The 63697-nt window shown below is 45.9% G+C and overlaps 1 protein-coding gene across 1 annotated transcript; it reads left to right on the top strand.

Annotated features, from left to right (window-relative positions):
- The first annotated feature begins 4413 nt into the window (after positions 1-4413).
- LOC142591472 (uncharacterized) lies at positions 4414-51542 on the top strand. Its single transcript, XM_075703800.1, has 6 exons — positions 4414-4490; positions 16778-16896; positions 18154-19357; positions 36257-36479; positions 48668-48830; positions 51426-51542. Exons 1-6 carry the CDS (start codon positions 4466-4468, stop codon positions 51540-51542), a joined length of 1851 nt encoding a protein of 616 aa, XP_075559915.1. The 5' UTR covers positions 4414-4465.
- Positions 51543-63697: the final 12155 nt, after the last annotated feature.

Raw genomic sequence — 63697 nt, 5'->3', positions numbered from 1 at the left:
TTGAGGATGGTTTATGCAGTACATTATTAAGACGAAGTCCTTCTGTCGAGGTACAATCACTTTTAGTTATCGGATATTTTTCAAGTCGTTTACTTGGGCCGGTCCCGGGGATAGTACAGCCTAACTACGTTCGTCCATATTTGTTGCTGTTTGTGGGCTCCTGGGACCACTTGTTACCATGACGTCTCAGATATATATGTGTATGTAAATATACTTATAATAGGGCCATAAATAAACATAAAGAAAGTACCCACCGGCGGAATTGAAGCACAGTACTGCTTGCACAATATTGCACGGCCCTAACCGTTACGCCACTGAGTCGTGTCGCCTAATATAATACGTAGGCATTTCTCGCATAGAATGCAGTGCGTAGAGACGCTTGGCGCTTTCATCAAATACCATAGTTCTCACCTCGTGCACTGTCGAAGTGCGATGAGTGCAATTTTACTCGCGCCACTGATAACGTCAGCGTTTCAAATTTATTTACATATTTCTTGCATATATGAAGAACGCATTTGTGACGGTACAGGAGGAGGTACCAGAACACAGGGCTTTACGGGGACCTTCTCTCATGTAGCTATACCAAAAATAAGTGAAACACAGAAATGTTCTTCACCAAGAAAAAGAACACGTTTCAAATAGTTATCACAGGAAATAACAAAACTAGAAACGTAACGCGAAGGCAGAAAATATAGTATAAAGCAGATCACCGATCGCATGGTGAAGTGCGAAGTATTAAATTTTGATCAAAAAAGATTGTAGTTATTTTTGTTATGAGACGTCTCGTAGCTGACAGGCCGCTCCTACTTCAATCCAGGAGGAGTCGCCTGAACAGTTGAGTCGCACCGAGATAAAGCACTCACACATACTTAGAACACCGTCTGAGGAGCCCGTGCACAATGCTCAACACTGCAATCTGTGTTATTGGTTCCTACTAATTTTAGCATTCAAGACCACAGAAATCATTCACAACTAAACAGGTCATCATACGGGAAAATGTGGGTCGATCCCTAAAATTGTGCAGTGTAATATTTAAAGTGATTCCAGACATAGCGCTCCTAAAATGTGCGAATCCTGAGGATAGTGGTGTCAAAAATTTAAGAGCCAAACGTCATCGTCCTCACGTAATAAGTTACGTGATAGGGTGCCTGTGCAATATGTCCGCCCCTAGCTTAAAGCCAATCTGCTCGGGAACACGGGTTTTCACGGAGTTGAAGCGGACGTAGAATTAAATTACAACCTTTTTATTTATTACGTACAGCTACATTTCGCAAGAAAGGCTAAATGGTCAGTTAAAGAAAATACGTAAACTCAATATAGCATAGCACATCATTAATTGAACTTGTTAGGTTGAATTTATGTCGGAAAATTTGAAACTTAGCGCTATATAAATAGTCATGGCTTGATATCGAGGTTTATGGTTGGCGTAAATCAATGAGTTATAGAATCATCAATCTATTGCATATGTTTATGCTAGCAGGTAAAGGAGAAGGGTGCGAAGGTTAAAAACAACACTCCATTCTTACCTCCTACAAAATGCTGCTATAGCATTCTTCCTCAATCTAGTCATTTTTGAGGCGTGTAACACCACATTTGAGGCCGCATGGACAATTTGCCTATGATTTGTATTCAAACGCCAGCAATTGGGCAACATAAATAAGAAAAAGAAAATTTGCCTCCTATAAACTTCCGTACGTCATCAGTGCTTCAAAGCGCTCGTAATATCGACGCAGCCCTCCAAGAGAAAAAACAATTTTTATTTAGTGTTGTTGTGGCTTTACTTCGACTGTCTGTCAAGTATTCTTACGTCTTGAAGACTTAAGATGTTGACGCACCTGTTCTGTACGTGTGTAAATATTTTTACTGGACCAGCAGGTGGGTTGATTCAGCTAATGGCTCATATTTTCATTGGTTTTTTGTATACCAGAAAAAAATATTCTTTTCATTTATTTATTATTGGCTTATTATTTATGCATTGATTCACTTAACGAAAATATTTCCTCTACAACCGACACTCACAACCAGCATTTTACCGATGACCTCTAAAAGAAAACTAGGCACCCAGTGCTTTCTACCAGTAATAAACCAATCGGTTCAAACTTCGATTACAAAGAACTTCCGTAATCAACGAAGTACCTCACCGCGAGCGATGTAGCTCAAGAATCATAAGAGCAACGCTATAGACAGTAATGTGACGGTGTTGCTCGATAGGACTTTAACGAATGCTAGGGGCAAAGCAAATAACAAGTGGTGGACTTGATTGAGGCAATAGGCAGTAAGCGAAAAATGAACACCATAAACGACGGCGAAAGGTGTAACTCTGTAATGCGATGAGGAAACGCATCGGCTGCCGCACAGTATGTGTAAATGGAGGTAGTTGAAGTGGTCTTCTTTCTATAGTATATTCGAAACAGGAGTGTGATGAATCGAAATAAAAGAAGGAAGCAAAACGAGCCTAACAGGTTGTGCGTACTTCTAGAGCCAATATTCCAGCTTCGCGCGTAACTTTTTCACTTCGAAACAGAGGCAGTGTTTTCCTGCTGAGCACATGGACGAGTGTTTGACTCCTCAGCAGCGGCAGCCAGGGCTCAGTTTTGGGGCAAAAATAATGCTCGTTTGCCGTGGTGCGAACCCGTGCGAAGTAAACATGCGGCCTTAGCAAGTGTCCAGCGCTCCGCTACAATATTTCAAACACACTGTGTTAATTTGATGTTAAACGCCACAGATTATATAAAGAGGCAACAGCGCTACAGACTTCTCTTTAACGGGAGCATATGAAATAGTACTTAGCACTGGTTATAGACAAATACCTAAGTTCTTTAAATATAGGCACGTTCAAATGACATAGGCCACACTGTTGAGTATACAAAGGAGGTTTCACTTTCTTGTTCCGTGGTGCAAAGCCACCTCAGTCCGAAACTTGCCTAGTTTCTCAAATTTTACCCGAGACCTTCTTGCACAGCTGGAAAAAAGTCACTACGTTCTGCAAGCTCGAAAAATTTGTTCGAGAAAGTTCGCCTTGGTAGAAAGGATGCCATCAATTTAGTTTAACACATAGGGCTTGCAGTGACCTATTGCCTATAATATTTTATCTAAGAGGTGCTAAAAGATAAAGCACTTGATAACTTCGCTGTATAAGTACGCGATGGTATACAATTTTAACCTTGAAATAGTCTATATTACGGCTTATGTTCTATGCTTAGAGCACAGATACCTTTTGTACGCTGTGTTGATTGCCTATGTTATGATTAAATGGATTTCAAAGTATGTCTGCGTGTTATATACAGTGATGTTTGTGTAAGGTCCGGATCATTTATGGGCACGTAAGACTTTCTTTCTATCTTACTGTTATATTCATTTCAAAATTTTTGCCAGTGTTCGACGCGATGACTGTTGTGTCAAGTCAGAGTGATTTCTGACCTTCTAAGATTTTTCTCCGTTACAAAAATATTTCTGCTCTTTACTTATACTCAAGAAGACTGATGTCACAGTTTTGTTAGTTTTTTAGCTCAGAGCTTGACGCACAGAGGCAATGAGCAATCTGAAAAGTCTTGGAAGAAAATTGCCTTTGGCGATTTAGATTGTGTTGCTCAGTTTAGGAAGCGGATGATGAAATGACTAGATCATAAAAGAAAATGAGCCACGACGATAACGTAGCAATGGCTATAATAACTAATGAACTCAGTGTCAGGTATTGTTTTATTGGACTTGGGTGAAATACCGTTACTTCGATGTTCCAATAGAACTTTAATTAAATTTTTTTTTCACTTCAATGTTTCAGGCTCGTTAATCGTATGTTCAATGCTACTTCCATCGACTTGTTCCCTTTTGAGGCTGCTTAATATTTCTACCAACGTAAGCAAATACCGCCAACTACAGGGACCACGGGCAACGTGATATTCAGTGTTGTTGCATTGTCCAGGAAGCTTGTGGTTGAGCCTAAGCTTATTAGATAAGACGTTAGTTATGCACAGGAGTTTTACGAATTGTCCCTTCGGTTCTTCTCTGCTTCACCGAAATTCTCCAGCGTAACTCAAGGGGCATCATTTTTTCTTACAGTTGTTTTCAAAAGATCTTCCGAGTTTCAACAAGCTTCTACCTTGAAGAGAGGCTACATCCTTTTAATATCATGTGGATTTATGGCGCTTATTCGATGCATAGTTCTCCGCAGAAGGAATCGTTTGATCCTCACCAAAACACTCCTATCACTGAGTTCTTAAGAAGGTTTAACTCGATGGGCAGTAACTACTGCGCTTTCAGATACGCTGGTGTAAGGCTGTGAAATTCAACATATTGCCGTGTAGGGAGAATGGGCAAAATCCCTGAGCATGGAGAATAATAAATGTGCATCATAAAGCCGTTTTACCTTCCTCCTCTCTACAGTGAAAACGACGATGACAACTGGGGCCGGGTGTTCCTGCTCGCATGCGTTTTACTGCTCATCGGCGTGTTCTTGTGTGTAACAATGATCTCGCTGCAGGTGTTTTATGGTAAGTTCCTGCCTTTTCATTGCTCTTTAATGCTTCCGTGTGTATCCGCCTATACTTACTGCTTCTAATTTACTGCGACAGCTAGCAGTTAAAAGTTGCAAGTTGGTTTTGTTCTGTCCATCCTTCGTCGCTGTGAGGCTGGTGCGTACCGCGTTGTTCGCATCGTCATGCGGTACCGCTGTCATGGCCACGCTACGTCTTCAACATCAGCCGAATCGCCACCATTTAGGGAAAAAAGGTAAAACGATGCGAGTAGTCCCCACGCGGGATTAAACTCATATGGTTTTTCATAGCTATGATACTGGACTGTGAGGCTGGCACTTGCACTGCGAGCATGAGCGCATAACGGAAGCTTAAGATGAGGTGACGAGTGGGGAATTTCAAGGCCTGACCTTAATTGTAGAGCTTAACTGTGTTTGAACAAGAAATGTCGCACGAGACAAAATTGCGACAAGGTGACTTGGCCTGACAACTGCCTTTATTGAAATATTTGCACCAACGTCCTTTGCATCACGTCAAGCGTCCATCTCACTGAGATCTTCTATCTTGTTTATATTCTATATAGACTGGTTGAACTTTACGCTAAGGACATCAGGATATCGCAATAATGAGGGGGGGATCATATGAATCGTGACTCAAATACGCCAAGGAAACCTTGCTTTGTGGCCCTATGTTACCAACCAAGCCCATATTTAGCCGTACGAAATACCGCCTGCATCAGTCCTAGAGGCTTTACGTATCGCCTTAGCCGTAGCATCCTTCAGACTACCTGTTCATCTGACAACGTTCGAACTTCGCGTGGGGATTGATAGGGTACCTGGTCAGCTGGTGTGTTATGTCCCCTGCACAAGGGCGCACAGTATCCTCGACTGCCAAGGAAACTGCTAGCGCTTACCTGGAATATATAACATGATTGTAGCCACACGGTCAAGGTTGCCTGCTTTCATTTTCCCTTGTCTTGTGCTGAACAAATGTTTAAATCGTCATCACTGAATTTCATCTCACGCAGAGGGTGAAGTATTAAGAACTTTTCTTAGGTATTATTGAGATTACCACTTTACCTTCACGCTGCAAGGAGGTTACAGAGAGGACATGTACAAGACCAGTGAAAGATATTTGCTGTTCATCCGTCAGATGGCGCCAAAACATTAACTTGCCGGATGCGCTTACGATGTTTTGCGTTCTGAAAGTCTATTCCACGCATCTAAGCCACGGGGACATTAATTTATTATTACGCCGTAGCGTGGTAAGGAATGAAGGTGCATCTCAATGTTGATCTCCGGTCATGTCTACCATGGTATCTCTGTGAACTTGCGCATGTGGCCCTAGCTTAACGTATAACGTATCGTGTAAAGCTAAACCGCTTTATTTGTGCATTCTTCCTCACAGTTATACCCGTTCTGATTTCTTGAACCACGTGAGAACTCGGACGGACGCTTTTATTAATCTTTTCATTTGTTCCCTCCAAGCAGCACGCCATGCTTTGGATTGTGTGTAGATCTACAAATGCTTGCGTTTTGAGCAAGGACACTCTTACCGTACTTTACCCACGTAGCTGCAAGCACGCGAGGTGTGCGATATTCTTTTTGGCATCAACGGCCTCCGCAACAGCAAAGTAACATATTTTTGAATCTATTAGCAGCAATAAATGAACAAAGCAAAGCAGAAGCCCGTGTTCTGTGTCATACCTTTATAATTACTTTTTCGCTGGTACTGGCAGGGTAGAAAAAACAAAAATGTTATGGAATAGGCATTTCAGTCCAATCCGTAACCTAAATTCAAGTTCACAACATAGAAGCACGTCGCGCCGCATATAATAACTTATACTTGTATCGACTTTCCTCAGGTGCACCGAAAAAAGTTTTTGCAAGAAAATCGCCGTTAGGAAATGAATGACCGAGTTAATGTGTTAAAGTTGCGTGGACCTATTTATGCAGAAGACCACATAGAAAACGTAGCGAGATGCTCTGCAGGGGAAGCCGCACCAGTGCTGGTGCATATGAAACCTTGTTTGGATTTGGTTTAGTGCTTCCCTTGCACGGGAACTTTCGTATTTCACAAATACTAACATAAAAAGAACATCCGGTTAGTGTCACATTTAATCTGCAATTCACAGAGCAAGAGCGTCAGCTGACAAGTCAGACGCATCGTAACTAGCCCTCATTCTCTTTTCTGATTGTAGATTAGATAAACGCAAAGTTGATCTATGTTTAATTACAATTATTTCACCAAAAATAACAAGGCAACTACTACCATGTTCAACTGCATTTTCCATTAGTGAAGCCACGCTTGAATTATCATAATGAATTGATTGTTTGCCCCAGTATATTTCTTTAACTTTTAAGTATGGCTAGCGAAAATGAAACGTTGGGCTAGATGATTCAACGGAATAAGCAAGAGTAAACCTGCTACACCGAGAGCAACAGTAGCATTTACATATGTACACGAATGACCTGTCAGCTTAGTAGACGGGACCTGTTTTCAGAGAGAGTGGTATGATTGATAGCAATGGAAGTAGACGACTTTATAACTCGCAATATTTGCACACAGCTTCACTATAATGTGCGCGTCTCTGATAATGTGGATCTTGCCAACGAAAAGATTAATTCATTTTTCAGTTCGGCAATATTTGATTCGTCGCGTGTGTGCACCGTTCGGTGCACTTGCTGTCCGTGCAGCATTGTTACGACATCGTCCTGTAGTGGTTTCGAGCATTCCAAAACAGCTTTCAGAAGGCTTGAAAATTTAGCTTGTCGGTACGGTTTCTAAATTGGGAACAGCGCCAAACGACGGGCGTTGAGAGAGATCGTGAGCATTCAGGCTAACCGTTTACGCATCTGTTTTACTTTTTCAGGCAAAGCTTCTTAGTTTGCGCCAAGCTGTTGCCTTTCTTGTCGCATGGTTTAGCGCTTTTGCTTGGTTAGCAACACTGTCAACAGTCGGGTCCTGCTTTCATGGTCGAAAAGGCCGTTCTTGCTCCATTAGGTCGGTCCGTGCCAATCGCACGACTGCTTATTCGAAACTCCAGACGCGCTCTCATTACCGTCGTTAGATCAGCTGAAAAATCTGATCGCTTGCCCGTCACCTGACGCCACCCGTTCTTTTGGCCGTGCTAGGGAAGGGAGGCTCTTGCTTCGTTTTCAGCGACGACGATTATCACCCAGTTGCTCTCTCATCCCTGCTTTATTTGAGAAATGAGCCCAGCTATTATGTCCCCGACGGTGGCGGTCTGGCCGAGTTATCGGATGATCCCTTAATATTTCGTTTTCTTGACTATAACTTCTGTGAAAAGCAGCCGGCTGTAGGTGTGCCGGAAAATATATCCCAGTCTAAGGGTGAGTACTCACGGAATCAGCTTGATCGGATTCAGAAAATCACGACGACCACCCGAACATGACATTAGTGTATTTATGTCGAGGAAGTGGCAGGAAGATATCGCGGAACGTTGAAACGTCAGGTGAAATGCAGTCATTGGCACTTAATGGGAGGTGGCTGGAGCTGAGACTGGTGTTCAAGTCTTATGAAACCCGCAATGAGACGCAATGATGGCAATTTTCGAACTTTCGGCAGCCACCTTTGAAGTCTCAGGAATAGCCGCCGGAAAAGAGGCGCGTCGATTAATTAACCGAGGAATGATAAACACTCACCACTGGCCTTGCAAGGGGTCCGCGAGGGTTTAGCATAACCCAGAAAAAAAAATGCTGTACCCTGCATCCGGAGCCCCGGCTTCGTGCAATGTGATAACATCCGTTTTTCATTTCAAGCTGTGTACAAGACGTTTCAGTGGCGCAGCAGAAGCGCGCCATGTGGGAGTTTCCGAGATTGGAAAGGTGGTGACAGGAACTCACACCCAAATTCAGCTAATACAAATACCTGAATGCGTAGCTGAAGCAAGAAAAGAACCTACACAGACATGCACCAAAATCTTTTAAGCATGAAAGTAAAGCGCAGTAGTGCTGCAGTGAGGCATACAGCCCTTTGGGGCTGCATTAATTATGGGTACGTGCAAGCAATCTTTTAACGTAATAATGCTGTCAAAGACAACGTTCGCAAAAGTCAGTCTGTGCCTAATATTACCTGTCTTGACAGGTTTTTAGGGTTAACAATTGTCGGTGGGCAGACTAACATTCGAAGCAGATGGTAAAACCACAATTCAGGTAGTGTGCATGGACTGACATACGTTGTGAGTCTTGTGAAAAAGAAAGTACACAGTAAATTTTGATTTGTAGAAATGCCCATGCGCATGAACTTCGGCGCCAAATGAAACAAGAGGGCTGTAAAGCTGGCAACGAAGCACCTCCTTATTGAAAGTAGTTGGAGAGGTACAAATATGGCAAGAAAGAAATCGGCAGAAATAAATCAGTACAATAACGCAAAATCCAGTCAGTACCAGCATATTTGAGGCCGAGCTGGCTGCCCAAGTACAGGAACATACCGAAACAAATATACGTAACAGGATTAGGCATGAGCCGGCTTAAGCAAATATCCGGGGATGACTCAGGGAATGCTGGAGAGATCCAAGATACTCGCCGAGCAAGAACTGTGGGGAACGCCCACTTTTCAGAAGTGCAGAAAAGCGTTTCTGGAAGCATTGTCTGGTCAGCGGTTGCGATAAGGGAGAGCCGTTTACAGTATGTTCGAAAAAAGGGAATATCTCAATATATTTACATGCATCATCATCATCATCATCATCATCATCATCATCATCATCATCAGCAGCAGCAGCAGCAGCAGCAGCAGCAGCAGCAGCAGCAGCAGCAGCAGCAGCAGCAGCAGCCCAGTTACGCCCACTGCAGGGCAAAGGCCTCTCCCATACTTCTCCAACTACCCCGGTCATGTACTAATTGTGGCCATGTTGTCCCTGCAAACGTCTTAATGTCATCCGCCCACCTAACTTTCTGCCGCCCCCTGCTACGCATCCCTTCCCTTGGAATCCAGTCCGTAACCCTTAGTGACCATCGGTTATCTTCCCTCCTCATTACATGTCCGGCCCATGCCCATTTCTTTTTCTTGATTTCAACTAAGATGTCGTTTGCCCGCGTTTGTTGCCTCACCCAATCTGCTCTTTTCTTATCCCTTAACGTTACACCCATCATTCTTCTTTCCATAGCTCGTTGCGTCGTCGTCAATTTCAGCAGAACCCTTTTCGTAAGCCTTCAGGTTTCTGCCCCATGTGTGAGTACTGGTAACACACAGCTGTTATACACTTTCCTTTTGAGGGATAGTGGCAACCTGCTGTTCATGATTTGAGAATGCCTGCCAAACACACCCCAGCCCATTCTTATTCTTCTGCTTATTTCAGCCTCATGATCCGGATCCGTGGTCACTACCTGCCCTAAGTAGATGTATTCCCTTACCCCTTCCAGTGCTTCGCTACCTATCGTAAACTGCTGTTCTCTTCCGAGCCTGTCAAACAATACTTTAGTTTTCTGCAGATTAATTTTCAGACCTACCCTTCTGCTTTGCCTCTCCAGGTCAGTGAGCATGCATTGCAATTGGTCTCCTGAGTTACTAAGCAAGGCAATATCATCAGCGAATCGCAAGTTGCTAAGGTATTCTCCATCAACTTTTATCCCCAATTCTTCCCACTCCAGGCCTCTGAATACCTCCTGTAAACATGCTGTGAATAGCATTGGAGATATCGTATCTCCCTGTCTGACGCCTTTCTTTATACGGATTTTGTTGCTTTCTTTGTGGAGGACTACGGTGGCTGTGGAGCCGCTATAGATATCTTCCAGTATCTTTACATATGGCTCATCTACACCCTGATTCCGTAATGCCTCCATGACTGCTGAGGTTTCGACTGAATCAAACGCTTTCTCGTAATCAATGAAAGCTATATATAAGGGTTGGTTATATTCTGCACATTTCTCTATCACTTGATTGATAGTGTGAATATGGTCTATTGTTGAGTAGCCTTTACGGAATCCTGCCTGGTCCTTTGGTTGACAGAAGTCTAAGGTGTTCCTGATTCTATTTGCGGTTACCTTAGTAAATACTTTGTAGGCAACGGACAGTAAGCTGATCGGTCTATAATTTTTCAAGTCTTTGGCGTCCCCTTTCTTATGGATTAGGATTATGTTAGCGTTCTTCCAAGATTCCGGTACGCTCGAGGTTATGAGGCATTGCGTATACAGGGCGGCCAGTTTCTCTAGAACAATCTGACCACCATCCTTCAACAAATCTGCTGTTACCTGATCCTCCCCAGCTGCCTTCCCCCTTTGCATAGCTCCTAAGGCTTTCTTTACTTCTTCTGGCGTTACCTGTGCGATTTCGAATTCCTCTAGGCTATTCTCTCTTCCACTATCGTCGTGGGTGCCACTGGTACTGTATAAATCTCTATAGAACTCCTCAGCCACTTGAACTATCTCATCCATATTAGTAACGATATTGCCGGCTTTGTCTCTTAACGCACACATCTGATTCTTGCCTATTCCTAGTTTCTTCTTCACTGTTTTTAGGCTTCCTCCGTTCCTGAGAGCCTGTTCAATTCTATCCATATTATAGTTCCTGATGTTCGCTGTCTTACGCTCGTTGATTAACTTAGAAAGTTCTGCCAGTTCTATTCTAGCTGTAGGGTTAGAGGCTTTCATACATTGGCGTTTCTTGATCAGATCTTTCGTCTCCTGCGATAGCTTACTGGTTTCCTGTCTAACGGCGTTACCACCGACTTCTATTGCGCACTCCTTAATGGTGCCCATGAGATAGTCGTTCATTGCTTCAACACTAAGGTCCTCTTCCTGAGTTAAAGCCGAATACCTGTTCTGTAGCTTGATCCGGAATTCCTCTAGTTTCCCTCTTACCGCTAACTTATTGATTGGCTTCTTGTGTAGCAGTTTCTTCCGTTCCCTCCTCAAGTCTAGGCTAATTCGAGTTCTTACCATCCTATGGTCACTGCAGCGTACCTTGCCGAGCACGTCTACATCTTGTATGATGCCAGGGTTCGCGCAGAGTATGAAGTCGATTTCATTTCTAGTCTCACCATTCGGGCTTCTCCACGTCCACTTTCGACTAACCCGCTTGCGGAAAAAGGTGTTCATTATCCGCATATTATTCTGTTCTGCAAACTCTACTAATAATTCTCCTGTGCTATTCCTAGAGCCTATGACATATTCCCCCACTGACTTGTCTCCAGCCTGCTTCTTGCCTACCCTGGCATTGAAGTCGCCCATCAGTATAGTGTATTTTGTTTTGACTTTACCCATCGCCGATTCCACGTCTTCATAAAAGCTTTCGACTTCCTGGTCATCATGACTGCATGTAGGGGCATAGACTTGTACCACCTTCAATTTCTACCTCTTATTAAGTTTCACAACAAGACCTGCCACCCTCTCGTTAATGCTATAGAATTCCTGTATGTTACCAGCTATTTCCTTATTAATCAGGAATCCGACTCCTAGTTCTCGTCTCTCCGCTAAGCCCCGGTAACACAGTACATGCCCGCTTTTTAGCACTGTATATGCTTCTTTTGTCCTCCTAACCTCACTGAGCCCTATTATATCCCATTTACTACTCTCTAATTCCTCCAATAAACCTGCTAGACCCGCCTCACTAGATAGCGTTCTAACGTTAAACGTTGCCAGGTTCAGATTCCAATGGCGGCCTGTCCGGCCTCTGCATGCATAGGTATGTCTAAAATAAAGAGAAGTAGGCTTTAGAGAAAAAAGAAGTCTAGCTAAGCCAATGTAAATGTCTAAATGCTACTCAAGCATAAAATATGCGTTTATTGGGCAATACAGGATTTTTTATAAAAATGTAATGAGTTCCGCAAACATGATGTTTTAGGCGTACGAGTTTCTAGGTTAGGTGGACATACTTTTCCGTAAACTACTTGAGCTTCACGAGAATAATTAGCAAATATTGATTCTCTTTATTATTAGTGCCTGGGACGCTGTTGTATAAGTGGAAATTTCGGAGGCAGTCATACTTTACCGCACAACCATTTTTTAGGAATCTTTAATATCGCACGTAATTAGATTCAGCCAACAAATTCAAAATGTTGATCTAGGCTGCATTGATACCGAGCACGACCCGCTGCTTGTCAGACGGCAATGCCTCGTAAGGAAGTGTGGAGTAAAATTTGAATGATGGCTTGCCACAACAAATCCTGACTGGGCAAACGTTCGCCAGGTAAAGCGTGCCGTATCCGCAGCTGCCCCGACTGGCCGAGGTTTTCCGTTTCCAACTTCCTCGCGCTTGTCGTTACGTGGCGTTTCGTTCTGATATATTAGCGGGGCTCCCTCTTCTGAACGGCGATGTCTGTTGCATAAGCTTCAACGAGGTTCGCAGGAAATAAATGAGGTCTTGAAGAGTTCGTTGATGGCAGTTCCTGCCTCCGGAACTGTGGTCCCTAGTTTTCCTCTCGGATTTTCCTCTCGCAGCGGATAAGCGGCGACAGAGAACGCCGACGGAGGGGGGGGGGGGAGACCGACGGGTATTGAAGGTTCGGCAAGCAGGAGACGAGGCTTCGAAGGGCTGAGCGGCAGTAGCGGAACGGGACGCAGAGTCGAAACCTTTGCTTTCCGCCTTAGGAGAATTCGAAGGATACCATCCGCACCAGCGGCAAAGCCGTGCTACATGCACAGGTAGGCCGCACGAAGAACAGATAGGCCGGTTGAAATGGGTGCGCCATGGATTGAGAGCAGCGGGTGGAGGGTGATACAAATATTGGCGAGTTGGGCGCACGGGCTGTTGTGGCGGACAGTAGCTGCTTGTGGGTGCATATGTTGCGGCCGCTTGCGAAGGTGAGGGAAAGGCGCTGTTAAGTCTGGATTGAATAGCTGCAGACGGAGGCCTTGGATTCGCGACAAGGGCAGCGTACGTAAGTGGAACAGGCGTAGGAGGCGGTTGATGAGCAAGTGGTACGGCGTTCTTCTATCACCTGACGGAGATCGGGTAACGAGGGCGACTCTGACGCAGGACTGACTGCCAGAAGAGAGAGTTGGCGTGCCACTTCTTGTCGTACAAATTGCTTGATTTGGCCGAAGATTGCTGAACTGCAAGGAGTGGCACTGACACCATTACTCAGACCTGAAAGCACGACGTACGGAGTGAGAGAAAGCATTATGAGGACGTTGACCGTCTGACGATTATTTGCCAAGAGCATTTGGAAGGCGTCATCTTCTGTGCCGTTCAAGATGTTTTAGACGTTGTGATCTTCGGTCATATCTGGGTTCATACGCCGGCAAATGTCAACTACATCTTGAATGTAGCTCGTGAAGGTTTCGACCTTTTGTCAGGCACGACAGCGAAGCTGTTCAGCCCAAAGTTTGCGCACATCAGGGTGACCGAAGACTTCCTGAAGTGTCGTTCGGAATGCTGTCCAGGTGTAAAAGTCAGCCTCATGGATTCGAAACCAAACATGGGTGACCCCGGAAAGGTAGAATGGTACGTAACCAAGCTTGTCACCTTCAGTCCATTTGTTGGGGGTACTCACTCGGTTGTACGGTGACAGCCAGTCCTCTACGTCATGATCGTCATTGTCATTGAATAAGGAAGGATTTCGTTGGCGTGGCGCACCAGGACAGACGACCGGAGGCGATGCCTGAGGTGAATCGATATGACTAGTTTCCTCAGGCATGGATATTTGTGGCAGGGATCGTCCGGCTACGGAGTTGCACGTTTGCAAAAGGTCCTGCACCTTCCACCAAATGTCGCGAAGCACTTTGGGCAGTAAACGTTCGCGACTAGAACGATATAGCAGCGAGAGGTAGTACAGCCGATCGAGCACCGAAACAAGGTTGTTATCTCTTGTCGTCGTTCTCTCTCTCTTAGCCACAGCCGCACTGCTCCTTATTCTACAGTACTATATATATATATATATATATATATATATATATATATATATATATATATATATATATATATGTGTGTGTGTGTGTGCGTATTCTGTCCCTCCATTTAGTTATGTTTTATTTTATTCGTATATCCTTGTATCATAATGCACGCGCAATGAGAATACGCAACCTAGCTGACTACAACGCCGTAGACTCTCTTCAGATCTGTCTGCAGCTACGCGTACGTGTTCGGCGACTCCATTCGCCTCCGTGGAGGGCCTGCAAACGGTGCATGACGACATGACGTTCCTGGCGTTGACGTACGAATTACGAGTTTGCACGAGACGGGTGTTGCGAGCTTCCGCCGCCTTCTTGGCGTCGTTGGCGCGTGGCTCGACGAGACTAGCTTCACGCACGTCGGCGCTCTCAACGGCCCATCTAGCACCCGCCGCCTCGGTGTGCTTGCGTTTCCTGCAACACGGCAGCATGATGCTGCTATGAACCTCTCACACACTGTGAGTTACCGCGCTGCCGATAGAGATGCGTCAAGGCCCGCGCGCTCATGTACGGCGGCCCACGCGCATGCCCAGACGAGCTTCTCCCACTAAGCTCTCCTCAGCCCCAGCTGAGTAGGCGTCAATGCGCTTGAACTTTTTTCCACCATGTGGGGTGGCGCGCGCGCATTGCACACCCGGCCGATGATGACGATGATGATTTATCGACATGCTCTTGAAACGGGGCGATGACAAATAGTCACGTACATGTTTGAGTTGCTCATACATGCTCTACATGCTTTCCATTGTAGCATTTTTGAGTACATATCTTTAATATTTTATTCTACTTTGCAAAACTTCTTCATCTGTCTTTAACCGGTACCTATGCTTGCAGCGGATTCGGCTGTATCAATCTCCTCCCTACTTTTCTTTCCCACCAATAACCTGAATCCTTAACCCGAAGCTTGTCCTGACTGCTGAATGGTTAGTTATTCCGTACAAATAAAATCCAAGTGCTTCTGGGAGGTGTGCGTCACCTACGGGTGTCACTGACTGGATCCCTTTGCACTCCAATAGGATGTGCTGAGTCACCTCCAGATTTTTGTTATAGCATACAGCTGCCTCATTGAGCTGCGCATATTTGCTCCAGTATGTTGTTTCTGCAGGCAACCAGCTCCAGCCTCAGATGAGAACTCAGCTATTCGGCATAATCTCGCGGAGGGTGCGGCAGTTGAGTTAAATAGCATTTGACGGTGGCCCAGTAAAGGGCGACGTGAATACATACTCACATTCGACCTTATTTAAGCCAAAGATAGTAGTTTTCTTATCATATTCATTTTAACTGATTCTTTCTCCGTCTTGCAAGGCCGACGAGGCATCATTTATTAAGAACTTCATGTTCATACGGGATCTGCAAGTGATTACGAGATACCCGGATTTCTTGATGCACTACATCACTCTGAAGTTCCCTAAAATACCTTGTCTTTCATTTCTAATATTTCTCCCGTCCTCAGTGCAATTTCACCCGCAGCTTGTGCAGACGTTGCGCCGCTTGAAAGTGCCGTGTGGGCAGCGGGAACAGTCAAATAGGAGCACCACTGCATAGATTACTAGTCCAGCTGGCCGCGGCGCCGCCAAGACTTAAGGTCTGGTCGCGGCCAGATAAAGGGTGACTCGGGTGGGGCTAGTTTTCCGGTCACCCACCTCCCTTGTCCCCAGCAAGGGTTTTCAATAAAGTGTTCTGCGTTTCTCTCTCTCTCTCTCTCTTTCTCAGTGTGTGACAAGTGAGGGAACGATTCTCAGGGTTCTCAGGAATCGGTGCGCCACGCTTCTGGTCTTGGAGGGTACGCGTGGACTTCTCGGTAGCGCTACTAGATGCCGCAACATACCCATAAAGAAGCGTGAGACCGGAGACCGGGTGTCCAAAGATGCACTGCTTAGTTTTTTCCGCCCACCAGCGGGCCACGAATGTCAGAGGCCGTGCACAGGCGTCGCAGTCGCCATTTGCACCGATTTTTCGTAGGGCAATGCGAAGTACGAGTCCCGCCGCAGTAAACGCCTCATACATAGGCGTCTTTAACAGTGCTGTACGTTGCGCTGCTCTATTATTTTAAATCTAACGCGTTACCGTCGACATTCATCGTCATATGTGTTCTGCCGCAATTTTTGCTTTAGAAAGTGTTAAATTCAGAGACAGGCTAGACAAACCTCATGGTGAAGATGCGTAAGTTAGTTTGTAAATTATTGAAATGGTAAGATCCTATCAAGGGGACAGACCTGGTGCCAAGTGAACAACAGGCGACATCCTTTAGATGTCGCTGACGGGCACCTTACCTCACTGCCATGTAAACAATATTTGGTCCTCACCAGTGCATGCCCCTTAAACTCCATACAGTAAGGCAAATCTATGCATAATTTCAATAGAAGGCTTTGTGAATGCGAATATCTGAGTGCATTCGTGAATCACGATTGAGTGACTCAATTTGTACTGGATGTTCATACTTTTCCTTTTATGCAGGCGACAGCGAGCTAGATGACGACGGAGACCATACTGATGAGACAGGAACTTACAGCCGTGTTGTAGGTTCGGGAGGGTCGAGCAGCGGTGGAGCGACCAAGAGCATTACACGAGTGCCGGTGAGTTTGTTCATAAAGCCGTACACCTAAATCCCGACAGCTTTTGAACACATCAATAAGAACTCAAATACCTGGTTGGTGTCATTGTGCACTGCTCCATTTGGTGAAAGAAGAAAAAAAGACGGCTCAATAGGTATTTCGCTTTAAATGCAGAGTAGAAGTACACAGCTGAAGTTGTGCTATGCTAAACTATAAGGTTCGCCACGAATCCCACGCCTACGTCTCGCTAGGAGGACGTGTAATCAGATTAGCCGCCCACAAGGGCCGCATGTTTTCTGTTCGAGATATGTAATGAGAAATATGACAGGTAAAATTAAATAACTCGTCTACTATAGACACACACAAATATCGGAAATGGGTAAAACTTGCTAAGACTGAGCATTGATTCAATTCTTCGCACTGTAGAATACATATATAAATAGCAAGGAAATACTGTGATTGAATGAAGAGAAAGCCTCACAACCATCAGAAAGTCTCAGGACTGCAAATTATATATTCATTAAAATTTCGCTTTCCTATCTCAGAAATGGTGTTTATAACCCAATTGAAGAGAAGTTATGTCGGTTTCAAACACGGCGCATTGAGGGTTATTCACCGTATGTGATCTAATAAGATATTTGCTAAGTGTGGAAGTGTTCACATAGCATGTAAAATTTTTTACTTCATTATCTATGATTTCCGCAACATTGTCGTAGTGTTGTTGATAGTAGGCGGTCAATGTAGATATGAAATTCCTCCATTGTTTCCGTAACTTTCCGAGCATTCATATTTAAGCCTGAGACAGAACGCTGCATATTATTGCTATGTATATATCCGTATTATAAACGTTTCCATATTTTCTGCGAGTCGTACTAAGTCACAATCTATGTCAAAAATTGAATGACAATAATTTTTCATCGTTAAGGGATAGGCAAACAGCGGTGTATATTAGGGAGACACGCGGGACTTATATTAAGGAAAAGCTAGATTAACAAAGGGCATGTAAAGAGGACAAGTATTAGGTGGTAGGTTAGAATGACATATTGTGTTGCAACAGTAGACAAGCGAAGCCGCGGACGTACGTGATCTGGATGCCGTGGTTGAATTAGATTATTTACAGGCAGTAAAGATACGATGTGAGCTGGTGCATGACCAAAGTACGATGCGTACGGGAGAGTACTTCGTCCTTCGGTGCCATAAGTAAACTGATTATAAACCTACCTTTCGTTCTCATGATGATGATTTACAATTTCTTCTAAAAATCGGCCTCCTCTGCAGAGACCAACTGCTGTGAGATCTGCCCCAAGACAGCCGCCTGCGGGCCGGCGAGATTCAGAGACCAACCATCGTCGGTCGCCGACCGTACCTCCGGCCCTACGCATACCGGGTGTGCACCCGTCCCCAAGTCTACGAACGCCGAAGACCACACCAGTTCCCCAGCCGCAACTACCTGCCACACCAATGGTTACACGACCACCACCACTGAAACCATCGAAGCCAAAGGCCACCCGACGAGCGCCTACGCCGCAGACCACGAAACCGAAGATTGCCCCACCGACACCACTGAAACCATCGACGCCAAAGGCCACCCGACGAGCGCCTACGCCGCAGACCACGAAACCGAAGATTGCCCCACCGACACCACTGAAACCATCGACGCCAAAGGCCACCCGACGAGCGCCTACGCCGCAGACAACGAAACCGAAGATTGCCCCACCGACACCACTGAAACCATCGACGCCAAAGGCCACCCGACGAGCGCCTACGCCGCAAACCACGAAACCGAAGACTACCCCACCACCACTGAAACCATCGACGCCAAAGGCCACCCGACGAGCGCCTACGCCGCAAACCACGAAACCGAAGGTTACCCCACAGCCACCACTGAAACCATCGACGCCAAAGGCCACCCGACGAGCGCCTACGCCGCAAACCACGAAAACAAAGATTGCCCCACCGCCACCACTGCAACCATTGACGCCAAAGGCCACCCGACGAGCGCCTACGCCGCAAACCACGAAACCTAAGACTACCCCACGGCCACTGAAACCATCGACGCCGAAGGCCACCCGAGGCACACCAACGCCGCAAACCACGAAACTGAAGGTTGCCCCACCGCCGCCACTGAAACCATCGACGCCAAAGGCCACACGAGCAGCGCCAACGCCGCAGACCACAAAACCGAAGATTGCCCCACCACCACCATCGACACCAAAAGTCACCCAAGGAGCACCAATGTCGCAAGCCACGAAACCGAAGATTGCCCCACCGCCACCACAGAAAGCATCGACACCGAAGGCCACCCGAAAAGCACCAACGCCACAAACCACGAAAGCGAAGGTTACCCGACCGCCACCATCACCACCATCGACGCAAACGGCCACCACAACAGCACCAACGCCACAAACCAGGAAACCGACAATTACCACAACTCCACCGCTGCCGCCACCGACGCCAACGCCAACAACTACAACGTTGCCGCGTACGTACCATAGTGCCGTCTGTTCGTGCTATATATATATATATATATATATATAGGTAGATATATATGGCCACGTAGTAGCGACAGTGATGAAAGCCGCAAAACTATGCATGACGAAACTTGCATTGTATTAGGCGATCCTGTGCCCTCAAAAACAGGCTACACTCAAAGAAAAACGATAGCTGATGAGCTAGCTGGTCAGCTGGTCAGGCTGGTCAAGCGCGTCGGATTTTTTACATGAGTCATCGAAGTGAAGAGTAATCGCTGCTGCCCGCGTGTCTTTCACAAATTACCCCGCAGTTAGCGTCACGCAGACATACACTCAGGTTACATAAGGTTCGGTGGCAAAAGGCAATGGACAGAACCATCTATGTCATTCGAGAAACTTCTTATACCTGCAGGCGCGTCCAAGCGCTGAGCGATAACATTTGTTAGATGGTGAATGATCTCGCCCGACAAACAAGTACACGTGTCAATACCCCCCTCTTAAAAATTAATACAAACACGAAAGCCCAAACAAAACTGCACGTAATAAAAAAAAACACGAGAGCGCTCGTTCCACTCGGACGTGTTTTTCCGTAGCTCCGTATTTTCGCCCCGTTTGCTGGTTTTTTTTTCGCTACTGGGACTCTGTTGTTTATAGACCACTTTGGCGGTTCGTAATTACTACTGGCGCCTATCTACAAGGTCCGTCGTCATCTACACCCTCCTGCTGCGTCGTCCAACTCGAGTTCTTGCGCGGCTTTGCGAGTGCGAGTGCCTCCACGGCACTCGCCGCGTCGGCGCGGAGCATCCAAGCTGCTGTCCGCTGCGGCGAAAGATCGGAACATTACTGATGCAACTGCTATCCAAGTCAGCAGTGTCTTCTTCGTGGGGACAAGTGCAACGTGCGTAGGCGGTACCCTGAGCATGGATACCACTAACATGGAGCAGAACAACCCTGCAGTCGTGGCGCACACCTCGGCCAAGAAAACGAAGGAAGCTACTGGCCTTCAATCGAATGAAAATGTAGCTCCAGCAGCCCCGAAAAGACCTCGCTCATCACAAGGCCTGCCCGCACGACCGACACGCACGTCTCCGGAGTCGCCAACGACATCGTGGTACAACGTGGTTATCAAGCCTCGTGCTGGAGATGACAGGTCCACTCTGCGCAACCGTATCATTCAAGCGGCCCTGCATCGCTGCCTCGAGACTTCCCGATTTCAAGGTTTTGCTCTACACAAACCCACTAATACGGTCTCAGTATGGGTGTCTGTTATGGCACTACATTATAAACTCGAAGAACTGCAACAAATACAAGTCTCGGAAGAATGTGTCCTTCCAGTCCAGGCGTACTTCGCCAGTGGTACCGATTTAAGACGCTACGTGGTTAATGGCGTTGACCTTGACCAAGAACCCGAGAGGCTGTTACAGGAACTATCGTGTCCCACACACAAGTTCGTGGCTGCTCGCTACCTAGGCAGCGATCGTACGCGCCTAATCACGCTTTCAGGTCCTAATTCCCCACCTGAACGTATCCTCTATTACGGTTGCGTACTGAGCCCGCGTCCATTCAAGCCTTCCGTTGTGTACTGCTACTCTTGCTTTAGACAGGGGCACATGAAATCATCCGGCCCCTACCCACCCAAGGACGACACCATGGAGCCTGAAACGTCCGCATCGTTTAGATGCTTCCTATGCCAAATAAACGATCATGACATCACTTCCACGACGTGTCCTGTGAAGTTGAAGGCCACTAAGAAGGTTCGACAACGCCATTCTCGACAGCCAGCAAGGACCCCTCGAGATCCATCAATGAAACAAGTCCCTGTGTACAACCGTTACGCCGTTCTGGCCTCGCTGGAAGAGGATGCTAGCCAGGTGTCAATAGCAAGTACAGCGACAAGTGGTGCTGCCACTCGTTCCTATAGCGCAGCTGTTAGGTCGTCCACTTCACGGCCGCAACGGGCGTCACATTCTATAGATGAAACGCCGCTTTCTTTGGCAGACGAAGAGTTCGAGATCCACGCTCGCCTGGCCAGCCTTGAAAAGGAAATTCAACATCTCAAGCAACGCCGTACAATGCTCCGGCATCCTCATGATGGAGCGCGGCCGTCGCATTCGCCGTCGACGTCTAGTCCTCATATGGCTAACCCGGCATTTGTGTCGAAACCACTTTCACCCCAAGAACTCTTGCGCTTCGTTGCGCAACAGCTCCAGCATCTCACCTCGGTTCTACTGGCCAATCTTAATCTATGATGGCTGCTACGTCTTCAAGTGTGTCAGAAGGCATCTTACAGTGGAACTGTCGCGGCTAACGGGGAAGGTTGGAGAGCTGCGTCAGCGTCTCAGATATGGGAAGCTGCGTGTTTGGGCTCTACTGCTTCAAGAATCCAACAGCCTGCCACCCATGCCAGGATTTCTGGCATACTCATAGCCTTCAATGTTGGATCTTAGGAGTGCTACGCCCGATGCCCATCCAGGAGAGGCTGCACCGTATCTAAGATGCACTCTTCACCAGACTCGAGTTGATCTTTCGCAGTGGTGTACTCTATGGCAAGAAGTCGTGGCCGTATTGGTTCGTCTCCAATGCACGGACGATATCATCGTTTCGTACTATGCTCGCCCCTACAGCGGTCCTGCGGCTCGGTTGTGTCTCGGCTGGCGGGCGCACCGACGACAGAAACATCCTGGTTGCTCCGTTATGGTCGCGGGAGATTTTAACGCGCCCCACATCACACGGGGATACGCCATTTCCAGTGCGCGTGGTACATGTGTGCTGGACACATTTATGGATGCCCAATTCACCCTGCTTTATAATGTGTCAGTGCATACTCGTCGGCGTGACCACCCTCGCGCGCCGCCACTCTCACCGGACTTATCTTGGTGGCTAGGAAGGACGACCGTCTCGTGGTCATGTGAACCCGACTGCTGGGGTAGCGACCATCATCCTATGCACCTTGGCTTATCTTCCAGCGGAACAGGCCACCTCCGCCGACTATGTCGAGTGGCGGACTGGGATCGATACAGGGCGGTATCAGAAAGCAATGTATCCAACTTCATACTGGACCCGTCCCATCGTCTTAAGGCGGCATTAATTGAGGCGACACGTACGTCGTGGGTTGCCTCAATGAGCGAATCGCGAACCGCTCCTGATTTGCAACTTCTGCGTCCCTGGACGTCGCGCCGCCAAGCAGAACTTGCATCAGAACGTGACCCTGCATCAAATACCCTTCGCTTAGAGGCCCAACGCTTTACTGCAGAAGCTCGGCGCCATGAACACCGCTTATAACGTGGCCGCTGGATAGACTGGTGCTCTTCTCTCGGACCTCCGTCGTCCAATGCCTCCATGTGGTGCACCTACCGAGTAATGTAACGTGGTCGGCGCCCTCCAGAGCCCGCAGCCTGCGCCCTGTTAGCATCGAGCCAGACATCAGCAATATTCGCAGAAACTGTCGCCTACACCTGTTTTCTGCTTTGGACAAAGCACCGCCTCCCTTCGTTGTTCAAAACTGCCTTCCCGCGGACGCACGCACGCCGCCTACGTTCTGCGACATCGAGGGTACACAAGCTGTCTTCACTATGGCGGAATTTTTAGCGACAATAGACCTGTCGAAGCCATGCAAGGCACCCGGACCTGATGGCCTACCGTAGAACTTTATAAAAACACGGAAGGCAAGGTTCTCGAAGTGCTGTTGGGGGCCTTTAGCGAAGCTTGCGCTACAGGAGTCATTCGCGATTCTTGGTGGCATGCAGAAATGGTGCCTATTCCCAGACCCGGAAAGCCCCAAGATAATAGCACCCATATGCGCCCAATAGCACTAACCTCAACGTTAGGCAAGCTGATGGAGCGTATGCTCGCGACACGCATTACATGGTGGCTCGAGCGGTACTCATGGTATCATCCTGGGCAAATCGGGTTCCGTGCTCATCTAGGAGCAGAGGATGGCCTTGCGTACCTATCTTCTATGGTGCTCATCGGAGGCCCCTCCCAAATAATTCGCACGATTCTGGCAATGGATATTCGTAAAACGTACGACCATGTGAGTCACGAAGCAATTGTCGGAATTCTCGATTGGCTTCAGTTCCCTAGCCGTGTCTGCACACTCGTCGAAGCCTTCCTGTGCGCTCGCACCTTCTCCATTCGCCTGGCTGGCCAAGCAGCAGGTCAGCTCGTTGCACATCGGGGTGTCCGACAAGGATCTGTGTTCGCACCAGTCCTCTCCAATATCGCTATCCTTCCACTAGCTTGGAAGCTAGCCACGATACATAACGCACAGTACATAATGTACGCAGATGACGTCACTGTCTGGCCAGTTGATCCTGAAATCTGCCACCAAGAACAACTGCTCCAAGAGGCCCTAAACATGACGCGCAACTGGTGTGCTCAGATAGGGCTTGATATTTCCAAGGACAAGGTGATGTACATGTCAGTAGCGAACAAGAATGGGCGCCGTCCTCTGGCACTCCGGCCTCTTCAGTTAACTCTGGATCAGCAACAATTACACGAGGCTTCAACTCTTCGTGTACTCGGCCTTGAAATGGATTCCTCCGGATCTGCGGGACCATGGGTCAAGAATGCAAAGGAACATGCCGCAGAAACGGTACAGTTGATACGTCGGATTACGAAGAAATCTGGCAGAGCGAGCACCAACATGGCTCGCCTTCTTGTCCGTTTTGTATTGCAACCACGACTCCTCTACAGAGCCCCGTTTCACCATCTCACGCAGGCACAATGGGCTCGCCTTGATGCCTTTAATAACGAAGCCATGCGGGCCATAACGGGACTACCACGTCTCACTCCATTGCCAACCCTACAGGCCGAGTCCCAACTCAACACTATTGACGAGCTCGTACACCAACGTCGATGCGTGTGCGCCCTAAAGCCATCGTATTTCTGCTCGGCTGCTTCACTGGCCCAGTACATGGGACACCAAATAAACAATTCAGCATCTACGAGACCCGATGTAGCTGCGTGGAAAAGGGTATAATTAAGTGACAATAAGCCTCTTGGTCGTCTGTATAGCCCAGTTCCTCGTCAGGCGAATGCCCATGTTTCCCGCCTTCATCGCGCCGATGACAATCAAGACGATGCCACTCTTTTCGCATACACTGATGCCAGTGTTAATGGCACCATGATTCGCACAGCTCTCGTGTGTCCATTGATACCAGAGGCAGGCCAGACGTGCTCGTGTGTTGCCGATCCTGCACCACCGGCCTACCTTGCCGAGCTTGCTGCCATACGAGACGGCTCGGCTGCGTTGCTACCTACTGTTCAAGATGCTCGATACTCTCAATTCATCATTCGCACAGACCCTACTCAAGCCATCCACGACATACATAAGGTATCTCGGTCCACTCTATTCTCAGACAGCATTTACCATCTTGCTGCCGCTACGAATATCCTCATACGCGTCAAGTGGGTGCTTCGAGCAGCCCTGCCGGGTCTCCTTGAAGCAGATATGGCAACCCACCCACAGATTACAACATACCCACTTCCACATTTTCCTGAAGACGCCTGTGGACGACTGATCCGGGAAAAGGAAAACCTCCGACGTACCACACGAGCTCTCATACCTCCGTGTGGGTTAGACCTCCCTGGTGGGTTAACCCGCCGAGAGGAGGTTACGTTAAAGAGGCTACGTGACGGGGTCGTGCTCACCCCGTCTGTGACCGCTCTCTGGCCACAACAGTACCATGGTCCTTACAGCTCATCGTGCCCATTTTGCAACGCAGAAATCCAAAATCTGACAGTGACACACGTATTATGGACGTGCCCAGGACTTCATCTAAGCCGTCTCCGCCACCTCCGGGCAACAGGCCTTCGGCCTGGCCGCCCACCCGACCTTGAAAGTTGGATTCATGGACCACATCATCGTTCACTCCTAGATTGTTTGCACGAGTCGAATCTGTTCGTGTATTTTTAACATTTCTTGTATTATGCCTAAGGGCATGTTTTTAATTTAAAAAAACAAGAAAATAAGAAAAGAAGTAAGTCTCCAAATTCATCAGCGGGCGTAGGAAGGCTGAAGACGCTCCACTTTGACGATTTCAGGTCATGCTCGGCGCCGCTGTGATGGCGAAATGCGGCATAGCATGAGCTCATAGTCAAGCGCGCCGATACGTCGGGTTATCTTGCAAAGCACGGACTAGCCTCGTAACGGCTTCTCGCTACGTCCTCCTCATCGAATCGCAGTCCAAACCGAAGCACGGTCGCCGGGCTTGAATTACACGTCGCGTCGTCGAGGATTGTAGTGCGGGCTGTCGGCATTCTGGTTTTTCATGTGCAGGCGGGCAAGCTGCCGGGCTTCTTTGGCGCGGTCACACGCGGCGACATCGATATTACGTTTGTCAGGGATGCCCAGCAGCATGGCGTCGAGCTGTGCGGTTTCTGCCGTAAACCATCTTGCGCAGCATGACATGTGTTGTATGTTGCACCCCCGCGTTGTAAGGGACAGTTACGTACGGCAGGACTGCATCCCACGTCTTGTGCTGGACGTCCACGTACATCAGAAGAATGCCGGTGAGGGTCTTGTTCATCCGCCCCATAAGATCGTTCATCTAGGGGTTGTAGGCAGTTGTTCTCCTGTGGTTTGTCTGGTTGAATTGAAAAATGGTTTGGGTCAACTCTGCAGTGCAGGTCGTTCCTCTGTCAATGATGAGAGTTTCTCGAGCACCATGTTGCAGCAGGACGTTCTCAAGGAAGAATTTCGCCACTTCGGCTGCATTACCTTTATGCAGAGCTTTTGTTTTGGCTTAGAGGGTAAGGTAGTTGGCCGCCACCACAATCCACTTCTTTCCAGATGTTGACGTCGGAAAGGGCCCCAACAAATCCATCCCTATCTGCTAAAATGATTTGAAGGAGGCTCGATCGGCTGTAGAAATTTCATCGGCCTTGTTGGTTGTGTCTTATGTCGCTGGCAGTCACGACATCACTTCACATAACAAGCGACCTCGGCAGTCATACACGGCCAAAAGTGCTTGTCTTATGTTCTTGCGAGCTTTCGGGAAAACCTGAGGTGCCCAGCTGTGTTAGTGTGGAAAGCGTGCAGGACATCTAACCGTAGGGCTGCGGGAAGACCGAGATGGTAGTTTGCGTGGGCTGGCGAATAGTTGTTCTTTAGCAGGACGTTGTTAAAAAAAACATGATGACAATCCGCACATAAATACCCTCAGGATAAAGTCGGATTTGCTTTGCACAAGTACTCGGCAAGGTTTCAGAGCTCAGAGTCCGCTCGCTGCTGCTCGGCAAACTCACCGGCTCTTTTGTATCTAAACATGCGTCCTCGACTTGGTCATCTTGGGGTGGTGGGTCCACGCGAGTGCGAGACACGCGGACGTCATCAGAGTGCTTTCGTCCGGACTTGCAGGTTAAAATGATATATTCTAGTAGCCTGAGGCTCCACCATGCCAGGCGTCCTGACCAGTCCTTTCACTTCGCTAGCCAACACAACGCGTGAAAGCAGCTGACGACTTTCAACAGCCTGATCGGGCTTTTCCATAACTGGATGAGGTCGTCGCACAGTATTTCTTCGACTTGTTGCCTTACGGCTTCACATTCCAACGTTTAAACTTGGTAAGGGCTCTTGCGGAGTTGTCGAGCGCACTCTTCAGATATTTTGCGATGCTTTACAAGTGGTGTTTGTAGAATCCTCGATGCCGTCGAAAATCAGTCTTAGTATCGTCGAGGAAGATTTCTGAGCATTTGCTGCTTAGTCAGAGAGAGACTTGGATTTATATCGGTGTCTGGTTCAGGAACTATTGTCGTCGGGGTAGGCGTAGCAGAATCCGAGAGGATGAACGCATTGCTGGTTTCCAAAATTTCCTAGATGTATGACATCGTCATGCTCTCGTTGATGCGCTTTAAATCGTCGCTGAAATTTGTCAGCATCACTTTCGCTTTTAATCCGTGCAGTCGAGCGATCTCTCTTGCGACGCAAATTTCACGGTGGAGCAGCAGAAGCTGGTCGTCCTCGGCGACGCCTTCTACATCTGCAGGTGTTTCGCTGCCGACCAAAAAGACGATGGTGGAGTGAGTTGGGATGCTGACTTGGTGCTCAAGTGTACTTAAGGCACGCTCAGTGGAAGCCCTCTCTGTCGGTATCGCTTGGCCTGTGGACGGCGTTATCGACTTCGACCTCAGGTGGATGATTGCGCCGTGTTGGTTGAGGAAGTACATGACTGTAATTCTTCCCGTGCGATTTCAGTCAGCGTGAAGAGGTATGGTACAGCTGTCCGAATTTGAGGACGATGCCATGTAGGACTGACTTCCACCTTGGCGGCGAATAATCCCCTGATGACGTAGTAGTCGGCTCCAGTGTCTACAAGCGCACTGACTTCGTGGCCGTCGAGAAGCACGTCGAGATTCTTTGTCTTCCTTTGCGGTTAGGTCTTGGCGTCAGATCACGGCTCCGTCGCGTTGACCCGAGGCTGGTCAGGTCGTCTTTTGTCGGCGTATCCTTGGGTTCCAGGCTTTCTCTGGATGAAGGCGTGTCGTTGCTGCGTCGTCGAAATAGATTTCGAAGCCTCATCGTCGGTGGCAGCGGATCTTCTTCATTTCGACGTACAGCAACCGCACCTCCATCGGTTGGTGCTTTTTGTTTTTCGGATAGTGGCTCACGGTCTGGTCTCGGGCTGGACAAGTATATGGTCGGTGCTGTGGCGACAAGTACCGTCCTGGAGATTGCGAACGCGAAGGTCATCGGGGTTTCCACTGCGTTCCGGCAATGTAGTCGGCGACGTCACGTGGCCGCTCGGCAAGCTGTGGAAGTGGCGCTCTGAAGGCGAACCCTCGTAGACCCCTGTCGCAGTGTGGGCATCGATGGTATACGTGGTCCGCTTGTCCACAGTGGTAACATCGAACAGGGGTCAGGGGCGCGCCAAATGTAAGTCTTCTTGGCCGGCGCGGCGCGGTGACAAGTTAGCATGCAGGCGGCAGCATTGGCGGACGGCAGAACTGCGATGTTACTTGGCCTTGGAGCGGCCTCGGAGAGGAAGCAGGGTGGCCGTCTACGGCGGCGTACGTCATCGCTTCTAGCTGATGCTGCGACGATTGAGGGACTCCGAATGACCGTTGTATGTCCTCGCCTGCCACGTCGGCATTCGAAGCCACTTGGGGCTTCGATGAAGGGAACAACTTCTTAAGCTCTTCCCGCACGACCACTCTGATAGTGACGCGGTGCCCAGTGATTGAATTCCGACGTAGCTTCTTGAGTTCGTGTGGCGGACGAACTGTCGGTTCTGGATTTCCAGTGTTTTCTTGACGCTGGTGGCCTGGCAAAGAAATTCCCCGATGGGCTTCGGTCGGCTTCGTATCAATACGGCGAAAAGTTCTTGCTTTACATCACGCATGCGTAGGTGGACTTTCTTCTGCTCCGATATTTCCGGATTGGCGTGGTGTAATAGACGACTCATTTCTTCCGTAAAGATTGCAATGGTGCCGTTAGGTAGCTTCACTTAGGCTTCCAATAGAGCTTCGGTCCTTTCTTTCCGAACGATGCCCCCGAATGTCCTAGGGAAGCTACTGCGGAACAGGTCTTACGTTGTAAGGGTGTATACTCCATTCCTAAAGCAATGTCCTCGCGGCATCTTCAAGAAGAAGTACACGTGGCGTAGCTTATCCTCAGAGGTCCAGTTGAAGGGTGAGATTCTTTGATAGTCTTCAGCCAGGTTTCCGGACCGCACAACGAAGCTCGATGAAAGGTATGTGGCTCTCTGTATTGTTGAGCGATGGCGGACGCTGATTCCGCCACCATCTTCCTAGTCATAATAAGCAATAGTCCGTGCTTCGGGTTTAGCCTTTGCAGCCTGCGGTTACCTCGGTGGTCCTTCGCGACGTTGGTATTGTCTTCAGAGGCGTGGATGACAGCTTGTTGGGGGCGTCCGGTGCATGAACGCAATGCACCTCCGCTAGATGTCACTTAGTATTGACGGTGAAGAAAGCAGCAAAGCTGCTGCTTCACTGCTTATTCGAGACCCTCATAATATATTGAACGAGATGAAAGAGAAGCGAGGGGCCTGACTGTTATTATTCATACGTCAATTGTATCGTCCCAATAATCAACGCTCAATGGAACATAGTAATTGAGGGCCTCGAATCCAGCAACATTGATGCCTTCAGGTAGCATGTGTGGGTTTACTTACCTGTTGCTATCCCCCAAGTATATCATGTACTCGCGACGCCTGCGCCAGAAAGGGCGTTACCCATCGGCTGCCAAGGTTTGTGAGTGTTGGCGCTGGCTAACATTCTAGCAGTAAAACATAAATACCCCTGAAAGTTGATTGGAGAACGTCGCCGCTGTAGTTCAAGGGGAAATAGCATGGCACGCGGAATGCAAAGGCGCGAGTTCGTATCCCGCCGATGGGCAGTTCCTTTCTCATACACTTTCATTTCGATGAATTTATCATTTCTATAATTCATTTAGTACACGTAGTATCACCTGTGTTGTCCTTGGTGTGTTCGTTTTTTTGGTTTCTTAAATGTGAGTAATAAAATTGGGGCACCCTTGGTTCCCTCTCTCTCTTTCTCTCTCTCTCTCTCTCTCTCTCTCTCTCTCTATATATATATATATATATATATATATATATATATATATATATAAATATATATATGGGGGGGGCGGGGAGAGTGGGAAACTGAAACCAACAAAGAAACCAAGAAATGCACAGGGTATATAGGTGATGAAATTCGCGTTCTTTGTCTACTTCAGGCATTTGCTGCTTGTCTATGAATTCATCTATCCAGCCTCTTACGCCGACTCAGTGACCCAAGTAGTTTCCCAGTTTTGTTTACGCTCATGTTCACGATTCCGTCGTAGTCCTTCCATCGTCGCCATCTCAGCTTCTGGCTGCCATCATGCCAGCGTTTTGACGTATCGTCGTCACACCATTGTCGTCTTACAGTGGTCATGAATTCCTTGTCAACCATCATGGCGATATTATTGAGGTCAATAAGTCATTGCTACTCTAGCTTGGTCGTGTAACTGCCGTGATGCTCTCGTCAGGACGCATTTTACTCCGGTCAAATGGACCAAGTTCCCTAATGGCGTGAGCCACTAGTGATTAGCTAGTGGCTAAATTATTAGACTTCTTAGTGGAATCACGATTCATCGCCGTTATTCCACCTTCATAATTCGTTGTGCGTCATGCCATCGTCGTCACAATATGTCATACTGTCGTCGTGCCATCGTCGCTGTGCTTTATGTTCGTAGTGTCAGTGATGCAGCCATGGTTGTTCCTTCATCATCGTCCTCACTTCATCATCTGACTCTTGGTAACTTCGTCTTCACGTCGATGTCATCTACAGTCGTCACCTTATCGTTTTTGTAATGACGAGATGATCACGCTACGTTGTCATACCCACTTCGTGATACCGTTATCGTCACGCCATCATCGCCATACGCTCGATGCGCTAGAAGACACGCGGGTCCCAGCGATTACTCTAGAACATTCAACGACTGATTTATAAAAGCCGACACGCTTGACCCACTGATCAGATTTTCGACGATCGCTTACTGTGTTCGTCGCTTTCGTTGAGCTTTGAGTGTAACCTGGTTTTTGTGGGCACAGGTTCGCCCAATAAATTTAGTTTCGCCATTCAGCTTTGTTGCTGTGTCGTCGGCCGTCACTACGATGTGACAATGTATTTAAGGCCTTTATAGAAATTTGCAATTCGCAAAACATATCCACTTGGAACGAACACTGAGGATAAAACCAGTGTCATGGTATTCATTCAATAACTGTGCGACAAAATACATTCGAGTTCCACTTATTCGGTTATTTATCCACTACAATGCGAGTAACTGGATCTAAAAGTATTTTTTACCCGTCCGCTTATCATCACAAAAAGCGGTCATCAGAATTTTGGAGCTATCTTTAAGATTTCTTCCAAATGTATATGTCCCGAGAACTTACTGACTTTAATTTGCGCCCTAAATTTACACGCCAAAATTTTGATTAGGAACACTAAGTAGATACGTAATTCTGAACGTTTGCCTCTTGTACAAGTTCCAGTGGAATGTCCAGTAATCCAGATCAACGATAATTTTTGTGCTATTAATCAATCTTTGTTTTCATTCTGTCAATGATACACAAAGAAAGACTCATAACAAGCTGTTAGTCAGAACAGCTTGACTAGGTCACAGCCCCATAGAAAAATTTGTGAGCGGTAAGAGCACTACAGTAAAATAATTCAAAAATTGAAACAACAGAGAGTGTAGTACTATAGGGCACACACTAAGTAATGAAAATGTAAAATTAATACAGAAAAGTTAGAACAGCTTTTACAGTAGTCAAAAAATAAATACACAACAGTTTCTTAGAAAAAAATGAATATATCAAATGCTATCAAATTAAAAATATCCAGAATAAGTGCACTGAATGTAAAGAAAATAACAATACAGAAATCAACTTGTTACAAACAGTTACATACAACCAGATGAAACAATTCGATACGGTTGTGTATTTGATAAATTAGACATGGTTTGCAGTAAAACAAGTGTTATGTTGTAGAAATCTCAGAGCTATACATCACGGTATATTACTTACGGATATCCTGATATGAACAATCAAATAAGTCAAAATTGTTAAGATCTTAGTGATTCAGAAGGGAGGGAAGGGTGTAAGACAAGCGCTCTTTTCCGTAGTTTAATAGTACTGTGTCTATTTCCTAATTTTTTTCCATGATGCGTGGGATAATTTAAATGCCGAATTCCTAATTTGGCCAGAACGCGCAAATTAGTTATGTTCTTACGAGTTTCTAATTTGAATTTTCTGCTTAAGATATAATTGTATGTCAGGCGTACTTCAACTATTCCTCAACAGCAGAATAAATCATTAGTACATGCCGCAAGAGCGCCTTGAGAATATGCCTAATGCATTTTTTTCTGAACCAAGTATACTTGATTTAGGTTAGTGACCGTCGTTGTACCCCATACTAGTTGACAATAATTTAAACGAGAGCGAATGAGCGAGTGATTGAGCAGAAGCTTTATTCCTTTTGGAAGTAAGTATCGAAGCCGACCAATTACACCTGTCACTTGAGCTAATTTTTGCAGGACACATCTTACGTAGTAATCCCAGCTCATATTCGCAGAAAAAATATGTCCAGACATTTAAAATGGTCAGCTATTTCAATAGTGTGAGTACTCTGTACTATGTCTTGCTGAGGTGGAACAATTTAATTTTTTGGTCAAAATATAACAGCTTCTGTTTTATTTTCGTTAATACGCATAGCATTTGCTCCTGGCCATCACACCAGCGTTTTCATTGTGTGATTACAAGTACTTATAGGTTCGTTAATATGATGCCCTTAAAAAGCATGCTGGTATCATCAGCATATGTTATGTATTTGGCCTCGCAAATAATATTTAGAATGTCATTAAGATAGATATTAAATAATAGTGGGCCTAGAATACTGCCTGTGGCACTACACACAGACAAGGTTTCACTCCTGAAATTGAGTCGCTTATCGGAACGACCTGCTGCCTGTTGGATGAATAACAGTCAGTAAGCGTTAAGGCTTGTCCACGAATACCATAGCAATGTAATTTGTTTAACAGTATTTTATGGTTTATAAATCAAATGCCATTGGAAAATCAACGAAAGTACCAAGAACGAGCGCCTTATTTTCAAATTGTTTAAGAATATACTCTTTTTGCAACAGCAGCGCCAGTTGAACTGATTTATTTTTCCGAAAACCACATTGATTAGCTGTAAATAAATTATATTTATCAATGAAACTTGAAAATCGAGTGTGCGTAATTTTTTTCGAAGGCCTTTGAGAACACAGGCAAGATAGACACCGGCCCGCAATTGCCAAAGTTATTTCGGTCACCTTTTTTATAAAGCACGGTTACTTTTGCTATTTGCATATTTAAGGGAAGACTGAGTTAGTTAAACAGATGTTAAAGATATCTGCTAAAGGCGGCGAGATAACATCAGACACGTCTGATAGGACGTACTTGAATTCGGTGTATATTACAACTAGCAATATTATTTATAATTTTTATTGTTGATAAGACTTCGTGGTCCGTGACAGGACGCAACTACAATGATTGAGCGTTGTGAACACTTACGCATTCGCACGCATCAGCCGGGGTCCCGGTCTTTATCATGTCAGTGAAAAAATTACTAAATGCGTTAGCCAAATGTGATCCATCCCTATCTCTACCGTTTACTTCTAGTTTTGAAAAGGGGCGGTAAAGTGGCCGCGACTAATGAGTGGATATAATGTCGACCACAGTACGTCAGAACGATTAACAGAAACTTCAAGATATGCGGATTGATAATGAGTTCTTGCGGATCGCAAGCGTTTTATAAGTTTGTTTCGATAACACTTGATGGCCAGCCAGTCCTCCGGTAAACGAGTAGGTAGGAATGTTATTAAGGTTTATGTGTTGATTTCATTTGATGACGCATCTCAGGCGTTATCCATGGTTCCCGCATTTAATCTGCGCTCTTTTAGCGGAAAGTTCGAATGATATAATCGCTTGAAAATTGCAATAAATTTATCGTAAGCATTGTTTACATCTAGAGATTTTCTTATACGACTCCAACACCACAAACAAGTTTCATTTTTTTTTACATTAAAGAAGCACTTCTTGTAAAAATTAAACGACGGTGAATTGCTATACGGCACTGTGGACAAACATGCTGTTCTGCACGAAACAAAAAACGACTTTCAGAGAGGACGGGACGTTGTGGTGTTTGTCGCGTACACTTCTGGCGCGATAGCGCTAAAGGCCCAGTTACGCATAAAATCCGGTGTCGGTGTCGGTGGTTTGCGTGAGTTAAACTGCCGTACATATTTAATATATGTGTATGCCATAACTTCTTATTCGCATGAAGTACGTGCAGCTTATATTGCCACGCCACTCTGCCCCTAAAGTTGCCTATATCTTTTCGTCCATTCTTGACGAAGTTATTTTTCAGTATCGTGGGCATGATGGGCCACAAACATATGCAATGGAAGAAAGCACCGACAGCGCATGCCTTTTGTGTAAAATTTTTTCAGAAGTATTTATTGAAAGTGCGAAACTACAACAGTAACCTGCGAAGTATGTAGTTAATTGGCGTGGCTGTGCACAACCTCCGGGATCGGCCAACGCAAGAGGTCGTGTTGCTACCAAAAAGCTCTCCTTTGTGCAAAGCGTTCGCCACAAGCGTTTCCCGGTAAACATTACGGTTACACAAGCTGGAGCTGCCGGGAAGTGTTAAAAGCAGTCAGGGATACTTTAACGGTATCGCATTGCACAGTTACAAAGGATCCTTAAGCGTGTTCCATATTTAGATGTCTTTCTTGGTTTAATACATAGCAGCCTACTTATTGTAATAAAAAAAGCACATATGAGGTCGCAACAAGTTAAGCGCATTTAGAGAGAGCCTGTTAACTACTTGCAATTTCATCAAGTTTCACTCTGGGGCTAAAGGCCTCAAATATAACGTAAAATAAGCTGCGTGAGTTTTGGAAACTGCAAAATATTTGCTGAATTTATTAAGTTCTCGTTCGCATTAACGGGCTTCGCATTTTTGGAGCATTTGTGACATGTATACACATGTTCTATTAACGTGAACGGTCTGCAAATTACCCAGGTGCAAGTGTAGCCATGCTACCTGCTTTTGGAACCAAATTTAGTTTCACTTGCAGCTACTTGCAAAGCATACAGACAAGTTTATTTGTTAGCCGTATGTACGCACGAAACTAGAATGCCTATTTGTGGTATTGCTCTAGAAAATTGGACTTGCCTTTTATTTTCGGATTTATGTCAACCACTCGCAACTGCTGGACGTAAGCGCTCAGAGTGAACTCTCGCTGGTCGGCAGCTCAAGGGACCGGCTGAATGAGTTCCTTAAATCTGGATTGAGAATTACCGAAAGATGGAGCTCAAGGGTGCACAAAATGCTCTTATGAAAGAGGCAGGTACTTCATTGTCAACAAAAAACTGTAGGTTTAGGGGATCTGTACTACATTTTCATCACGAAGCCACTGCCTAGTTATAGTAGTAGAAAACCTAGTTACAAAACCAAAGCAGGCGTTATGTAGTGAGAAAATGTTGCCATTTTAATAAACAAACCTCTCTCGAAGCCATCAATAACGTTGGTCTTCGTCTCCAGTGTGATCTCATTGCGCGGGCGTTCATTTGCTACCGTTGCTAACGCTAAGCAAACTCTTAGCTCCTCCACACTACGAACACGAAGAAACCACAGCAAGGCGCGACCGATGTAAAGTCTGTCAAAGCCCCCACCTTGGCAATAAAAAACGTAGACAATTCGCAAGAAAATCCGAAATGGAAAAGCGCAATCATACACATCTTTCGCGATGCCACTGACATTGTCTGCGCAATTCATTTGCGGCAATATATTTTGGGTTTGTTTGTGCGGAGTAGGAAAGAATGTGATTACGTTCAACAAACAATTTTTTTTTGCCATAGCCAGAATGCAAAATCAGCGAACCATAAACCTGGCTCATTTAGGCGACAATTCCATTCAGGTGATTTCAGTTTACTGAGGTTCTGCTGCAGTCTGAAAAATAAGGGGGTAGAGGACCGTACCTGTAATAAAAGAAGTAGTGAACTAGTCTTTTCTTTATTACTTCGTGACTTCGCTAATATAAATGCTTTGGGCCGGTACTTAGCGACTTTGTCCAACAATAAATAAAAGATCACCTACACTAACCTACAGTTTGTACACACAAATTCAGTAGTCCAGATGCTTTTCTGTGTATGTATGTATGTATATATATATTATTCCTCCTTAGTCACGGCGGGAAGAGTTTCTTTTTAAACGTGAGTCACTTTACTGGAGCATTGGGTGATGCTCCTGGCGTGAGAGTTCAACGGCACTGCGTGCTGGCTAGCGAGGTCAGACGTATGAGTTCGGCGCGTGATAATTTTTTCATGAGCCATGCACCGCTGTGCGCAGCCCTCGATGAACGAGCACCGACAATCGAATCTGTGATCTGCACGGTGGATGGCGAACACTGGCTGGCCGTGCCACCGGACGGGGTCTGCCAGTTCATATTCTTCAGCTCCCTGAAGGCGCCCTTCGAGAACCTGGATCTATCGACCCCGGCAGAGTTTGCGAATTTTAAGAGGTTTGCGGCCATGGGAAACCAGACGCAGTTTGGCGTCTCAATATATGCCTTGTAAGTACACTGACTTGAGGTGCGACAGAGCAATGGGGCGAAACAAACACGAGACACGGACGCCGAAGACGAGACGCAAATGTCTTAACTTTAAACGAATACTTCGAACAGGAGAAGAGTATTCGCAGTATCTATTCTTATCGCTAAGAGACTTTTTTTCAGTATTAGCCATTTTTAGTACAATTCTAATTCTTGTGCTAGAATGCTTTCAATGGCTGGATATATTTGCACAAGAAATTAAATTGGATATTTGACTATTTATGAAAGTGTCGTTAATGAACACTTCAGGTAAAGAATTTACCGCCCACATTTTGATTTAAGAAGTGTAAAAGTGTAACCGGGGACTTCGACATGCGTATCTACTGAGCTCGGCGACGGCAGCGGCAGGCTGCTCGAACGCTTCACCCAACGTAAAGTGTTACTTTCCGTATTCGCAGGTTGGTATACTCTTCTTTACTACTGCGTAAAACACCATTCAGACAGCATTGGTGCTGCCTCTGCCGTCGCAAGAGTGACGTTTGTATACATGTTCAAATGGCGGGCTCACAAGTTTCGGTGATGCGTAATGATGTTGGTGACACTTGTGTCAAACATTTTTAGACAATCAGCAATCATTGGCGTGCACCGAGTGTGAGGCATGTTTCCATGTAGGAAAGTGTCCGGGAGTGACAGCAAAGGCGCGTATGCAGATGAATGCGCAGATGCAAAATGACGGGCAATGCAGTTCCTGTGCAAATCCTGGCCATGGCAGGTCGTCAAATGGCGACTATACGACAAGAATAGAGCCAAGCAGTGTTGATAAACTGAGCAACATTCAGAAAAAGCTAACCACCTTGCTGCCCCTCTCCGAGAAAACGGAATTAGCACTAGGAATAAAACAAACCATTGATAGCATTGAGAGTTCTGTGCAAATGATCTCTGATAAATAGGATGAGCTTGCAACTCGGTTTAACAAGCAAGTCCAGGCGATAAATAATCTTCAAAAAAAAGTGACTGAAATCGAAGCGGGAAATCCAAGGCAAGAAATTCCTTTGTTGAAGAAAGAGCTAAATGAACTAGAGCAATATAGTAGGCGACTGAACCTAGAGGCTTACGACATTCAAGTAACAACACATGAGAATTTGTTGGCCATAGTAACCTCAGTGGGTGAGCCACTGGGGCTACAGGAATTCACTGACTCCGACATTGATAGCATTCTAGGTTTCCCTCACGCCCCAATCGTGTGCCACCCATCATCATTCGTTTTGCCACTGGCTAGACGAATGAGCAATGGAATGCTAATGCCAAGCTACTGAGAAAAAGACAGTCGGATGTCGTTTTTCTTTTTCAAAAACTTGACACTGCTAAATAAGAATCGTCTTTATCTTGCACGTTCAAAAGCAATGGAAAGAGGCTACCAGTTCGTTTGGGGACATCGCGGAACAGTGCTCGAACGGAACAAACCAAGGAACTCTGCAATTAAACCTTCTACCGAGAGCGATCTCGAGAAGATGGTATAAGTGTTCTGGCCTACATACCTTGCTGCATTCTTCGATAAACTCCGAAATACCATGAAGGGTTCAAATGTATAGTACAGATTACTTTAACCAGTACTTAAGTCAGAATGCGTGGACATACAATGCGTTTTCTATGATAAATTTTAGTGCACGTAGTTATAAAAACAAGCGTGCCAAGCAAGCGTGCCAAGTGCCAATTGGAAAAGATGTCATTGAAGTTTGATGTATTATGCATCATTGAAACACGGGAATGTAGTGTATTTCGTAGGTCGAGAAAGGCTGGTGGTGTCAGTGTTTACACAACGGACGACGTTGATTGCTCTATGTAAAAAGAATAAGCAGTGATTTCAAATGACTGCGAAATTGTTACAATATTCTTTTGCAACACTTGCCTAATTGCTATATACAGGCCTCCAACGGGGAATGCCACGCGCTTCTTTGAATCTCTTCATCATGTTCTTGCACATCTGTCAACTTTTACGAAACACATTATAGTCATTAGTGACACAAATATTAAATATTGTCAAACAGCCCCGCAGAAAAAAGTTTTCATATCTTAGGTCTAGATATTTTTGCAAAAATCTCGTAAAATTTGCTACGCGAATAACTGTTGCCAACGAGGCAATGCTAGATATTTGTTATACAAATAGTGTAGAAAATTATATAGTCTCTGGGGCACTATCTATCGATATTTGAGATCATTGGCCTGTCTTTTCTATCTTAGGAAAAACAGGAAGGAAGATAAATTATGATAAATTCAGAAGAATAGATATTCTAAAATAGACGTTTTCAAGAAGATCGTGCTTGATGCAGACTGGTCCGAAGTCCTGATCAAAAACCGGCCTTCGGTCTGTTTTTTTAAGATTTTACGAAAAGATACTGGACTTATACCACCAGGCTTTCTCAGTAGTTGTATGGAAAAAAAAGAAGGCTAGGAAACCATGGATGACACCTTCAATTTATAAACAAATACAAGAGAGGAACAAGCTGTTTCAAGAGTTTTTGAGACTGAAAGATAGCGATAAATTTGATGAATATAAAAGGTATAGCAATAAACTAAACAAGGAAATTAGAAAAGCAAAACACAATTTTACGGTAATAAATTTGATGGCGTTGATGTTTCCAGTAAGCTATGGAATATATATAATGAAATATGTCATTCAAAGCCCATTCATTTTATCAGTGATGAAATTAAATTTGCCGGCAAAGCCATTACAGGTCGAGACCTTTTTAACAAGTTTGATGAGCATTTTCTAACTTGCGGCAGGAAATGAAATAACACGACAAAAGTTGACCCAAGCAGCTATATAAACAAAAATTGTTTTGATACTTATACCTGGTGCCCGCTAGCGAATTGGAAATAATTAGCATAATACATCTATTATTAGTAAAACTGCAGCTGGTCTCGACGAGGTTAAGACTGATCCAATCAACGCTGTAGCGTCAACAATTTCAGCTCCACTGGCACACATTTGCAACTGCATTCTAAAGGATGGACACTTTCCCGATGAATTATGTTAAATATTATGCTCCGAAAAAGAAGTCAAGAAGCCGAAGTTAGAAACGAACGTGGAACCGAGTGCGCGTCTGCATTTTTTAGTTTTTTTTTTACAAGCGTCGAATAAAGAAGACGTTCACCACTTCGGCTCCACTTCCTGGTTTTCAACATATGGTGCCATGACCAGGATATCAGAACTGCAGTTGAAGACCCCTGATGATGAAGCGAGCTACCTGAACTGAAGACGACCTCCCAAGCGAAGAAGCCCTAATTCGTTGTGATATGGCCTGAACCGCTGGAGTACAATGTCAATTCTGTTGACATCCGGTCCAAATACTTTATCTTTTGTTCGACGTATCCAATAAATTTCAGCCTTTTGTACTTCAGTTGCGTCTAAACGTCCCTTATTCCTGGTGCTTGTGTACCTGCAATTTCTAGCAAATCGTTGTGTCCACGCAGTTATAAGCATCCGTCGGTTATAAGAGCTGTAGTCGTTGATGTTTACAATTGTAAGCACAATGGTCGAGCAGCTGCTTTCAAATACGTAATTTTCTCTTCTAGGCCGACTGTATCCTGAATTGCTGCTGCGGTACAGGTAGTTTCTTCCATTTCGACTGTATCCTCGGGTGTAGCAGGGCTCGTCGATTGTCGTCTCAGTGTAGAGGAAGTTTGGTCCTTTCCACCAAGTTGAACTTTCCAAGAGTTGCTCTGCAGTGGATCCTCTTGACAGCAAATCGGCTGGATTTTGATCACTCGGACAATGTCTCCGCATGTTCAAATCAGTTAGGGAGAGTACCTCTGTAACTCGGTTTGCTACGAACTGTTCCCGACGTTTCGCTGAACCACGTAGCCAATGAATCACGATCATAGAATCTGTCCAAATAACTGTTTCAATGTACTCTAGATTTAGAGCATGTTTCACTGTGGCAGCTAGTCGAGCTGCAACTAGGGCTCCGATCAGTTCTAATTGTGGCACAGTTATCTTTTGTATAGGTGCGACTGTCGACTGGCCTAGTAGTAGCTGAACTGTTGTGGCTCCCTTGAAGTCTCGTATCTGAATGTAAAGCACGGCGCCGTACGCAACTGGGCTAGCGTCACTAAGAGCGTGTATTGTAACCTGCACAATCTGGCCCAGGAGGGTTTGTCTTCTCGCTGATCCACAGTTCTCAGGCCTTTAGTCCACGCTGTCCACTCTATAAGAAGAGACTCAGGAAGTGGCGCATCCCAGGTGTATTTCTCTAGCCACAGTCATTGTATAACTAACTTGACTACCAGCACGAACGGCGCTAAGAATCCAAAGGGATCGTACATGCGTGAGGCGAAGCTTAAGATCTGTCTCTTCGTAACCCTTTGTTCGTTCAATGATTCAAGCATCTTCGTTAGTGATCCCTTTAAAATGTCTTTGTCGGTACCCCAAAAGATACTAAGAATCTTCTTTTCCTTTTCTCCATCGAACTATACGTTTAAGTTTCTACCATTATAAAAGTTTCGTAAGTGTCGATCATTTGTCGTCCACTTTTTTAGATGCATTCCTGCCTCTTTCACGATACCGAAACAATCGATAACGACTTGCTTCGCTGCTTCTTTGTCCTGTGCCCCGATAACCAAGTCATCTACGTAGAAATGATCTTTCAATAGTTTGGCAGTAGAAGGGTATTTGTCTTCTACCAGTTGGAAGCGGTGTCGCAGAGTTGCCGCAAGGAGAAAGGGATTGCTGCAAGCGCCAAAATGAACCCTTGTCATGCGCAATTCTTCAATATTGGAAGACCCTTCTTAAACCAGAAGTAGCGAAACGCGTCTCGGTCTTGTTCAGCCAGCGATATTTGAAGAAACGCTTTTTCGATGTCGGCGGCAATTCCAATCTTGAAGCTGCTAAACTTCAGCAGTAAGTCGAGGATGTTGGGGTTCAAACTTGGCCCTGTCCACAAGACGTCGTTAAGTGAAAGGGAGTCCGAAGCATCAGAAGAGGCGTCGAATACCACCCGTACTTTAGTCGTAGTTCTTTTGCGTCGCACTACTGCTCGGTGTGGCATATAGTACGTGATATTTCCACTCGTACTGTCTATTGTGACCTTCTCAGCGAAGTCTTTGTTATAGTAGCTCCTAATGGCAGTGTCATATTCCTTCTGAAACTCTGGTTCTCGATGTAGCGTTCTCTGCAAAGACTCCAGCCTCTTTAACGCGACATCCCAGTTATTTTTAAGCTGGGAACAATTGCTGCTCCACGGCAGTTCAACTTGAACGCGACCATTGTCTCTAACAGTTGTTTCCACGAAGTTCTTCAGGACGTGTTCGTCATCTGTCGAAAGTCTGTCCTTGTTAGTCAGTCCCAGATATTCTACTTCCCAGAAAGACCTCAGTTGCTGGGGAACGTTGGCTTCCATTCGGCATATAATAAATTTCCTTATGGTTTCTGGCTTGTAGAACTTAGGTGGGCTTCTCGTATCTCCATGAAGTATCCATACTATGATAGTTTCGATGGCGGTCAAGCAGTCGTCCAGTCGATGAATTCTACCGCTGACGAGCTGCCAGTAATAGTCTGCACCTATAAGGACGCTTATTCCATGCTCAGGCGAGACTTCAACTGCGTTGACTTCAGCCAAACGTAAGTTCTTGCTTTTCAACTTTGCAAGTACATTTGTCTCTGTTAATGCTGACAAGTCATTGCATATTTCGGGAACTTGTATAGCCTCTACTTCAAGTGAGTTTGAGTCGTACTGGCTATGCAGCGTGACTCGTACTCTCTGGTAATATTTCCGCGGTGCTGAAACGTTTCTAAATCACGAGATGGTGAGCTGCTCTTCGGCTAACACAGTGGCTTTCAGCTTCCTAGACAATTCTTCCGTGACAATTCTTCCGTGGTGGCAGTCAGCTGCGCTGACTGCCACCATCAATCAATATTCTTGCGAAACATTTGCTTCCAGATCCCAGAGCCCAAGCTTGGGTGGTCGGCACAAGAACTCTGTACTTTAGCGAGTCTGTTAACGAGCTGGAAACAGTTGCCTGCGTTTCCATATTCTGCGGCTTCCATTTTCGGTCACACTTCGTGGTGATAGTCGCCCCTTGCGTTTCGCACAGCTTAGTCTCTTCCAGTTTCGGCATTCATTAGATCTGTGAAATTGTCTAGCGCAGTGGAAACAACATTCTAATTTGCGTAGTTTCTCTTTCTTCTCGTGTAATGTTAGTTCCGTTGGGGAGACATCCACCGAGTGATCTTTGTGTCCACGTAATATACAACTCTGAAGTCAGTTTCATGGTTAACATAGATCAGTACCTTGGAAATGCTCATTGGATTGTCGTTTTGCGGGTGAAACTTGTTCTCTCTTGTCAGGAGTCATCATTATAGTCTCTTCCCAGCTTCTTCAAGGCTCAAGAGGTCTAGTACAGACATTTCATTTAGCTTGTCACTAGTAACGCCTGTATTTGTCGAAGACAAGATGCGCTGAGTATAACGGAGTACCATTTCTTGCGGAAGATTTTGTATTATAGGAGTTTTCAGAAGCACTGCGTATTCTTTTTCTTCGACGCCAAGGTTATGTAGGGATCTCACGTGCGTCTGCACTTCTTCATGCAACCTTTGAAGCCCTTCGAAATCTTCGCAAGAACGAACTTTACGTAGGTTTTGAAGACGACGCATGTGGTCGTTAACAATCAGAGACTTCTGACCGAATCTTTCTTTGAGAAGTTCTATAGCTGTGCTACAGCTGTGCTATTGCTTTTGTTTGTTGTCGACAGGCCACTGATGACACCTTCCGCTTTACCCATCAAGTAGCTCCGAAGATATTTCAATTTGTCTACGTCTGTGATATATCGGTTCTGTTGAACAGTAGACTCAAACTGATCCCAAAATTCTGGCCGTTTAAGAGGGTCACCATGAAACTTCGGCACATCGACCTTAGGTAGCTTAACATGTGCGCGTGCTTGATGAAAGTCATTGAGAGATGCGTGCGTAGTCGATGATTGCAAAGCGGATAAAATGCTTTCACCGTGGGATTTCGCGAGGACGATAGATTCTTGATACTGTCCGATGCTTCGAAGCTGATCCTCAAGGTTGTCCTCAGTAACATGCTCTTCTACTTGGTTATCAAGGTCCATAAGCATAGTTTCCTTCACCTTCAATAGGTTAAGAAGGTCGGTCAGCTCACCAGATGGTGTTGGTTCCATCTGCATAAGAGTTGTCGTTGATGATCCTGGTGACCATTGCTCGAACGGTAGCACGCTTCAGTCGTAGTCTGTCCATGTCACGTCGGGAATCGGTGGCTTCGTGATGACGTGGATCGTTATTTGATTCTGTCCCAGCGCCGTCGCGTTGACCGCGTCGGTCGGTCGCCCTCATCAGGCAGCTCGCTTCATCGTTAGGGTGGTTCATCTGGAGCTTGTCACGAGTCTAACGACAAATTCTTGCTACCATCTAAACGATTTGTGGCACGACGAGGAATTTGTAGGATTGTATATTCCGACAACGCCAAGACATTTAAAAAGGCCTCAAGGGAGATCCAGCGACTTTATGATATAATGAAATCACAGGAAGTACAATCGTATTTCGGAAGTAGCAGGATTGTTTGGAAATTTATCACCGAACAAAGTCCTTGGTAGGGAGGATTTTGGGAACGACTTATTAGATCTGTCAAGTCTACATTGAAGAAAACACTGGGAAACAGTTTCTTTACCTATCAAGAACTTTCGACCACGCTCTATCAAGTAGAAGCGATGATAATTTTCACGACCGATAACATTTGTGTATGCAAAAGCCTCTGAACCAATGCCGCTTATGTCAAGTCATTTCCTCATAGGCTAAAGGTTGACTATGCTTCCTCCAGACTTGTCAAGCACAGCATCAAAAAAGACACCGTCGTCACGCGAATTACTTCAGCGAAGATGGAAACACAGAGAACACGTGTTAAACAATCTCTGGAATCGGTGGCGTCGAGAGTACCTCCGAGAACTTCGTTCAGCTCACATTAATGAAAGTAGACACTCAGAATCAGTGAAGCTTGGAGACATAGTACTGATAAAAGAATTAAACTCGCCAAAACAATTGTGGAAGATAGGACAAGTGACTGAATTATTTCCGGCCAGCGACGGCAAAGTTGGCTCATGCAAAGTACGCACTTCCAATGGCAACCCGTTGCGGAGACCGGTACAGATGCTGTACCACCTAGAATATGCTGCTGGACAAGCTCCGTCTTTGAAAGGAACAAGCACACGCAAATTCTTCGGCCGGGAGCTGTTAAATATTATGCTACGAAAAAGAAGTGAAGAAGCCGAAGTTAGAAACGAACGTGAAGCCGAGCGTGCGCCTGCATTTTTTTAGTTGTTTTTTTTACAAGCGTCGAATAAAGAAGCATTCTCCACTTCGGATCTGCTTCCTGGTTTTCAACAAATTAAAAGTAGCACGCGTAACTCCTGTACACGAAGGTGGAAAAAAAGATGACATAGGAAACTATCGTCCTGTCTCCGTTCTGTACGTATTCTCGAAAGTAATTGAACACGTTATATTTAGAAGAACTGACTTTCTAAGAAAACACAAATGCATAGTACGCCGGCACTTCGGATTAAAAAAAAGAACAAGTCCACTGAGCTAGCGCTACTAGACATTAAAAAAATTTTTTTGAGAATATTGAAAAGAAACAGTTTACGGTGGGAATATTTTTGGATATCAAGAGAGCGTTTGACTCAGTTACTCAGTTTGTATTATTAAATAAGGTACCCTGTTATGACTTAAGGGGCCAGGCTTATCAGTTAATCAAAAGTTATTTAGAAAATCACAAACAGTACGTGATAATAAACAGCTGTTCTTCTGATCACAACATAATCACAACGGGACTACCACAAGGCTCTATATAAGGTCCCCTTTTTAAACAGATTTAGACCGGTTATATATCGTGCACTAACTCAGTCCCATCTACAATACTGCTTACGGATATAGGGCTCTACAACGACCACAAATTTAAATAAACTTGAGGTTTTACAAAAGAGAGCTGTTCGTGCTCTTGAACGCGTCCGCTTCAATGATACCACATGTGCATACGAAATGAGGTATAAATTAGCACCACCAAATCTTTTTTATACAGAGAAGCTCTCACTTTATATCATCGAGCAAATGGGAAAAAAAAACTAGGCAAATTTTGAGCCTATCTATCTTGAAACGACCACAGAAGGCAACTCCCGTGTGATTAACTAGAAACTACCTAAGGTTAGAAATAATTATGGGATGCAGAGCTTGAGGAATAAAATTCCGAAGCTCCTAAATGAAAACAAGGAAATGGTAAACCTAATAAAGCAATGGCCATCGATAAAATTGTGCAAGAAATATCTACCCGAACATAGCTCGTTGGTGTCATGTGCGATTTTCGTTTGAACTCTGTGTGTTTTAATGAAGCGAGTTTTATATGCTTATTCATGCCAGTTTGAGCCCAATGAATACTGTAGCGTTTTTATATGTAAGGCAAAGTAAAGTGCTAGGTCTGTATTTGTTTCCTCATTCCTATATTTGGTAGCGAATGCGTACTGCTGCAAATCTTGACGTTAAGAACTGAAGTAGTAGTATTACAAATATGGTTGTTTTCGCTTTTTTATTGTTCGCCCAAACTATGTTGTTCATGCTGTTTTTTGGTTGCACATCGTGTGCTTGCTTTTATTAGCTTGCAGTGTATAATTTTTTCCTCGATCTTGCCTCATGAATTCCTTGTTCAAGCCTCCCCCCCCACCTCTTCTTTTTTTCCATTTCTACTCATTCTTACGCTGTCCCGACTACTTTGTTGGAGTGCAGATTGTAGAGGGGTCAGGGCCTCAGTCAGGCGCATTAGTCCTTTAATCCTTTAGTCCTGACCCTTCTGGTTTTCTATAAGCAAACTGTAAAACTTGTGAATACTTGGAGAACAATCTAAGGATGACACCGGCATTGATGTATGTGTTCCCTAACTTTGCAACCAAATGTATTGGTGTTCCTGTAGTATGTGAGCTCAGGTGTATAATAAGGGCATTTCGTTAAAGAAAGTAAGTTGAATAACAGCGCATTTTTTCGGAAGTTTGAAGCCAAGTATTCGTCAATGGGGCTGTTTCGAAATTCGTTCCATTATTATCTGCCTAGCTAAATGACTGGCTTCAATTAGTTTACTTCAAACGCACAGTAGTGGTGTAGTCGATTGGGCGTTGCGTGGCTAAGCTTGAGGACTTGATGTCAAAACCCAGCCGCGACTGCCACATTTCTATGGGAGCAAAGTGAAAAAACACCCGTGTTATGTGCACTGGATGCATCTCAATGAAGCCCGAGTTGTCTGAATTAACTCGGAGTCCACAACTTTGCCGTGTGACTTAATCATATTGTTGTTTCGGTATGTAAAACCCTAAAATTCAAATAGTAGACCATATCTGTCCGCGAAAGTTAATAAGTCAGAAGTTGATATGCGCTATCTCGATAATTGGTGAATTATGCGTTTTAATGTTTCAGTGTAACACACTTCTGCCTCTTCGAGTATTCTAGATAAATGAGTGGATATTCTATATGAGATCTCTATATGCATGGATTATTTTTTAACATTCTGTCAACCTAAGATGAACACCCATATACGCAGAATTTTGCGCTGAGCGCACGAGTCACATATGCGTGCCTTTATAAGCTGCGTGAAATTTCCGCGAGTGAAGGCAAATTTTCTTCCCGTTAGTCACAGATGGGGTGAGTCACAGCTGTCACAGCTGTGACTGACAGCAGTCACAGCAGTCACAGCTGACGTGAGAGGTGCCCAGCATGTCAATTAATTCCCCTTCGATTTGCTTCTTCTACTCGTTTTTCTTTATTCTTGCATAGTACGTCAGCTTCTTGAAAATGTGACTGACGTCCGCACATGCTAATAAAAAGCAGGAAGCCCAACCTTCCGCTTGTGTACGTCACTGCTGTGCTTCATTAAGGTTTCATTGAAATATCTCTCGGTTTGCCTGATGTGGAATTTCTCACGGCTCAGCGAAGCCCTGTCTGCCTACTTGACCCACTTTCTGGTAGAGGGACCCACAAAAATTGCCCGTGAGTGCATCGAGGTTCTGCTTGTTGAAACAGTAAATCAAGACAAAGGACTTGTACGTAGTATGTCGGTTCATTGGTATCCCTTAAGCGCACAGAACACTTAGTGGTATAACATAATCTTTACGATGGCTTCGAGTTTATTAGGTTTGCCATGTTATGGGGTACACCATGTATGAGCCCTTTCTGCGCCCATTCGTGGTCAATGTTGCGCAACAGCTATGTACCACTACGGTAGAATGGGTATGCAGCACTTAAAATCTATTGATGAACGTCTATTACCTATCGGAGCCATGCATCTCTCATCACCATTCTTCGCTTAACACGCATGATACATTGCCTTCGTCCTCGTGACATCACTGCGTCGACGTCTCACACTGCGCCTCCTGTTGAACTGCTCTTTCCGTTTCGTCACAGCTTGTGAACAGTGTAGTACATTACTATAAATCTTGACTGAAATCAGGGCTGTTTAGATGCGGCACATAAGCATAAACTTTCCTGGCAGTGAGACGCTGCACAAGAGGAAAATATACGAAATTGTAGGCTTTACATTTTGATGTATCGCACTTATCTAAGCGCTATGCGAAATATTCGCATCACATGAAGCTCGTCAGATGGATCTGGGTAGGCTTCGTTCATTGCACAGAGGCTGCGCCTATTGACACGTGTTCTAGTAGAACAGTCATTGTCATCGGCAAGTTAAAAGGCTAATGTGTGTACCGATACACACACTTCAGGACTTCAGTCGTCAAAATATTGGGAAAACTAGAATGAGTGGTTTAAATAAGCCATAGGAGCCTTGCGTTCACGAATCCTTTATTGTGCTTGCAGAAAATCTTACTCTCCGGACGTTCAAAAGCTGTCGGTATATTGAGCAATGTAGTGTCGCTCCCTCCCCCTCAGAGCTGGAATATACTCTAGCTACAATCACAGTCCGTATTTCCAGAAATTGGAGCCGCCAGATTTTATTGAATAGGACAAGGCGGGGGGATGCTATAAAGGACAGCGTGTTGACTAAGTTTTATTTTGTTCGTTTTTTGCAAAGAACGGTCATTTTAGGAAGGCCTACGGCTACATTGCTTGAACTAAATTGCAACTGCTTCATCTCATAACCTTGTATTCTTTACTTGTATGGAAAACAATGCAAATAATTTTATTTCTCGTTTGCTTTCAGGCAGACCGACGACTTTCTGGCCCACATTAACAAGCCGACCGCAAAAGAGTGGGCAAAGAAACAACTATGGGACTTCAATATCTACCACTGGGGCGTAATGAATATGCACAAAGTGATTACTGGTTTACCAGACTATTTCGAAAACGCCCTTCTTTCTTTGAAGGTCCATAGCATCTTCTTTCTTCCTCGCTCTTACGGCGATAGGCTACTTATCTTAAGCAGGGATCCTGCTTACGTGGGTTTAATAAAGCGCGGTAACGGGACAATCACGTTACTAAAGACTATTAGTCGGCGAGTACGAACACTACGGAATGACATTGTTATGATTAGTAGCGCGCCGTAGGACGTGGCAATTGTCAGAAATAGAAAAAAAATGCATCAATTGGCTGCTATAAAAACTCAATTCTAAGCCAAGCGAAATCTTGTACTGCAGTTTTATTCAACAACTGAGTCATATTTCCGCACACGGCAATGTGACCGAAAATTTGAGGCAGATGCACTGATATTGGGAAAACTAAAACGGTAAGGGCAGTAAATGACTCTGGCTGCGAAGAACCTGACTGTGATCATTTTGGATCGCTTCTCTGCGTTCTCTCGCAAAAAGTGCTAAAGCTGAATATTGCCATGGAAAACTTTCGGCTAATAGAACAACTTGCCCTTCCAGTTGCATAACTGGTCTTCTTCTAGATTGAATATTTCCTTCTCAATGTTCAAACTCTTTCATAAAATTGAGTAACGCTTTTATTAGTGTTGTCTTCTTCAGTATGTTAGATCTGTGGGAGGCGTTATTGTTCATTGGTAATCGGGCACAAATAACACGATACAAATTGAAATGGCACAGATACAAATAACAAAGATGCAAATAACACAAGTTCTTCTATTAGAATGCGAAACAATATCCAAAAGAAAGAGCTTTTACACGAGCATCCTGATCGATATCGTGGGGGTGAATTTTACGCCGGTTCCTGCATATTTGGTTGTTTCGCTGCTTATGTATATATATGTGCAGAGTGCACCATGAATGCGAAAGGCTGAGTTCTTATGAGATCTAAGTTGGTGACTATAAATCCTACATCCCTAACTAATTATTGCATGAATTATTGTGGGCCTTGTCGATTGTGTTTGATGTTTACGACGAAGCTACGCTCCAAGTTTATCTTCTAGTCATAAAATATCCGATTGCCATATCTGATTAAATATGGAGCTATGGAAGTATAAGCGCCTTCAAATTTTTAAGGCTAGTCATTTAGCAACGTCTGGGTATGTAATTTACGTAGCAGGGGCGTCTTATAGGGGATGTCTAATCCTAATGCTCAAAGTCCTGATTGATAGAATCTGAACGACTTGAGTAATTTTAGATCAGAGTTCTTTGTATGGCATCGCTTATCATGATAAGCTAAAAGTAATAGTTACATTGCCAGATTTAATGTTTGTGATAGCTTGCGATACACCACTCCTCCCGTATTTCATATTGAGATCTTGTAGCACTTTTTGATATTTCAGCGCAAAATTAGGATATCATCAAATGATACTAAGACTTCTTGAGGACATAATTTAAGTATCTTGGCGTGTAGTGAGCCACCTAGCGACAGATTATTTCGGCTTGTCTAGCTACTAAATTCATTAAAATTGCAAAGTATTCCCTACTCCGCCTGCGGCTGTTTTCAGAAAGTCATTCAGTTCATTGTAAGATTACAGAACAGTTAACACGCACTTCACCTCAGCTGCCAGGACACACAAAGGACTGGGCGATGCACTCTTCAAAATAAAAGGTGTGATCTCATAATAGTACAAGTCAAGGATCTTGAGAAAAAAATGCGCATATACTATAACATTAGTAAATGTTTTAACAATATTCAGTGTGGTTAATATATTCCGTTTCATTACTAAAGTTGCGCTTACAAAAGTGACAGCAGTTGAGCTGTGTGGACCCTGACCGGACACAATGGCGATCGTTTCTAGACAGCGTATCGAAGACAAAAGAAAAAAAAGCACCGAGAGAACACCTGCACTAGCAGAGACTGCTACTGGAGGAATAAAAAAATTGTAGTGAAACCACAGATGAAAGGGTTGCAAATCTATCATGCCAATTATAATTAAACGTTGTAACCGTGGTTCGCTTGCTCTCAGATATTGCTACGGCGCATAACGTCGCACGATCGATTCTTGGTCGCAGCTACAGCCTATACATTGTCCTGAAATCTAAAACTTCACTCTTATTCTAAGAATAGTGCCACACTTATGAACTCCAACTCGTCGAAAATATTTCGGAGCCTCCCATACTACGATGCCTCTCATTGCGTGCATCTTGACGGGGGTGGCAAAGCACAAAATTTCAATAGATAGCAATAAGTATACACGCAAAAGTGATGCAATTCGTTTTTTTATTCAAGTCACAAGTTTTAAAGAACATTTTCTAAAATTTCAGTGCCAAGTATTACAAGTTCACGCGGTAGTCCTTGAGCGGTCAGTCACAACAAATTTCTTTTTACCTGCAACGATTTCTCCGTTTAAATGATCGTCACCCTTTTTTTTGCGTAGACTGAATGCTGAGCAAAATATTTGGATAGAAGCTATGTGACACGATTGATTTTTTTTTCACAAGTTCTCGAGGGTGTTACGTTGGTAATGAGCGCGTGTCTGAAAACAAGATAGCCATGTTTAAAAGCAGGTGTTGCTGCAGGTGCAGCAGCGCTGTTTAAAACGGTTTGTGATTGCGGCGATGTTTACGTAATGACCTCTTGCTTCCTTTCCACAGAGAGCAGCTCACATATCCAAGCTGACTGCTAAGAAGGAAGTGGCGTCATACACCTTCATCGGCTTCTACGGGGAAAAGCAAGTTGCCTGCGAGAAGGCGGCACAGCACTTCAAGTAAGCAACATTTAATCGTACAGGGTCTGCAAGAAAGTTGTATTCAGAAAATGAAAATGCTTGCGCAACATACAATAGCGCTGTAGAAGTCGTCGCCATGGTAACACAAGCCGCATGTTTTTTTTTTCAATTGTCGTAGCGAAAATGACAAAGGCAGGATAAAAATAGCGACACGCCTTAATACAAATTAAACGTAAAATTTAAAATCACGGCTCATTCACATTGGCGACTCGCAAACCGCGCGACTAATCTGCTTCTCGTAAATAGTCAAACATTGACACTTTGGTATGAAAGTGACCGTCCAGTTTCGGTCGCTCGATGCTCCATTTAATGCGACTATAAGGTACGGCAGGTACTTTGCGGCGTAGACAGTTTATGTAGGTATGTATATAACAGCTTTCCTGCCTACGTGCGTCCCTTCATAGCCCAAGGTCGAATGGGTAGCGCATCTGGCTGCTGGTGAGGGAACAGGTCAATGTAGAAACGGTTAAACGTATACAGAAACGGTAAAACTCTCTACTGTCTTCATTGCGCGTGCTCAGCGGGAATGCTGCGTCTCAGTGCCTAAAAAATGGCACCAGTGAGAAGAGCGCGCCGCGTGGTCGGGGGTCAACAGCCCCCGTCACGGCCGCACAGAGCGCGGAAACGGTGCGGTGCTGTTTGAATTTTGAATTCACTTGACGCAGTCTGCCGTGGCACGTACGAATGGCATAGTTGCTTCAGAGCACGCACTGCCAGGTACATAGGGCTGCTCTACTCACCGTCGTGGCCTTGCCTAGTGCGATGCAATACCTTTCTGTTGACTTTGTCCGATGAAAGGATGGACGCGAGCATAGCCTTTGCTGTGAGATGTGTGAGTGCGTTGCCGTACCAGGAACACCTTAGCCAATTGGGTGACTTGGTGCAATTCCATCTTCACGTGCCGCGCGGACGGCAAAGTTAGAGACTAAGCAAGGACGTCAGAATATAATTGCTAATTAACGTTTGAAATCTTATTATTATTTGCCCTCATAAAAACAAAAAACTTGACGAGTTCGCAAAATCGGATAACTATAGCGCCAACCCCTCATCCCTCTCCTTAAAAAAATAAGATGAAAGCCCTCCGGTGACCGATTTGCAAGAATAAACCAACACATGCAACGCCAAAAATTTATTTCTAAGGAACTTGTAACTTTACGTTTTGCCACGTGTTTGGTTTCGATATGAGGCAGGCATTTTGATCTTCGTTCCTCCATACCACGCTCTTCAGCTAAAGGCTTAGTATTGCGTTAAGAAATGTGCGTGACAGGTGTCCTTCAATAGGGAAGAGTGTGCTTGGAATTTTCCATCGATGCATAGACCCCTTTGACTCATGTAGCAGGGTTAACATGGCAGCAGAATTTTGCAGATAGCATTGTTACGACACGCCCCAAACCTTCACATACGCTTGGTCTTGCCCGTCCTGTGCGCAAGACATCTTGATGCCTGAGCGCGTGAACGCACCGCTTACAAAGACTGCCCACTTTCTTCGTTTGCGGAAAAAAAAGAAGCTGACTTAGCCCCGCACTGCTTCGCCATATTTATTGGAGCATGTGCCCGATCATGTGCATGAGGAAGCACTGCATGCCTTTCCCGACCATTATTGCCAATGTAGAGAAACTGGCCAAGCGGGCTCAAGGGGGCGCTGAGGAACGTCATGCGCCCCGTAACGGCGGTAGGCCGTACTGTTGCGCCTGAACGCGCCGATAAAAGCCGGTCCTCTCGTAGTCCTGCTCCACCTGTGATCGGACAGTACCCTCATAATAATAATAATAATAATAATAATAATAATAATAATAATAATAATAATAATAATGACATGCGAGTAAAAGCCTTCTCCGACTGGCAGTGCATATACAGGACCAACGATGTGTTTGCATCCTGCTGCGCCAGGTAGCGCTACAGGTATTGGGAGAGCGCCGTTTCCGTGCCCCAGATAGCGGTGACCGTGCCCGTAGTCCAGACTACGCTATTGGACTCGAGCTCCGCCACTGGAAAAGCTGGCGCCACCGTCGGCGTGACGTCCTATTAGGGATCGCGTGGACATAGCGGCCGCGTCGGCTGCTTCGGGAGCGCCGAAGCAAGCTGAAAACGAGAGTTTAAATTCCCTCGTACGCTGCGGTTCTCATTTAGTGGCGAGATTTTCCCGCTTCGAGTGTGTCCTTTACAACGCTTGAAAGCACTACAATAAGTAGGGGCTGCCTTTGAAGGCGCGCAACATGGTAGACTACTGCTCGGTGCCGCAGTGCCGGACGTACGCAACGGAGCCCGGTGTCAGCCTTATTCACACGTAGCCGCAGCACAAGCTGCGTGAAGCTTGACTCGCGAAACATAAAACCGACAAACAGTCGTCGGCTACAATTCGGATATGCAGCAAGCACAGACGCTAGGAAGATTTCTGCTACGGCGCCGGGTCTGCGAGGTTCGGAAAACGCGCACTGAGACGCTCGCTCGAGTCTGCTGCCCGACTAATTTCATGACGGTTTGGTCTATGAACTTTTTGATGCTATAGATACTGACAAGTTCACTGAAGTGGAAAGGGAGCCGTAAGGAGCACATTTAAAGAAAAGCATGAGCTATGGTCATGTTTGTGTTACGAACTAATGCACTGGATTACAAAAAATCAGCAGCGCGAAATCGCACGCTGAGAACACCGATAAACATAGAGTGCGAGGCAACTCGAGAAATAATATTTAAACGTCGAAGAATTTAGAAGAAAAAAAGAAGATTGAATCGTCGCAAAGGCACATCACAGTCCCCGTAGGCGTCGAAGTCTCTACAATGAAATTATTTTTGAACAGCTCTAATAGCGCCCACGCAACAATGGTTGCTTGTATACTATTTAGACAGTAAAAAACTTCTCTCGTTTCCAAAGTACGTACAGAAATTTCTGGAAGAGCTCGTGCGTGGTGTTTTCAGTGAGCGCTGACAGCAAAACCTATAAGGAGCACGCCCCTTGATCCTTCATACTACGCCAGCGAGGCGCTTCCGATAGATGGCGACTCCGTAACTCCTCGCCGCCAATACAAGTTGCGAATAGATAACGGTATCTCTATACGGCCCGACCGGCACGCATGTGTGAAGGTGTTCAAATGCGTGCAGCAAACCATGCATCTGTAATTAAAACAGCTTAGACGCCTCGGACAATAAACGTCGGGTCTTAGGAAGAGGTAGGTAGGCGCCCTTGAAATAGCGAAGCGGCGAAAACGTGCCACGCTTCGAATTTGGGAAGCACCGCGTGTCAAAAGTTATCCCAGTATTCAGAAGTACGTGCTAATTTCAAGCCCATGCTTGACGTGCTATAAATAAGGCATGTCGCTAACACGCCGAAGAAAACGTAATTAGCGCCCTGGGCGTGTTTACGTGAGGCGTCATTTAGATCAAGTCCATCATGGCCTTCAATTTCAGATGTATTTCTAAATACCGGGATCAGGCACGTAAAAACTAGGCGGATGGATTCGTGCCACGTTTTCTTTGGTGTGCTGCACTTAAAAAGAAAATACCTATACCTTACATATGTACAGGGCGTTGACAGATAGGGTAGTTGAGAAGGGGGCACGCACAATGATTTGAGTTCATTGCAGTTAATAACAAGCATCCCCTTGCTATGGAACATTACTAACAAGTTGAAAACGCTTTTCCTCTTTCAGAAAAATCTACAGACCTCATGTTGTGGTGTTCCTGGGGCACATATCTTTTAAAGAAGAAGAGATCACATCTGAAGTGCCCAATTTCGTATGCATAATACTGCCGCCGACTATCTACAAAATTCCACCAAAAATCAAGCAAAAGTTGGTCTATGGGCACACTTATGTGAGTTTGAAGTTCACTTATATTCCACGTGTGGCCCCGTGCGTAGTACTCTAATGAATTTTAAACGTAGAAATATGCGACATAGAGAACAGATCACAATACACTTCTATTTTGCAATCTGCATAGGCTTCAAATAACAATATAAGTGCCACGTACGCTTATGTACAGGGTGTTCATGAGGTGATCTAGTCGAAGCGGAGGAAACTAGTTGCAAAAAAAATTGAAGTGCACAATCGACTAATAACAAAAATTAACTAATGAACTTTTGAACTACCTAGCTTATTACGCATGCTTTAATTTAGAAATTATAGCCGTGGAGTTCGCGAGGAGGGCTACACTTGGAACGAATAGCACCATTTTCGAGATCTCCGTCACGTCGTTCTTTTTTTCATATTTTGCGGGCTTTCTTCCAAACCCGGAAAAAAGGACTACGTGAGATGTATCGTACACGAAACAACTTGGTAGCTGGTTTCTGAAGCTAGTGCTCTACAAATCTGCGTATCACACTCGGTGTCCCATGTCAATAATTAAAGAAGTTGGATGGTTAAGCCTACTTAATGAGTTATTTATGGGGTAAACGACAAATTGCCTTAATTACTATAGCCTACTGCCATGCTATGCATGCTATGAACGCGTGAGTTCGCTTCAATACATATATATATATATATATATATATATATATATATATATATATATATATATATATATGTATAGTCCTACTTCTTGGCGCATGAGCTGGGGGGTGGCCTTTCTTGGAATAAACAGCGCTGGACAACTTGATCGGTCTCGGTATTATAAAGTGGTGGAGGAGCGTCAAGACCCCGACGTCCTCTTGCGTTCCCGTCCTCCCTGGAGCTCCGTTCCGGTCGCCGCCTGCGCCCAGCTACCCCTACAACGATGGACACTTCCTACCCCGGCCCTTCCGGTGCCTCTAACCCTACCACACAGAAAACCCCGCCTGCGGTGTCCTCTTGGACTGTGACGAGCCCTCAGCGCGATCCCCCTGTCTTTGTGGGACTCCGCGGTGAGGACGTCGACGATTGGATCGACCACTACGACCGCGTGAGTTCTTGCAACAAGTGGAACGACACCCACAAATTGAGGCACGTCGCATTCTACTTGACCGGTGTTGCCAAGACGTGGTATTTCAACCACGAATCCGACATCGCGGATTGGTCCACGTTTGCGTCCAAGCTGCGGCAAATCTTCGCTTCCTTGTCTGGCCGTGCAGAAGTCGCCAAACAGATGCTGGGAACGCGCCTCCAACTTCCACAAGAGTCTTACACCTCATACATAGAGGATGTCTAGGCTCTGTGCCGCCGTGCGAATCCTAGCATGACGGAAGCCGAACGCGTTCGCCACAGCATAAAAGGCATTGGGTCTGTCGCGTTCAACGCCTTAATCGTGCAAAATCCGGCTTCTGTCCAAGACATCACTTCCACGTGTCAACACCTAGACGAGCTGCAGTCTATTCGTCTTTCACATGACAGCAGCGGTCCATAGGTTATCCATTCTCCAGATCTACGTGTTCTTATCAGCACCATCATCCGCGAAGAGCTTCAACTACAAGACCTAAGGCGTCCACCTGCTGCCTGCACCACAACCCCCACCTTCGACTTGCACGATGTCGTAAAGCAAGAGTTGACAGCAATGACTACACCCACGACGCATCTCGCTCCGGTAGCGCGCCCCACACCTACCTACGCGGATGTTGCTTCGCTACCCACCCCTACCATGACCTCCGTGCCTACTGACGTCTATGCCTATGACCATTTGGCTTCGATGGGAACCAGAGCACTTCCGGCGCCATCCTACCCTCAGTGGCGTCCACCTCGTCCTGTTTGTTTTTACTGTGGTATATGCCGCCATATATTTCGCTTCTGCCGCCGTCGCCAGCAGGGTGAAAGACGAGGCTATGCAGAGCACGAGAGAGACCGCACTCGCCGACCAGACGCCTACTATCTCGCATCGTACTCGTTCCCTTAACACCGTTTTCCGTCTCCTCCAGCTGCTCCCAATCTGCCTCGTAGTTCCCGTTCGGCCAGACGTCGTTCTCCTTCGCCTTACCGCCGCTCTACATCACCGCTTCGCCCCACTTCCCAACTTGTCGACCAGCACTCGGAAAACTAACTGTTGCAGTTTTTGGAGGGGAAACTGCTTCTTATCGGTCTTCAAAAATTCGTCCTGTTCTTCCGGCTAACATGCTTTCTGTAACTGTCGAAGGTGTGCCCGCGTCAGCTCTCATCCATATCGGTGCCGCCGTTTCTGTTCTTCGTATTGATCTGTGTTCCCGGATCCGGAAGTAAAAACGCCTTATTTTGGACCTATTTTGCGTGGTGCTAATAATGCATTCATTCACCCCGACGGACAGTGTACTGCTCATGTTCTCATCGACGGCATACGCCACCACATTGAATTTATCATCCTTCCAACGTGTATCCTCGAACTTATACTGGGTTGGGAATTTCTACATTCTGCTTCAGCCATCATTTCATGTAGAGTGGAAGTTGTCCATATCACGGATACAGCGATTGCACTTGTTACGGAGTCTTCCCTTTCATGCGTGAACTTGGCCATCGCTGCAGAGTACGTCCGGCGTCCTGGTCACGAAGACGTTGTAGCCGTAACGTCCAGTCAGATCACCGACGGAGACGCCCTAGTCGCCCCTTCTTCCCGCGGAATTCTCATTGCCACCTGTCTCGTCCGGTTTTCACGTGGCCGCACCCTCCTGTCTGCTTGCAACACGACCCCAGATCCTGTGATGCTGCCCAAAGGGATGACTGTGGCAACCCTCGCCGACACTCAACCTATCTTTATAGTCACGATTTGCCCTCTTTCATCGCCAGCACCAACTTCAGGTCTGGATGATTCTTTCTTTCTTCCAACCGTTCTTGGTTCTGACCTAACAGCCACGCAGTCCGAAGCCTTAATGGTGGTCTTGGCAAAGCACAAATCGTGTTTCGATAGCTTTTCCCCTGTGTTGAGCCAAACTCCTGTGGCTACACGCTGCATCCAAACCGATGGTTCCGCTATAATACGACGACGCCCCTATCGTGTATCGCCGTGCGAACGAAAGGTCATTGAAGAACAGGTTGCTGACATGCTTGCGCGGAAGATAATACGACCTTCATCTAGCCCATGGGCTTCTCCCGTGGTCCTGGTAAAGAAAAAAGATGGCTTCGTTCGCTTTTGAGTCGATTATCGAGCGCTCAATAAGATCCCGCACAAGGACGTATATCCAATACCTCGAATTGACGACGCTTTGGACACACTACAAGGGGCGGAGTATTTCTGCAGCTTGGATCTTCGATCAGGATATTGGCATATTCCGATGAACGAGACTGACAAAGAAAAGACCGCATTCGCTACACCAGACGGACTTTATGAATTTAAGGTGATGCCTCTTGGCCTTTGTACCACTCCCGCCACATTTGAGCGCATGATAGACAATGTACTTCGTGGTCTAAAATGGAGGACCTGCCTCTGTTATCTGGACGATATTGTCATCTTTTCGTCTGACTTCAACCAACGTCATCATCGATTAGACGAAGTTCTCAAGTGCCTTGCAAATGCTGGTCTCCAGATCAATAGAAAAAAATGCAAATTTGCAAGCAAGACTGTAAAAGTATTGGGTCACGTCGTCTCAAAGGAAGGCATCCAGCCAGACCCCGAAAAGATTAGTGCTGTTCTCCAGTTTCCTCTCTCCCAGCAACAGAAAGATCTACGTAGTTTCCTCGGTATGACGTCATATTTTCGTCGATTTATACGCAACTTCGCTGCAATAGCAGCTCTTCCACACAAGCTATTGGTAACCGGTGCCTCTTTCACATGGACTAGCGACTGCGAGTCGGCTTTTCAAGCTCTTACGCGGCATCTTACTTCCGCACCAGTGCTTCGCCACTTCGATAATCGAGCCCCCACCATACTCCATACTGACGCAAGCGCACAAGGTAATGGCGCAGTACTTCTGCAACGTAATGCAGCTTCTAAAGAGCAAGTCATAGCATATGCCAGCCGAACACTTTCTCAAGCTGAGCGGAACACTGCCATTACAGAGCAAGCCTGCCTGGCTATCATTTGGTCGATTCAGAAATTTCGCCCATACCTTTACGGCCGCCACTTCACCATCGTCACCGACCGTCATGCTCTGTGTTGGCTGTCATGAATGAAAAACATGTCAGGACGCCTAGGACGCTGGATACTCCGCTACCAGGAATATGACTTTACTATTACGTACAAGTCTGGAAAAAGCCGTCATGATACAGACCCAATGTCTCGCTGCCCACTCTCACTCTCTCCCGGTAACGCGCCGTCGTCTTCCCCACCACGTCGTTCTGATGCTACGCCTGCCTCACACCAACTCTCGATAACGACCCTGGACCAAGTTACGCTTTCATCACGCTCTCATTTCATGTCGCTTCAGCGGGACGACTCCAATTGTCGAGCTCTCATGGATCGCCTTAGTGGGTTCGCCGAACCACCCAACAGCCGCTTGCGACGCCAACTTCGACAATTCCGCCCTCAAGGTGGCATGCTACACCGCTACGTTTACCACCCAACAGGTCACCGATGGGTCCCAGTTCTACCTCGATGCCTTCGCCTGCGAGTATTAGAGGCGCTTCACGACGACGCATCGGCTGGCCACTTAGGCTTCCACAAGACTTACGACCGCATAAAGACCCGCTGCTTTTGGCCTGGCCTATCCACAACGGTGGCCAAATACATTGCCTCTTGCGCGTCATGTCAGCACCGCAAACGCTCGACATCCCCTCCTGCCGGTTTGCTCCAACCTCTCCCTTGCCCGGATGCTCCTTTTGAATTTGATAGTGTTGATTTATATGGTCCTTTGCCGTTGACACCCTCTGGTCCCCGTTGGATTGTCACTTCGGTCGACCATTTAACAAGATATGCCGAGACTGCCCCTCTGCGATCCTGCAACGCTTCTGAGGTCGCCGACTTTTTCTTGCGCTCCATCGTCTTGCGCCATGGGGCTCCTCGCGTTCTACTCAGTGACCATGGCAAGGCGTTCATTTCACAAGTTCTCGAGGAAGTTACCGTCCACAAATCTACTTCTAGATATCATCCGCAAACCACTGGCCTTGCTGAGCGCTTCCACCGTACGATGTCTGACATGATTTCCATGTACATCGGTCCTGGTCACACTGACTGGGATAAAATTCGTCCTTTTGTGACATTCGTATATAATACTGCTATTCAATGGACTACCGGCTACAGCCCTTTCTTCCTTGTGTATGGACGATCTCCTTCCACAATATTCGACTGCGAACTCTTTTTAGCACCTTCTTTGCCTAACGCGTCGCTTCCAGTAGATTTTGCTGCCCGAGTTGCACATTGCCGTTAAATCGCCCGGCAAAGCACAGAAGCTACCCAAGCTGAGCGCAAGCGTCACTGCTACAACAAACGCCGTGACCTACGTTTTCACCTTGGAGACCAAGTCGCGCTTTGGACTCCAGTCCGCACCCAAGGCCTCTGTGAGAAGTTCCTTGAACGCTACATTGGCCCATACACCGTTGTGCAGCAAACATCTGCAGTGAATTCTCTCGTCCACCCCGTACACTCCGTCACTGACCGGCACCGCCGGAATGCCGAAATCGTTCACGTCTCGCGGATGAAGCCCTTCACTCCCCGTTTAGATAACCTCTAATCTGCGGCCAGGCTGGCCGCTTCCATGACGGGGGAAAGTTGGTGTAAGCCCTAATAACTTACTTCGTCGTTTTCATTTGTACATAGCCATCATCATCTTCCCTGTTCTTCTACTTCATCGCGCATGAACTGGGGCGTTGCCTTTCTTGGAATAAACAGCGCTGGACAACTTGATCAGTCTCGGTATTATAATATATATATTTTGTGATGCAAACAAAGGACAGTACACGAGAGAAGCAGGAAGCGTTGGCAGCGTCTGAACCACTGCAGACCAGGCACGAGGGAGTCTTGAAGAAGGGGACAATGGGGTTTGTCTTCACCACGTCAAGATTTTTGTTACCATTGGTCGACGGTTGTGGCGAAGCGGGTGAGCTGACGGCGTTCTTTGGCGCGTAAGGCAGTTTCAGAGGTGGGCGTACATTCGGATGAGTCGGGTTTGCACGAAAGAACGGTGTCGAGTGTGGTCGAAGGTTTGCCACCATACAACAAGAAGAATTGGGCAAAGCCTGTGGTCGCCCGAACTGCATTGTTCTAGGCGTATGTAATACATGGCAAAATGAATTCGCGAATAAAGGGGCGACATTTTGGGAGAGCATGTCGCCAAAAATGCGGTTAAATCAATGCGTCAAACGATTGGTTTGAGCACGGTAGGCGGTGGTGGTGTCATGAACGATGCGACAGCAAGGAGTGCGTTTACTAGTTCAGAGAGGAGCACAAGTCCTCTATGGCTCAGAAGTTGATGAGCTGCAGCGTAACGGAGATGAAGTTTTGCAGGAGGAAGGATGCTATATTACTGGCCGTGGCAGCAGGCAGAATGGCTGTTTATGCGTATCGTGTCACGTCATCGATTGTGAGGTGAATTACGCAGGTAAATCAGGCGTTAAGCACTCGGGATACGTGGGCCGCTCTTGAAGTTAGCGCAGTGTCGTGCCGACCCGCGGCGGAGGCGAAACATTATTTCAACCAGCACATCTCGTCGATGCATTGCCTTGTGTCAAGGGAGGACTGTGGTGAACGCGGGAGCCACTGGTGACCTGCTTGTATGATGTCCCCACATCGCTCCATATCATATCAGGGCCGGACGGGGATCATCGCCGTCGTGTTTTTGTTGCGACCAACGCCGTGTGCACTGATCCGCACTTTGGCAGCAGCAGCGGATCTGTGAATAACCTACCTACTGAACCATTGTTTACTATTCTTTAGATCAGTGCTGTTACTGTTCGTTTTTTTCCTCAGCCTTTTTTTCCCCTTTCTGCTGCTGCTGCCGAGCTGTTTGGTTATGTCACCAGCCGAAATGGAAAAAAAAGATATCAAAGAGTTAAAATAAGAATTTTCGCGAGGTGATCAGAGGACTGCCCACGAGAGAGCTTCGCAAAGAAATACGTCACGTGAAACCAAGTCGTGGCTTTTTTAATAAGAAGTTTGAAGAAATGTCGGTGCAGTGCTGGCAGCTTGGAAAAGAAAATAGTGAGCTAAAGTCTGAACATGGCGTTATCAAAACTGAATGCTATCAATTGAAGAAAGCTCGTTCTCAACAATGAGTGTAGAACTACCGCCCTAGAGCAGTATTCGCGAAATGAAAATATTGATGTGAAAAACGTCCTTGTCGTGGAAAGTGAACAGTTGAATAAGGTCATTCGGAAAATTGGTGAAGCTGTCGGCGAATCCGCGAGGGAAGATGACATTGAAATTTGCCAGCACGTGACTACTAGAGATGACCCTTGCCCCCATATTATTGTGCAGTTCAACCGTCGGTCAAAGCGCGACTAAGTATTAGAGAAGGCGCATAACATACGTTTAACGACAGCCGATATTGGTTGCCCAGGAAAGACCTTTATCTTCGTAAATAAACAACTATGACCGCAGTTAAAAAAGCAGCTTGGACAAACTGTTGCGCGCAAGAAGCGAGCCGAACGGAGATTTGCCTGGCCAATGGGCGGCAAAATTTTTGAGCGAAAGGATGAGATGTTGCGGGTGCTTCAGATAACAAATCAAAGCGTTCTAGAAAAGGTCGCCTGAACTCGTAAAGCTCCAACTTAAAAAGAAAAGCATCAGGACGGCTGCACATTTCCGAATGCCACACCCGTTAAGTCTATGGCTATCGGGAATAAAACGCCACATTTTTTTTCCTCGTGTAGAAGTACAGTCAGCCCGAAACAAGGCAGAACAGATAGCGATACGGTTTCAATTGTTTGAACTCTCTTTCAACGTCACGATGGTTTCTGAAACCTGGTATAGCCGCCAGTCTTAACTTCTTTGTATTCCTAGTTATGCTACCTATTCCTTGAACCGGAGTGATAAGATGGGTGACGTGGTTAGGCTTTTAGTAACGAATGTGTTTCATCATCATCATCAGCCTGGTTACGCCCACTGCAGGGCAAAGGCCTCTCCCATATTTTTCCAACAGCCCCGGTCATGTACTAATTGTGGCCATGCCGTCCCTGCAAACTTCTTAATCTCATCCGCCCACCTAACTTTCTGCCGCCCCCTGCTATGCTTCGCTTCCCTTGGAATCCAGTCCGTAACCCTTAATGACCATCGGTTATCTCCCTCCTCATTACAAGTCCTGCCCATGCCCATTTCTTTTTCTTGATTTCAACTAAGATGTCATTAACTCGCGTTTGTTCCCTCAACCAATCTGCTCTTTTCTTATCCCTTAACGTT

Source organism: Dermacentor variabilis, chromosome 8 (genome assembly GCF_050947875.1).
Source record: "Dermacentor variabilis isolate Ectoservices chromosome 8, ASM5094787v1, whole genome shotgun sequence".
Taxonomy (NCBI): Eukaryota; Metazoa; Arthropoda; class Arachnida; order Ixodida; family Ixodidae; genus Dermacentor; species Dermacentor variabilis.
Note: the sequence above shows the minus strand (reverse complement) of the source record. Positions and strands in the feature narration are given on the sequence as shown.

Coding starts and splice junctions, on each gene's coding strand:
- LOC142591472 (XM_075703800.1), top strand. CDS start 4,466: ATGATCTCGCTGCAGGTGTTTTATG. Junction 19,358..36,256: donor AACAACTACAACGTTGCCGC/GTACGTACCATA, acceptor CGCTGTGCGCAG/CCCTCGATGAACGAGCACCG. Junction 48,831..51,425: donor ACGCCCTTCTTTCTTTGAAG/GTCCATAGCATC, acceptor TCCTTTCCACAG/AGAGCAGCTCACATATCCAA.